General features: G+C 39.1%; 1 protein-coding gene across 1 annotated transcript; it reads left to right on the top strand.

Annotated features, from left to right (window-relative positions):
- The first annotated feature begins 48,600 nt into the window (after positions 1-48,600).
- LOC128639409 (heterogeneous nuclear ribonucleoprotein A/B-like) lies at positions 48,601-49,290 on the top strand. Its single transcript, XM_053691597.1, is given in 2 exon segments — positions 48,601-48,684; positions 48,686-49,290. Coding segments are annotated over 2 exon segments (465 nt in total). The 3' UTR covers positions 49,067-49,290.
- The last annotated feature ends 22,799 nt before the right edge of the window (positions 49,291-72,089 follow it).

Genomic DNA, 72,089 nt, shown 5'->3' with positions numbered 1-72,089 from the left:
TCCCCCTCTCTTTTGTGCTCTCTCTCCCCCTCTTTTGCTCTCTCTCTCCCCCTCTCTTTTGCCCTCTCTCTCTCCTCCTCTCTTTTGCACTCTCTCTCCCCCTTCGTTTTGCTCTCTCACTCCCCCCCTCTCTTTTGCGCGCTCTCCCCCCTCTCTTTTGCTCTGTCTCTCTCTCCTTTTTTTTTGCTCTCTCTCTCCATCCCTCTCTTTTGCTCTGTCTCTCCATCCCTCTCTTTTGCGCTCTCTCTCCCCCCTCTCTTTTGCTCTGTCTCTCTCCCTTCTCTTCTGCACTTTCCCCTCTTTTCTGCTTTTCCCCCTCTCTCTCCCCCTCTCTTTTGCTCTTTCTCTCCATCCCTCTCTTTTGTGCTCTCTCTCCCCCCTCTCTTTTGCTCTCTCTCTTCCCCCTCTCTCGCCACACTCTTTTGCTCTGTCTCTCTCCCCTCTCTTCTGCACTTTCCCCTCTCTTCTGCTTTTCCCCCTCTCTCCCCCCCTCTCTTTTGCACTCTCTCTCTCCCCCTCTCTTTTGCGCTCTCTCTCTCCCCCTCTTTTGCTCTCTCTCCCCCTCTTTTGTGCTCTCTCTCCTCCTCTCTATTGCACTCTCTCTCCACCCTCTCTTTTGTGCTCTCTCGCCCCCTTTCTTTAGCACTCTCTCTCCCCCTCTCTCTTTTGCTCTGTCTCTCCTTTTTTTTGCTCTCTGTCTCCATCCCTCTCTTTTGCTCTTTCTCTCCATCCCTCTCTTTTACTCTCTCTCTCCCCCCTCTCTTTTGCTCTCTCTCCCCCCTCTCTTTTGCTCTCTCTCCCTCTCTTCCCCTTCTCTTTTGCTCTCTCTTTCTCCCCTCTCTTTTGCTCTCTCTTCCCCTCTCTTCTGCAGTTTCCCCTCTCTTCTGCTCTTCCCCCTCTCTTTAGCTCTTTCCTATCTCTTTTTGTCTCTCGCCCTCTCTTTTGCACTCTCTCTCTCCCCCCCTTTATTTTGCTCTCTCCCCCCTCTCTTTTGCGCTCTCTCCCCCTCTCTTTTGCTCTGTCTCTCTCTCCTTTTTTTTTGCTCTCTCTCTCCATCCCTCTCTTTTGCTCTTTCTCTCCATCCCTCTCTTCTGCGCTCTCTCTCCCCCTCTCTTTTGCTCTCTCTCTCCCCCTTCTCTCGCCCCACTCTTTTGCTCTGTCTCTCTCCCCTCTCTTCTACACTTTCCCCTCTCTTCTGCTCTTCCCCCTCTCTCTCCCCTCTCTTTTGCACTCTTCTCTCCCCCTCTCTTTTGCGCTCTCTCTCCCCCTCTTTTGCTCTCTCTCTCCCCCCCTCTCTTTTGTGCTCTCTCTCTCCTCCTCTCTATTGCACTCTCTCTCCCCCTCTCTTTTGTGCTCTCTCGCCCCCTTTCTTTAGCACTATCTCTCCCCCCTCTCTCTTTTGCTCTGCCTCTCTCTCCTTTTTTTTGCTCTCTCTCTCCATCCCTCTCTTTTGCTCTTTCTCTCCATCCCTATCTTGTACTCTCTCTCTCCCCCCTCTCTTTTGCTCTATCTCTCCCCCCTCTCTTTTTCTCTCTCTCTCCCCCTCTCTCCCCCTCTCTTTTGCTCTGTCTTTCTCCTCTCTCTTTTGCTCTCTCTCCCCCTCTCTTCTGCAGTTTCCCCTCTCTTCTGCTCTTCCCCCTCTCTTTAGCTCTTTCCTATCTCTTTTTGTCTCTCCCCCTCTCTTTCTATTTCTCTCCCCTCTCTGTTGTGCCGACCGAGCTTGGCCATGCCCTCGACCATGCCAGGCCCCGCACGGCCACGCCGATACTCCAGCACGGCCACGCCCATGCTCCCTCATGGCCACGGCCCACGCTCTCGCATGGCCACACCCACTTTCACTGCAAACAGCATGCCATGGATTGTTAGGTAAGCCCAGGTGTGTTTGTCCTCGTGCTGTCTCTATTGCACATGACAGCTTCGGACAAACACACTTGGCCTTTTATATAATAGGATATACCTATATATATATATATATATATATATATATATATACACACACATAATCATAATTAGAGATGGGCATATATGTATCACTATGTTAAAGCCCTTTGTAGGCCTTTTTTCCCCAACACCGGAGACCTTATATCTTTGAGCCCTTCTAACATTTTAATGCAATATTATTATTTTTTTAAATAATGTTTATCAGACAGTGTTAATATGAGGGTACATTTATTGTTAAATGTATTTTGGATGCGTTTTATGCACGTGTAACAGCTAATCAGCAAACAGCTAAATTTGGTTGTGCTCAAACATATTTTACTTTCCACTTGTAATATGCATGCTATTTCCGTCGCAAGCAAAAAGCTCAACAAATGTAATATTGCTTGTGCTCTACAGTTTGCGCACCACTGGTAATATAGCCCAAAAATGGCTGATTGCGATCTCTTCAGAATTTAAAATGAGTCATCTGCTATTGGTAACTGGCAGATAATTATCAGACAAGCTTCCTTCCTGTAGTGTAAATGCTAAATAATAGCATAGGAGTCATTATTTCTAAAATATTACAAGGAAACCTTTTTTAGTTCCAATTTAACTTCCAAAAACATCAGTTTTTATTATTAGTTAATTATTTATTAACAATAGAAACTATCAATATAAACTTATGTAATTGGAAAAAAATCACATTTTATGTATTGCATGTGGTGATTTTTGTAATTTTTTTTTTTTTTTTTTTTAAAGTAATTTTTTATTGAGGTTATGCGTTAAGGAAAACAACATACAATGATAAGTTTGCAACAATAAATGCATGTAAATCATTTGTCAATAAACATAGTTGAACATAAAAAAAGGCGATAGTAGTCAAAAAACATCAAATAGTACAACAATGTCTGATTGTAGACAAGCTTCTTAAACCTCTAGTTTTGTGATTATAATATCAATGCTGGCTGACTAGTTGAAAGGTCTCTTATGGGCCTAGTAGCTACATGGCAATGAGATAGCATATGGTAGGCAGATCTGCGGCCTCTGTTGGGCCTAAGGGTAGCATATAGTGATAATCTTATATGGGGATGGGGGGGAATTTCAGCGGGTAAGCACCACTTTTTTAAATGGGGGAAAAGTGGAGGGACAGAGCCATATAGAAAATCTTCTTGTGGAAGTTAGTTGAACTTTAAGTCTTATTATCGGAGGGGCAATTTTAAGACAAAATATCAATAAGGGTCATATGGCATTGGAATATTTAAGATATATAAGCAAGTTTACCAAAATAGTAAATCTTCTATAAAAGTCTTACTTTAATATGAACACCCACATTAACAGCACATCTCAACCCATGCAAAATATCGATACAAAAAGTTTAGTTATATATAGTCATAGTGTCACCTATAGGTGAAGGACCTTGCAATGATATTGGTGTTATTCAAGCTAGTATTAGATCTCTAACTTCAATATGGATGTGCATGGAATATTATAACATTAATAAATAAGCCCAGTTGCAACAGGATACGCCTAACAATGTATTTTCATAAGGTTCTTATATTTTAACTCTACACAGTGTCTAACACAGGTTTATAGAGTGCCGGAATGTGATATAGAGTCATATATGTGGAAGATATAACCTCTAACAGACATACACATTTTAGCTATAGAGTGGTATATAAAATAAATTTATAAGTGTCTCGCAATATCTATGTAAGACAGAGCTTCATGGAGGATGGAATCTAAGCGAGACTAAAAAGAGACGATAAATGTCTACATGTTATCTAACTATCCAAAATCTGAGGTAGGACAACATAGCAAGGTTAACTGGAAAATGCTATTAGATTGGAGCACAGATATGATTAAAGTTGGTCCAGTACAATAAGCTGTATCGCCCATAAAGTAACCCAGTCCTGACTTTTCATATGTAGAGCATAGTACTGTAAGCTCCACTCAATAGTTGTGGAATAAGTTGCGCTCATTCAGGGTTACTATCAGTCAATATCTGCTTTCATTTGCCAACAGAATACTATCAAAGATAACATGGGAGACATATAACAAAAGTTGGAGAAGTATCTACAGTTAAAATAGACGTATCGATTATCCTACCATGAGTTTAAAATTCTGTAATACACATTAGCTTATTCAAGGTAAGAACATAAAACACATACTCAATAATGGACCGCAATAGTAATAGCAGCATAATAAGTAAAACATAGGAGATATAGATGTATCCAATAGTAAATGGATGTTTTGTTCATCAACTGAATGGTAGATATGGCACTACCTCATAAGCTAGAGAGTTATTTAAGACAGATCTAAAGACACATGTGCTTAAACTAGCATATTTAAGGAAGTCCATAATAAAGTTAAATAAAAAAGACATAGTATATATGAGTCAGATAAACCTATCTGGATCTATCACCTGCTATATTTAACAATTTGTGAGATACTAGCGTCACAGTAATGGGAATAAAATAAGTTAGCTACCCAATACAGGGAATAGAGCCCAAAATGATATAGGCGCTGTTCTTCTAATACAAGCAGTATAGCATGTGTTCTATGTCTGAAGATATTATGACAGGTTAATGTAGATGATCCTTAATATTGAGTATGTAATATCAAGTGCATATTAAACAGTGAACCTAAGAGGTGTAATGAGTTAGTGTAAGTTGAGAGAGCCTGTAGAGCTGCAGTAGGAGCCTGGTTGACATTATAAGAAAAGTTAAACACATTCTAACTAGTTAAACACATTCTAACTAGTATCAATTAATATGCTGTATGATATACTATAAACTAACAGCCTAAATGACAAATTTTGTCAGGAATCATATAGGCAAATGAAGTTAAGCAACAATAACTTAGTGATAGATAAATGAATGAGGAGGGACTATCCATGTCCATCTATGAAGACTATGGGTTACAGGAGGGTTACCAGGGCAAAAATGATGTGTAAAGTTAGAAAGGAAGCTTTAGATCCCTTGGGCAGGCCACTAGATAGCTACCCAATGCCGACTTTCTGGGGGACCTGAAAATCTTGTGGGGAGTTCCATACGAAGCGCTTGGGCCTCTCATTCTTGTGGGAATGACATCCTAGGGTTTTCAGCTCTGACCCACACCTGTATAACAAAAAGCAGTCAGTGACTAGGGCTGAGCTATCTCCCGCAGTTATGACAATTGTGGCAGCCGCCCCTCTGTGTGTCCCGGTGCGGATCCATAGCTACTCTCAGTTCCCTAATGAGAGCTTGTTGATGTGTATCTAGAGAGGTTAATAAATTGCGGAGCATACATAAAATTTGCCTCTCCATAGTGGAACTGGAGGCGGCTGTACACAAACTTATACTCCAGGTATGCCAGAGGAGGGGAATTAATTATATCTGAAGTCTTAGTATACCAAATGGCCAATAAGATAGTGTGGAGAGGATATATCCCTGGTAATAGCGATGATGCGCAGATGTTCCCCAAGATGGCGGCTCACTCCATGCCGGGGCCGTAGTAGACCAAAGGATCTTTGTGCCGTTCTGCTGTCTATCTTCTTAATACAATGTCCAAAATAGATTGCCCCATGTCCTGAGGCTTAATTAAGATGACATCCAAGTAAAAGATTATTGTGCTTGCTTAAAATAGTAACTTATTCGATCAAATGTTAGGAGCTCTGGGAATACATGTCTTATTGCATCGGCTGCTGGCTCCGCCCCGTGATTTTTGTCATTTTTTAGTTATTTTATAAAAGCTGTGATCCACTTTTATTTGCATATTTCTGTAAAAACTAATTTGTTTTACAAAATATACTGTATTTGTAACCTAACAAAATATAAAATACATCATTTGCTAACTAAAGTCATAGGGCTTTACATACTAAGCAGTGGGTGCTGCTCTAGACCCTTGTGGTGCAGACTCCCTTATGCTAACTGCAATTTGCAAAGCCCCAAAGTCACCCCAAACTCACTTGTTCGGGAAGCTGAAATGCTTATGCAATAGTACAATGCTGATAGCAGACGTACAGTGTCTGATGCCAGTTTTTATGAAGGCACATTAATTATGATTCTGCATTACATTAATTTTCAATTCATAACATTATATATATGCCTCTGATATGACTGAAGGACTTTATCAATTATCTGTGATTATATTTATAGTGATTACCAGTTGGAAGAGAGGGCTTTTTATGAGAACAAAATGATATGTAAGAAAAAATTTATATATGAAAAATGTATTGACTCACTTAACATTGTAAAAGTTATAGTTAACCTACTGTGGTTTTTATTTATTTAATTTAATTATAACAATCTACTATTGTCACTGATAAAATTTATGGGCCAAATTATGATTGGAGAGCTAACATTTGCGCACAAGCGAAATGAGTTTGTCATGCTTGTTTGCGCGTGTAGGGCTTTACGTGCGTATTACAAGTGAAAGTAAACAAGATCGCTTGAGTGCAGCCTCAGTGCTCTGTTTTATGGTTACCATGTTTTGTCTTCTCTCCTACAATCTGTGATCAATTTATATACACAGTGCCCTCAAGTGTGGAAGGGAGACTAGTTCTGGCCAATTCATCTTTCAGGGCTTTGAAAATACCTTAAACAAACTGGTCTAGTAGAGATGGTTTGTTACCATTGGACTCTATGGTTAGGCGTCAAAAGTCTGTAACATATTCTTTCACATTCCCCCTTCCTAGTTTAAGGGTTCAAAGGGAAGCAGTGTCAATAGTTACTTTATGGTTTGTAAAATGGAGATCCAAGAATTCAATGTAGGTATGTGAGTGTGCAACAAAATGTTGTGCCCAGATCTGAAGTTCACCATTCAGTAAATATAATAGAGTCTGGATCTTGACACAGTCTGTTGCATAGCTGTAAGGTTGTAAAGAGAAAATGATCTGGCATGAAATAATAAAGGTATGATAGGCTGAACTGCCCCCGTTTAATTCTTTCTAGATACATTAATTCTTGTGGATATATCACTGGTGGCTTAGGTACAAAAGAAGGTAGACATGTATTAACAAGCTGGTCCAATCTTTCTTGGTTGACTTGTAGGTTTGCTTGTGCAGCTAGTAGGTTCTTATAAAGACTCTGTTAGCATGTCAATTTGTTGAATACATGCTGCTAATATTTTGGCTATCCCCAAGGGTTCCATTATTTATTTATTTTTTTGTTCAATGTAGAGGAGCTTAAATACATGAAGCCCAATAGTATGGCTATAAAATTGTATAAATACAAACAATTTTGGATTATATTGATATAAACAAAGAACTCATAGGAAGTGAATCAGGCACAGATTCAGAAAGAGGGTAAAAAAGGGCAATCCAAGAATTATAGTCAATAAGCAAAGCAAGGTCAGGACTGGTGGCTAAGGTGCAAGGTCAGTAAAAGTAGCAACAGATCTTGTCAAGGGAATTACACTGCAAAGAACAGGCACACACAGTAGATAGTTCTGAAAGAACAGCACTGTTTCTCTGAAACTAGTGATCATACAGGAAGTGATGTCGGGAGGTGTGGCAGAAAGGATGCAATTTTTGATTCTATTACAATGCTGTAATTTGGTGCAAAGATGCCATTTTATACATGATATACAGCATCTTCATGCGAGGATGCCATGGAACATGTGCTGTTGATAATGGCACCATATGAGAACCTCTATAATGGGTAGAGGCAGGTATGGGGATGTGAAATTTAAATAATTGTGTTCCAAGAAATTAATTGTTTCTAATGATTCGATTGGCAATAAAGTAAAATTTTTTCCATCCTGTGCTAACCAGTTCATGAGACACACCACATCTCAGAATTTCAGCGCAGCGAATGGGTAAGTAGCACAGCGATGGCAGCAATTTTAAATATATATGTATATGAATATATACACATATTAACACATAAATATATATATGTATATAAGCATATATATCTATACTTATATATTTACTGAGAACACACAGTTCTCATAGACAGCATTGAAAAGGCACTTTTCATTGCTGTTTTTTTTTTCTAACACCCCACTCCACCAACTTTAGCCCCAAAATACTGCCCAGTCCAGTAATTTTATGAAAAATAAAGATGCTGCTATCTTTATTTTTTAATAAAATATGATAGACTGTATTTTGAGCCATTTGGGGCTCATTTAAAAAATTAACCAGATAACTTATCTCTAGTTCATGTTAAAAGCACTAATTGTGGGGGAACTTCTGGGTGGCGGCCATGACAGGACGTAGGATCTACAGCTCCTTCACCTGCCATCACATATTTATGTGAAAGATATTCCTCATCAACTCATCCACTATATATTTTAGAGTGAGATTCTACAGCAAAGCATACTCTTCCATATAATATCACTCTTTCTAAATTTGAGGCATTATTTAGCCCACCGGAACATTTCAGAGGTTGCGGCCTACCATCTCTACACCCCCCGGCAGGGTACCATTTAGCCATGTCGTTAGTAAGCAGTGATATCCCGCAAGACACTGCATATATTCTTTTTCAGCAAGACGCAACATTTAATCAAAAGGAGCATTGCATACCTCACTCTTGGCTAAAGCTTACTACAATATATCTGATATGGAGTTTCCCTCAAACTTTTTGGAAGAGCTCCGCAGCTTGCTTGCTTCCCACCATGCGGCCTTAGAAGCTACACTTTACACAGTCTCCAGGCACAGTAACGCCTGGTTGTCCCACATACCTACCCAACCTGAAACCTGCGTGGGAGGAGGTGATGGTGGCGACGCTTTGGGGCCCCAGCATCTAAACCCTACCTTCAAAGCACCAGTGGGAGACCGAGAATCGCAAGCGGAGGAACCGACATCGCAACCGATTCAGTGCGGGCGAACAGACACATGACCGCATTGGAGAGCTCTGCTAAATTTTTCCAAGTCCACAAAATCAGCCCGGAGGTGCCCCGGTCGGACATACCACGGAACCGGGGAGAACTGAGGATGAGTTTTTTAGCGCTTCCAGTCCAGAAACAGGATTACGCTTGTGGAGACCGGGGACTGCATGCTGTGTTTTCTCGTGATCAAAGACGGCCTTGGCCAGCTCTGCTTCACCCGCTTCTTCACATGATCTCATTGCCTCGTAGGTGGGATCCAGGTGGCCTGCTTGCCCTCTATGTCTAAGCCTCTCGGGCTACCGGTAGGTCTCTGTAGGACTCTGGTGACTGACTTTCACTGAACATTGCGAGTCATCCAAGGTACTCAATATTTGCTCATTCTATTATATGTGACCCCCATACCTTTGCCTTAGGATTCTGGCAACATATCATCAGGGGTTGATACGGAACTAAGCTTGTCGTGTTCAGGAGCAGAGTAACCGTTTGGGACACCTTCTATTGCCAGCCTGACTCTTAGCTCCTTAGCGGCAGACAGCTGTGCCAGTATTTGCTGTTTTTTTTTTTTAGCCTATATTATGTTCACCTTTTAAAAGCCCATTTTACCATACAGGGGTCGACTTGCAGTTTCCAGATGTGTACTTTTGGCTTCTCATTTCTTAGCCATTTACCAGTTTAGCTTAGCTTTTACCTACTAATATTTGACATATTGAATCCTTATGCACTAACCCTGAGTCTCTAACATGTACCTTACCTTGATGTTCCCTTGTTGTAGGGTCAATATATTGTTGCTGTTAAGTAACTGTCTCACCTACTATTGCTCCATATTATCTATGCCAAATAGAGTCACACCATTGTGAAATCTTGTGCAGGCTGGACCTGCTCTAGTGTTATTGTCCAATGTATCCCTCTCTTTCAATGTCATATGAACTATACCTTAGGGAAAAGGAACATTCTCATCTTATAGGCAGCATAGCTTGTGTACACTTTGCTAATTTGGTTTCTTCTGTTATGTGAGTCTGTAAGCTCTCTATTGTTAGTTGACCCGCTGTATCTTGTCTCATCTGTATCTTGTCTCATCTACACCCTCTAATTGAGATAAGTGTTTAAGTTTTGAGTTATTTCAGCATAGAGGTATGAGGTACATTATATGCTATATCATTTTGCAGTCACACCGGTTTATAATGTGCCGTTAGAGGCAATATAGCATGAAGTTTACCCTTCCTGCTACATACATTATTATCTCTGCTCTGTATTTACATTTCATATCTTTTAGGGAGCTCTCCTGAGCAGCTACTAAGTTTTATGTTAGTAAGTTTACTGTTAATCATTATTCCTTCACAGATTTGTAGGTATGCACACTTAATAACATGATGTCTTCCCTAATCATTCTAGTTCTCTAAATAAACCTAGACTGTTGATAAAGCCTGAATTACAAAAAATAGAAAATGAGGTTCAGTTGAGATCCAAGAGAGGTCTCCTTAGTTGTTTTTTTACCTCCAATACATATCTCACATAGGTTGGAGGTCCAAAAGTGGCCTCATTTACCAATTTGGAGGTTTACAAAGGATTTGGTATACTGCCTGAGTATTGTGCCCATTTCTTTATGCCTTTTTATGTAATGCAGCTAATCAATCGCAATGTTGTATCTCATGTTGTCTTCATTCCAAACAGTTTTTATGGTGGCACTGTATTGTATATTTCTTGTATACCTTATGTTAAACCTCAAATAAAAAGTTATTAAAAAAAAAAAAAAAAAAAACTTTTATCAAATTTAAAAAAAAAAAAAAAGCACTAATTGCTACCACGAGCTTGGGGTAGCAAAAACCAGCCACTTGTAATGGTTGAATTATTATCACGCACCCGCAAATGGGCACACGATCGTTTAGCACTCCCCTTGTAATCTAGCCCTTAATCTATTGTCATAGAAGCCAATCTGAAAAGTTTGATAATAACTACTCTACTTGACCTTCATGGTAGCTAATATTGAATTATATTTATATAGAGCCAGATTACGAGTGGAGTGCAAAATATCGCTTACACGAACGCAATATTTGCTTGTCATTCAGTAATAACGGCGCATGATAATGTGCGCTGGTATTACAAGTTAGGTGCAATGCGAACACGACATCATGTTCGCATTACAGGGAAGCTTTGCGCTCATGAGAGCGCACTTCCATAGGCTCCAATAGGATTCTTTTTGTCATGCAGTGATGGGCAGCAAATGCTAAATATATTGTGTACATGCATATATACATATGTATTTATGTGTTTATATGTGTGTATACATATATTAACACATAAATATATATGTATATATATATATATATATATATATATATATATATATATATATATATATAGAGAGAGAGAGAGAGAGAGAGAGAGAGAGAGAGAGAGAGAGAGAGAGAGAGAGAAAGAAAGAGAGAGAGAACACACAGTTCGCCATAGATGTTAAAGCAATTTTCAGTGCCTTTTTTTTTCTTACACCTCACATCCCCTAACTTTAACTACTAAAAATTGCTTTGAGCAGTTATTAAAAAAAAAATACAAATTAAGATGCTACAATTTCTTTATTTTAATATGGAACCTCAGACTGTTTTGGGGGGAATTGGGGCAAAGTTTGAGAATTAACCAGAGATCTGATAAATACAATTTATAAATATTTATACAATAATTTATATGTTCAAAAGGTTCACATGCCATTTAACTAATTTACGCTTTATTAACTAAAATGCCAGTTTAATCCTTACTGAACTTATATAAAACAACCTTTTTAAAGTAAATGATATAATAACACATTTTATAACAGAGGTTGTCAATGTCAAATAATATCTATTAATTTTATTTTATAAACAAGGCACAGAGCATGTTCCTATATGCGTTTTTGATTGCCATTATATTTCTATGTAACTGTGCAAGTTGTTTTCCTAATCCTTAATTAGATCTCATGAGAACACTTTGCTTGATTAAAAACGTTATTACACAAATGTTCTAATTCCTTTCAATGTACTTTTTTGGAAACTTTTTTCCATATTATCATTTCTGCTTCTGTTTAGTTAATAAAATCTTTTTAGTGATAAATGAAACAAACAGTTACTGTCATTCATTCTAATTGCTTTGTGTAATAAAGATGTCTAGGTTATTTTCTATGGTAACTGGGAGAATGTTCAGTGAACCTGTCCCTCATTTAAAAATTTCAATTATTTCCGTAAGAAAACCCAGAAGAGATAAGTTATCACATAGTTATTAAATTACCTACACTATAATAATTTATCTTGTACATATGCTGTGCTTAATTCAATTTTCTGATATCTGTTTAATGCAAAGATGTATCAGAGAAACTTTTACTTTAAGTAATAATTAAATTTTACTTTAAAGCTCTACTATTGTACTTTTTTTACCTGTGTGTGTATATATATATATATATATATATATATATATATATATATTTATATAAGATTACATTATATATATAATATTAGGTTTAGCTAGTAGAAAATAAATTGTAGTTACAATACCCCAGTATGGCAATCAGGGTCTGTATGCAGATTTAAAGTTTATTTCTGGTGATGAAACTGCAAACAATAATGCATATATTGCAGGATAACTATAGTTCTCTTTAGTTCACTACTTGTCCATTTTAATTCATTACAGAAAATGTGAGTCTTGACATTAGTTTTTACATTACATTTTATTTCTGACAATGTTCTCTTAATGATATAAGTATTTATATTTCATATAATAAGAGTTTTAGCAGTTTTTACAATAGTCCTAATAGCACAGCAGGAACAAATTTAGTACTTCTTAAATATTTTCATTTAATGCCTTCTACAGTCTTGTTCATTAAAGAAATAACCATTTTAACACTATTAATTACCTGTATGGACATTTTCAGTTTGACCTCAAAACATATTAATTTAACTTAGCAAAAAAGTACACTTAAAACTATCTTCCAAAATAAAAAAAATAGCCAAGCCGTGCTGGGACATGGCTGTGTTCTAGTTATGCTCCGTAGCTGTCGTAGCTCATATAATATGTAAAGGGTAGGTGGAGGCTCTGATTTGATCATAAATCTCTTGCTAATATCTGGGACAAGATATTGAGCCAGATTTGACCCATTACAGATACACGGAGAGCTCCCTGTCACTGAATCCTAACCGTGCTGCTGTGGGCGTGGACGCCATCTTGGATTGAGCCACAGAGAAGAGGCCTAGCGAATACAGAGCCATTATCCATGCTGACTGACTACCCCTCACACTAACCATCTAGAGGCATCATTTACCAGCTCTACCAACATCTTCACTCTCTCACTTGAAATATATTGTAGGGCTCAGGCAGAGTGAGACTGGTTTATCTTGCTGCACGTCACATCACGCTCCCCTGCGGCCTGCTGTAGAGGCGAGTCCTTACATCCTCCAGAGGAAAGAGGAGACATTCGGAGGTGCAGACTGCTCCAATAACAACTGACACCGGATAGAGAGGATCCCAAGGATACACCAGGTCATTTAGGGTCACCAGTCCTTCAGATATCCGCTCCTCCCAGGCGCTCTTACTATACAACAGGCAGACAGAGAGATATAAGGAGGTGAGGAGAGGTGAGGGGCTCACACATATCAAGTCCAGCCTAACTTAAATCTCAGATCTATAGACCTAATACACAATGTGGCATAATTAACACAGGACACTAAATTTTACACAACCTACCAGTACCACTGCTGTCTATAACAGAAACACCTCACTTACTAGTCAAAAAAAAGAAGAGGTAGGCACTTTTGGTAACTCGTGGCTGGTTGTAGTTTTGCAGCCCTTCCTATGCTCTTTGAACTAGTTTGCTTTTACACTTTTAAACTAGAGCACTGGTGTTGGGTCATCTGACTTGCCTGGGCCCTTTTACCTTCTTAAAGTTATACACCTACTGCGCACAGAGATCTCCATCACATAAATTCGAGGCCTATGAGAGACTTAACACCTTACTTTAATAAAGCTTACAAAGGCCTGAAGGCCCTCCTACATACACTCTGGAGTACACAGACATGTCTCAATGCAAAGGCCCAAAAGCAGACAAGTCAGCCAAGCCTGTGGTGACTACACCTCAGTGTCCACATTTTTTCATACCACAGAGTTAACTCCTTCTGAGCCACAGATGGAATCTTCATCTATGCACCATAACACAATACAGATGTTACGATCACAATTTGCAGATTTTCCTTCCAAATCTGACCATGAATCTTTGAAGTCCTTCAGAAAAGAGGAAATGAGAGATCTTAAGAGGGACATAAATGACATGGGCTCCAGAATTGAATATCTTGAAGTGGGTCAAGAAGCTCTCAACAATTTAGTCAGTTCAAACACTACTCAGATATCGATACAGGACTCTATTGTTCAATCTCTTCAGGAAAAACTTGAAGATCTGGATAACCGTGGGAGGCGAAGCAGCCTTAGGATAAGAGGAATTCCAGAGGAGGTCCAGTAGGACCAGTTAAAAACTTATCTAAGGGACTTGTTTGCTTTTCTACTTCCCAGATCACCTTTTCTCCAAAATGAAGATATTGAGCGCATTCATAGGGCACTCAGGCCGCCTTCAAAACCCCTGCCCCACCAAGGGATGTGATTATGAAGTTTCTAAGGTACACCACCAAAGAAGAACTTTGGCAAATAGCGCGGTCAAGATGCAAAATTACATTTGGGGATCATTCCATACAAATTTACCAAGATCTTTGTCCACAAACCATACAGAGAAGGAAAGAGGTCAGATTTATCACTAAGGCTCTCCAGGAAAATAATATTTGCTATTGATGGGGATTCCCATTCAGTTTAATAGTCTCCCACAATGGCTTTCAAGTCATCTACAAGAATTTCCAGGATCTAGATAACTTCTCCAAGAAACTAAATATTAACATTGTCCTTCCTGAAGGCAACGTTCTGGACACTTCCTCACTACCAAAGGATAACAGCCAAGAGCCTCCTAAGGAGCAACGCTTACAATGAATTAAATTACAACCTGAGAGAAGGAAAACAGATCCTCCCAACCAGAATGCCCCTACCAACTCTGTGAACTTGACTTAACTGATAGCTCATCCTGGTCTAAATGATAATTCTTTTTCCATGGACTAGCTTAGGGCCTGCAGTGCTGATCTTGATGTGGCCCTCGGTTGGAGGACCTCTGTACTTGAAAGTAGGGTGAGACCCAGATGTTTACCATTACTGTGATAATTTTGTTCTGATTAATCTGTATCTTGTCCCAGTTTTTGTTCTCTCTCTTTTGATCATGAATATTAGTTTAATGTATTGTGAAACTTAGAGAGGTAGCTAAAGTTCTTTAAACCATATTTTTATATCTCCTAGACACATATTAATGACTGATTTGTCCCTCAGGCTAAGTTGCAGTAAAGATATCAAATATAGATAAGTCCCCTGGACTTTTAATGGCAAGGGAGTTAACATATATCCCCTTCTTCCTTATACAAGTCTCTACACCGTCCCCTATATACATATGGCTTAAATTTATATAAATAGAGCAACATTACGACACCGCTTCCCCCCAATTAGGGGTGTATAGTTCTAAAGATGCACAATGTTTTAAAAATGTTTACTGTATTTTTTCGGTTAAAGTTATGTTACTTGTGTTTGTGCTGTCTCACATACTCTTATATGTTATAACTTTGTATGTCAGTAAATATGTTCATAACCCCACCAAGTTAGTCGAAATGTCATACTTACTAAAATTCTACCAAGACATTAGATATGAATAATTTTAAAATTCTCTCACATAATGTTAAAGGATTTAATATTCCTCAGAAACGATCTATAGCACTTAAGGACTATAGGCGACTACAGTGTGATGTTGTGATGCTTCAGGAGACTTATTTTAAACGAGGTCATGATGAGCCTCGATTATCTTTCACGAAATTTGGCCCGCATATTTTGCGTCAAATTCCACCAAACACAATGGTGTTTGTATACTGATTAATAAAAATTTGCCCTTTAAGATTAATTCAGTTGTTAGAGACAGGGAGGGTAGGTACTTAATTCTCTCAGGGACTCTTCACCACAAGCATATTACTATGGTTAATATTTATGCACCCAGCTCGGACTCTCCCCGATTTTTCCATCACATTTGCAAAAAAGTACTAGAAATTCCCAGAAATAGTTTGATTGTCGGTGGAGACTTTAATGTAGCACTAGATCCAACTATGTATTGTTCCATAGGAAAATCATCTACCCCCAGTAAAACCTGGAGTAAAAACATATCTTTCTTCTTTAGCAATTCATGATACATGGCGTTTAAGTCACCCACACGACAAAGACTACACTTTTTACTCCTACCCCCACCAACACTATTCCAGGATAGACTACTTAATGACTGATGTTACTAGCCTCTCCCAGGTTATACATTCAGACATTTACCACATCACGTGGTCTGATCACGCCATGATTAGTTGCACCCTTTTGCTTCCAGACGCAGCACCTTCAAAGCGCTCCTGGAGGCTAGATGAAACCCTTTTGAAAGACCCTTTAATTCACATCCAAGTTACTAACATACTAGAGGATTATTTTAAATTAAATGAATCACCTAACATTAACCCTCAACACCTGTGGAACGTGCATAAGTGCGTTCTCCAAGGAGAATTGATAGCTCTGAAGACAGCCAAACTGAAACAACAACAAATTTACTTGTCCTCCCTACTGACTGATCTAAATAAGCTCCAAGAAATTCATAAGGCTTTTCCTAAGGACCGCTCCCTACTAGATAGTCTTGATCATAAAAGACAGCAACTTAACTATTACCTAGGGACTGAAGCCAAAATAAATGCTCTGTATCTTAAAAAGAAATTTTATGAGGGTGCAAACAAACAAGGAAAATTGTTAGCTAGACAGCTTAGGAAAAAGACACTTAATAGATACATCATGCATATCAAAGACAATAGAGGCAAGGACTACCGATATAGCAGAAAACTTTAAACGGTATTATGAATCCCTGTACAACTTGAACCAAACCTGTCCATCCCCCACAGACTACGCTATACAAGACTATCTGTCTCAGTTGGGCCTCCCCGGGATCACAGTGGAACAAAAAGATGAATTAGATGCTCTATTCTCAACAACAGAGATTTGAGGGGCAATTAAATCATTAAAGGGGGGAAAAACTCCGGGTCCTGATGGCTTTAGCAATGATTATTATATCAATTTTGGGGACCTTTTGACACCCTACCTCCTACTGTACTTTCACACCATTGATGAGGATTGTAAATTTCCTCCCATAGCCTTGCAAGTGAAAATAACCTTAATACCAAAATCAAACAAATCTAATATATATATCCCAAATTATAGGCCCATTTCGCTACTAAACTCCTACATAAAAGTTTACGGAAAAATCTTAGCAAACCGTATAAATAGAATATTACTCCAAATTATACATCAGAACCAGGTGGGATTCGTTCCTTTTCGTGAAGCTAAGGACAATACAGTTCGCAACTTGCATTTGTTGTGGCATGCTAAGTCCCAAAATATCCATTTGATTTGGCTGTCTACAGATGCAGAAAAGGCCTTTGATCGTGTCGGATGGCCTTTTCTAAAAGCCACATTAGGCGCGTTTGGGTTGGGGGACAAGACCATCCATAGAATCTTTGCTTTATATAATAATCCTAGTGCCCAGATAATTCTTAATGGCATTATATCTGGCCCCTTGCAAATAACAAATTGTACTAGACAAGGCAGTCCCTTGTCTCCCCTGCTGTTTACCTGCCTTATTGAAGCTCTGGCAACCAAAATCAGATTAAATAATAATATACAGGGTTTCTGCGTAGGGGGAGAGGTTTACAAGTTGTCATTATTCACGGATGACATTTTATTTTCTTTAACAGATCCAATTAACTCTATCCCACCCCTTTTAAGTGAATTAGAATTGTTTAACAGATTGTCAAATTTTAAAATTAATAAAAATAAATCTTAGATGCTAGGTGTAGCTATAGACTCCCAGATGGAGGCTCTGATTTCTGATAGTTGTACATTCAAGTGGTGCAAAGGGTCCTTAAAATATCTAGGAATACACCTTGCTGATAACCAAGATACACTATTCTCTTTAAACTATGCCCCAATTAAGACCACCTTGATGAGAGACCTCTCGTTATGGACTAGAAAGAATCTTTCCTGGCTGGGCAGAGTTCAAGCTATTAAGATGAATGCCTTCCCTCCCCTGCTTTATATTATGCTTGCACTGCCTATTTCACAGCCTAACAACTACACTCACCAGGTACGCCGACTCTTTGGGTCGTTTATCTGGAACAAGCGTCCCCCCAGGATTAACAAACATACTATATCTCGTCCTACCTCCCAGGGAGGCCTAGGCATCCCAGATATAGATTATTATTGTAGATCCATATTCCTACAAAGAATTCTTGATTGGAGAATTTATGGAGCCCATAAGAGATGGATTTCATTGGAGGAGAGCCTAAATGCGGGAACGCACCTCCCCTCTATTTGTTGGAAGCAAAACTTTAGTGCAACCTATGGCCAGATTAATAACCCACTTACCCGGGAAACACTCAAAATATGGAATCACACTACTAGACTAAACCCTTATTTGTCTTCATGCCCCGGGCCCTTGACGTCAATTATTCACAACAGTGAATTCTCATTACTTTCACTCTCTAGAAGTCAAATGACAGATGACACAATAAAAGAGATTTCAATTACACACCTTATTTCCAATGAACAGTTATGCACTCAAGACCAGTTGGTGCATAAGGGATACCAGTTGGTTCTCATACAGGAGGGTGCACCATTACGTCACAACACACAGACACTATTTGAACTTGTCCCGATCACTGACCCTAATTGAAAAGTTGTTCTCCTCCCTCCCCCCGATTAGACACAGCCTCTCTTGCATATATAACATCATCAGACAACAACAACCAGATTATATGCCACGTTCTGTTGGGACCTGGTGGGAGGTAGAGCTGGGGATAACTATCACGCCCCACCTAGCTGCTAACATCTTCCAAAACACTAAATCTTGCTCCTCCATTGCCTTGATTAAAGAACTGAACTATAAAGTTCTACACTGTTGGTATCTGACCCCTAGGAGGCTCCATAAGTTATTCCCTAAAACCATTAACAGATGTTGGAGATGTGGACATGTGGGTATGGGTCACATGTGGTGGTGGTGCTCCCAATTGAATTCCATGTGGAGAAATATCATTGCAGAAGTAGAGGGTATCTTTCATACAATCCTCTCTTTGGACCCTCAGGTATGGCTGCTCAATAAATCAATCAAGCTCCCCCAAACACATTTTAAACCCCTACTGAGAATCATGATAAATAGTGTTAAGGTTTTAGTGGCTCAGAATTAGAAGTCCCCTGAGGTTTCATTAATTAAAATGTGGTGAAAAAAGGTCACAGACCTAATTGAATTAGAGGAGTACGTTTCCTATCTCTCGAATAAAAGAGATAATTTTATCGAGTTGCAGACTACTTGGGAACAATATCTTAAACACCTGCCTGACTAGGTCATTATTACGACTAGTATTTAAATCTTACTTATATCCTAGCTTGACTTGACTAAAAGCAGTAATCATATTTACCTAAATATAGAGGCATACTATTAAGAGTATTGGTTATAGACATTGAGACTTATATGTTTTTGTTTGACATATATAGTTTAAAAAAAGATGAAAACCAGAATCCACTGTACAAACAGACTTGAGTTGATGATAATATCACATGTTCATATTTGCTGTATATCAAAATTAAATGTGATTTCTTACCGACTGTATATTGAAACTGCATATGATTTGTAAACTTACTTAAGTGATTATGTATGACTTTTTTTGTTTGTTGGATTCTCAATAAAAAGATTTGGAAAAAAAAATAAAATATTTCCAAACAAAAGATCAAGATTAGAAATTGGAAAACAGATATTACTGGTCAGGTGCAACAAAGATTTTAAACCAGATGAAGACTAAATATGTTATCCCATAACACACCAATAAACAACATGGTAATCTGAGATGAATTGCCATGGACTCACCAAGTTTAGAATACCTAATTTCTCCTAAATTAAGGTAAAGAGCAGCACTGCCCCCTTCTTTCTGTATAACATTAGAAGTACTAAGAGGTTAAATTATGTGAGTAATGACTTTGCTAGTAAATAGTATTTGCAATTTAAAGATCTGTATAAATAAAATCCTGGAATAAATACTCACTTTGATTGTTATGTTTTCCCTTTCAGATTTATAATTTTAAAGGTATAAGAGCTATGAAATAAAATCTACATTTAAGTAATTCTCAGTTGCAAACTGAATAGCATCTTATACACGTTGATTTTGGTTTTCTCACATAACTCTAACAAAGCAATCATTTTAAGATATCTCCTAAACAGGACTGAACTGAAAGCTAAATAAAAACAAGGGTGCCACATACCCTAGTAAAACCGACCAAGTTAATTCAGCACCAGTGTAGTGTGCCCATACCATGTAGAATGTGAGGCAGCAGCACAACTTCAAAAAACTCCAAAATTATTGAAAATGCAACAAAAATAAAAACAGCTACGTTTTGGTCACAATCAGTCATTAATCATCATAAATTGTTACAGATGTAGCAGACTTTTTTTACACTCTGTCCTAGGTTGCTCTGTGATTTCATAGGAGGTGGGGTTTAGGGAGTCTGCTACATCTGTAATAATGTATGCATGATTAAGGTCTGATTGTATCCGAAATGTTGTTGTTTTTATTTTTGTTGCATTTTCAATAAAAAAATTTTGAAGTGGTGCTGCTGCCTCTGACTTTCTACATGTTATGGGCTAATGGTGTGAGGCCTGGCAGTAAGCACACTGCACTGGTGCTGAATTTACTTGGTCTATTGTGATTTTGCACATTCAATTCAAAGCAAAGTGTATGTTCCAACATGGAGGGACACAAAAAGGTGTTTGCCTATTCAGATGTGGAGGCCGCACAAATTGCCATTCTTGCTCGAGGCACAAGGGACTTTTTAAAAACCTCACCTACAATAACTGTGAGTAACAGATATGAGAAATTCGCAAAAAACCAAATAGCCTTTGAATTACATTCAACCACATTGGCAGAATATCACTGGTTAGCAAGGATACCCCAGGGTTTAAGAATGCATGCACGCCCCACTTTAATGTGTGACAATCAGGAATACTGTGAGAAATTTGAATTTATTTTAAATAAGTGCTCCTTTGATATTATAGTACTTACTGTAGAATATATGCAGAAGGAACTCTCAGTTATTGATGCAGAGTTGGCAGATCTAGAGACTGAATTACTATCTGGCTTTTCATCAGAGGATATGGACAAATTCCTTAAGAGGTGAATACTACCATTGCCGAATTGAAAGCTTCCATTCAGGAACATAAGAGAACAACATTTCAGAGAGATGATCAAGATTATACCAGAGGGGAAGTCTATTGGTGGCGGACCAGTAAAACCAGAAGTCAGAGACGCAACACTTCTGGATAGAATCGGAGGAGAATCCGGCATCCTGGAAAAAAATAAAATGGGTCAGTTACCACCTCAGACTCCACGACGGGGGACTCCAAAAATTAGATCACTTCAGGAGAGTGTGGGGGGGGGGGGGCAAACGTTACAAGAAATACCACAGCAGGAACAACAGACCAAACAAAGGAGAGCTGGCCAAGATGCACACAGAGGAAGAGTTAGTGGTAAATATATCACAGTATACACCTACAACTGAAGAGACTGTAACATTAGAAAAATGACTGTCCTTCTGCCTGGTTACCAATTGTGATTTTTTTTCTTGTTACAACAAGAATTGTTTTAGTTCTTCAGGATTTTAAAATTGTAATTGTTTTTTTGCTAAGATTCCACCTAATCCATCCAGCACTATTGCGGACACTTATAAAATTGATGATACCAAAGGGGCCAACTTATCTTTGAATAATCTAGGTCTGATAAACAAAATTATGTTAATGCCAACTAGATATGACCCCAGTATTGATGTGTATATTAAGTTAGTGTCCCAGGATATTGAGAAATTTACATAATTAACATGCCTCCAGAGAGCCAATAATAAATAATTTCACTAAGCAAAACAGAGAAGCTGTGGATTCCTTTATTAAAAATAAAGAGATTCTTTTAAATGAGGCTGATGCGGGGGAGTTATTGTTATCTTAAACAGGGACTATTATATTGAAGAAATCAAACAGTAATTGTCTGACAGAGAGGTATATTTACCCATGGATAATAGTCCCTTGTTTAAGGTACAACGTGAAATACAAACTTGCATTGCTAAAGTCATTAAACATCATATTATTTCAAAGGAAACTGCTAAATTTCTAACTATTTTTTTATACTTTACCGAAAGTACATAAGAACCACACAAAAAACCCCAGGCAGGACAATTGTGTCAGGGGTGGGCTCTATCCTTTCTAATATTGCAATTTACTTGAACATACTTCTAAGACCTTTTGTAGAAAAGTCAAGCTCCTATATCAGAGATACGGGTGATTTTTTAATTAAGTTGCAGAAGTTAGAATTGCCAACAGGAAATGTATTTTATATAGTTTAGATATCTCTAGTCTATATACTTCCATTCCCATGCCAGTGGTGTTTGGGTAGTAAAAGCACTATTGGCTCAAGCTAAATTGTATAATCAACAAGAAATGTAATTTATAATTGAATTGTTGGAAATTGTTCTGCATTGTAATTTTTTTCTGTTGCAAGACCAATTCTACCTGCAGTTACAGGGAACTGCTATGGGTTCCAACATTGCCCCTACATATGCCAATTTATATATGAATGCATTTGAAGAAAACTTTGTTTATGAAAATTAACTTTTTATTCAATAATGCGCCACCTGGTGGCGCTATATTGATGATATTTTTGGTCTATGCCTGGGCGACGTTGGGACCCTATTAGAATTTGTATCTTATTTAAATGGTGCATCTAAATGTATTAGATTGACTTTAGAATTTTGTGAACATTCTATTATTTTTTTTAGAATTAATAAGGGACATAATGAACTTGAAATTGGTTTATATAGAAAAGAGGTTGATATAAATAATCTCTTACACTATGAGAGCTCACAACCCATAGCCTTAAAGAATTCAATGTCTAAAAGCCAATTTCTAAGAGTGCGTAAAATTGTCACCAATACTGATGTGCTAGATATTAGACTTAGAGGAATGGCAACCCTTTTTAGAAATAGGGGTTATCCAGAGGATCTTATTGATAAAGAGAGGGAACAGGTATTGAAAATTCCTAGGACTACACTTTTAGCAACAAATGTTCAAAAGAAAACATCTGAAAACAGGGATAGAATAGCTTTTGTCTCACAGTTTAACAAACAAAGACCAAAAATATTGAAAATCATTAATAAACATTGGAGCATCTTACAACAGAGCAATCAATCAGTGACAGAATTTAAAAAAAAAAAACCTATGGCAGCTTATAAACGTTCCAAAAGTCTGAGAGACAAAATAACTAAAACTGTAGGCTCCAGTAAAATACAGAGACATACCTTATTGGGTACTAAAAATAATGGATGTTTTCCTTGTCTTGGATGTATTAATTGCAATAGTCTAATACGTGGTCCTTATTTTTACCATCCTCGAACAGGCAAAACATTTAATATAAATGGTTATTTTACCAGTAACACAGAACATGTGATTTACATTCTTAAATGTCCATGCTCGAAGCTCTATGTAGGGGAGACGACCAGAATGGGCAGAGATCGAATTACTGAGCCTAAATCAAATATCAGGAATGGATATGACAAATTACCAGTAGCTTGTCATTTTAAGGAGGCTAGACATTCAGTAAGCCAACTGAGGTATTAAATAATTAAACACATATTAATAGACAGATGAGGGGGTGATAGAGACAAAAGACTCAAACAGAGAGAGGCCTTTTGGATCTATCACCTAGAAACTAGGATACCAATGGGGATGAACAAAGAGTGGGATCTATTCCTATTCTTGTGAAATTGTACATAGATAACATGTTTGTTTATGAAAATTGTTTGCAAAAAACTGTATAAAAGGAATTATGATATGTGTTTACATATTGTACTGTGACTTTGAGAAAACATGTTTTTGCACATACCCTAGTACAGTTGGGAAAGTGTTAACAAAAGATGAAATTAAACATTCATGTATGGAGGCCAGGATATCTCAATCTTCAAGCTAAATTTTGCCACTGGTAAATCAGAGACCAGGAAATTCATTGTTCTTTCCCAGACATTGGTTCACATATGATGAAATCCAATAGCAAGTGTATACCATAACATTTTTTATTAAAAATCTATTTTCATTTTTATTATATTTTATTCTATTTTTATTTTTATTCTTATTTTATTAAAAGTGTTATGGTTTGCACTTGCTATTAAATTTCCTCAAATGTGAACTGATCATGGAGCTGCCTGGGTGTGGAATCAATAGTTTGTGAATGAGGCTATATAAAGGTGAATGTTTATGATACATAAACATTCCACTTTTGGAATGGATTTAGGGCACCCTTATAATGGTCTAGATAAGATATGTAAGTGGCGGTCTAACGTTAGTGCGCACGTGATATTAAACTATTGCTCTTGCGGGGGGCGGAGCCTGGAGCTGCTAAGATGGCAGCATAACTTCATAGCTCCATAAAGTAGATTGTACTAAATAACATAATAGAGCATATAACAGCAAGATATGCGGATTTGGTACTAATGTTCTTGCTCCAGATTGACTAGAGAGTCATTTCAAGTTGACGGAGCACTGTACAAGGTGCTAACTAACAGCTAAAAATCTCAAGAGGAGAGCAGAAGGTGTACGCCATTACGCAAACAGAGAGACACAGAGCTTTTAGCTGAAAGGCATAACACAGAAGCTAATACCCTCTGATTTAAATAAGAGTGTTGGCTAAGAGAGGGCTCCCTTACATCATTGGTATGAAGTCTACCAGAGAAGGAAGAGACATAGCAAACGTAGGGACACCGGATCTGACCACATGGCTCTGAGGGACAGCCTCACAAGCGACGAAATAGAAGACACCTAGGCAGAGTAATCAGCACTAGTAAAGAATAAACCTTTACATCATGGAGTTGGAGATTTCTCTTTTGAGAATGCTCTGTGCTCGGCTTGATGACTATTACGTGGACTTAGTGGACACGCTACTTACCATGACTACACCCTCCTCCATTGCAGGTCCCATCACAGTCCTCCATGTTAGCAGCTCCGATGCCTTACCTGATGCCTTACCTGAAGCTCTGGATGAGCGCAGCTATAGCCCATCTGATGTGAGTGGCATACCTTCCACTAGGTTCACTTTACAAAGAGGGCAGGAGACTGATGGAACTCCGCAGCACAGGGTTCCAGTAATCATAGAGGGCCTGCAGCCCAAGCACAGTGCAGATTTTCCCACAGGTGGTGAGTCGTAGCAACAGGATTTGCGACCTATAGGCTCTCAAGCACCTCTTGCAGATAGTAGCAGAAGCTCACGTTCTAAGAGGAGGGGAGCGAATCGAAAGACTACGTGGGAAAACTTACATGAAAGAGCACAGCCATTATCCCACTATACAGGGGCCCTTTGGAACCCGATAATCATAGAACTGATACCATACCACAAGGGTCCCCCCAAATGCTGGAAAGCGCTGTTTGCGGTTTTCATTAAACTTAATGAAAATAGGAGTTGGGTAAATCTTCCCTGACCACCAGACAGTGATTATTCAGTAATGGGTTATGTTTATTAATACCGTTCAGCCACATTACCCCACCATTGGACTATACTAGATCTCCATCTTATAATAGACAGCTTTCCAAATGATGACTCACTACTACTCTGAGAATTGGGGAACTATACTTTGTCTCTCGAGCCTAACCAATACTCTCATGTTTTGTTTGTTATACTTTGCATTAGTATAACTTTACTTGTTATTTTAGTATGTTTACATATGTTCTGAGGCCCTCTCTATCTAAGTACAAAGGATTAGTTAAATATGTTTATATCCATCTATATGCATAGCTATTCTATCCTAACTCAATTAACCCCCTAGTGACACACGGCTAGAAATTGTAGTACTAGGGGAGATTCCTCAATTCCGCTAGAACTAACACTCTGACGCACATACAACATAAGTAACTAACAAAGCTACTCTCTATTTTAGCTGGCAAATGTTGACTCTACAGTTTGATGTCCCCAAATTTATTGCTAGGAGTGTTTTTCTCATATTTAGATAATCCTTACTGCAGTATGCTCTCGTGGTGACATACCTAGCCCCATGTAACAAGACAGCAGTCCTCTATGTTATGCAGCTCTTTAATGGACTAAGCACAATGTTTTAGTATAGGATGTTATGTTTAATACTATATTGTTATATTTATTGTTATGCTTTAGCTCTAATATTGCTTACCCTTCACTTGAATACAGTTTTAGGGTTTGTTGGACGTCCATGTTTTTTTTTTATAAATCTATAACTACTCTTTTACTTATTATAACTATGCTATTTTATGTAGGTACAGCCCTTTTCAATCTCCTCATATAAGGAAGTCCTATTTACTAGTTCAATTATTTTCTGCTTGGAGATAAATATACCACTCTCTTGGATAGAGGGTTTTCCTCACTTCCTATCGCCAAGGTATAGGGCCGGTGCTAGGGCAGTAGGGTCCAAATTACCAAAGCCTGCAGTGGGCTATATGCTTTTCTTGTTGCACAAGTATGGTTAGCTTAATTATCTATTATGGGTATTCCCTGCACACACTAACAAATGGTCCTGTATATCCCAAGCAATTATCCAGCTGGCTGAGTAATGTCAGCTCTATAGAGCATATTAAGGTTCACAATAGATGATTTTGTATATATTCTGTAATCCTATGTTTATATAAGGGGCTCTTGCTAAATACCTGTTCCCCATGTTACTTTATTTTACACCTACCTAATGAAGGACCCAAGAGAGTACTAGTTATATTTAGGGCTCATTTATGCTATGCTAGCTTCAGTTTGCCATACTACTTCCACCCTCTATGCATCAGCAATGTAATGACATTAGTTTATGATAGGGAACCCACCTAGGTCTTGTACTGCTCATACCATGTATACCCTTTAATTTTTGTGATTTTATGGATATGGGGGACAGACAATACATAGGTTAGTTATAGCTTGCTATCTGAGGCCTAATCGTGATAGTTAATGAATCCAAACTGTTGACTGGATGCTATCTATATATATTTATACATCATCCATGTTTTATACTATTCAATTTCATGCCCTAACCCTGAGCCATCCCAGAAAGCTATGCTCCCCCCCCCCCTATGTTAAGATAATATTTTAGCAATATGTCACGTAGTTGTTATTTTACTGGTTCACAGTTATATATTTTGTGAATGTGATTTAATTTCATATTTAAGAAAAATTCCCAGTTTACTATCTGGGATTATTAACTAGCAGCTTTTGGTCTGCATAAATTCTAATCAGATTATATATTATGTACTTTGGTCCAAAAGTGACCGTATATCATTCTAGTTCTTCTACCTCCAGCGATTCAAGGTATATTACATAGCTTCAAGAGTAGCCTATCTACTTCTTGGGAGGTCTATAAAATTATGTATTATTCTAGTTTACCTCCATTGATAATAGATATTTTATGTAGGTACAAGAGTGATCTATCTATAGCATAGGAGGTTTATATCAATTCATAAAAGGAGGTTTCAGTGGTATTTGTCTATAGTTTCTTGGTTTATGTGTTATTCTATGAATATGTTTGTTTTGTTGTACCTATATTGTAACGCTAGGTGAATATACTCTCACCAAATAATGTCTATATATAGGCTTAGCCTAGCCTCAGTGATCTTAATCCTCACAGATAGACTTGTGGGTAGTTTATTGTTCTAATGAGAGTGCTTTTTATCTTAGTTGAGAGCTTGTGATTGAGTGCTGGACTTTTTCTGTGTGTTTAGATTAAAATAAATATTTTTTTGTAATTTTCCCTGTTTGGGCCTTGCACCCAGGCCTGACTGGGGTTAACTGCCTGTGACTGTGGTGACAGTGCAGCTTCCTGAGAGTGCTGGTTTGCAGCCAGGGCTGTGCATGTTGCAGGGTCATAGGATGTGTTCCCCGGTCCGGCCTGAGAGTGCTGACCCCACCCCATGTTTTGTATATGTTTGGGGAAATTACATAAGCCTGTGCACCCTCCATTTTTTCACAGTTGTTTGATTGTGAGCCTGCATTGTGTGGCTGTTTAGGGATCCAGATTTATTGGAAGAAACATTGACGAGGTACCTGGGCTTTTCCAATTTGGCCAGATGCGGTAACTAATTCTTCCATTGCTGCTTTTTATCTTAGTTGAGAGCTTGTGAGTGAGTGCTGGACGTTTTCTGGGTGTTTATATTAAAATATATATTTTTTTGTAATTTTCCCTGTTTGGAACTTGCACCCAGGCCTGACTGGGGTTAACTGCCTGTGACTGTGGTGACAGTGCAGCTTCCTGAGAGTGCTGGTTTGCACCCAGGGCTGTGCATGTTGCAGGGTCATAGGATGTGTACCCGGTCCGGCCTGAGAGTGCTGACCCCACCCCATGTTTTGTATATATTTGGGGAAGTTACATAAGCCTGTGCACCCTCCATCTTTTCACAGTTGTTTGATTGTGAGCCTATATATATATATTTATATATATATATACAGTATATATATATATATGTATATATATATATATATATATATATAGATATATATAAATATAAATATACAGTTTATATATATATATATATATATATATATATGTCCAAAAAATGGAGGGCACTCACAGGATTTAAACTGATCAAAATATTCAATATTTATTTTCCATGTCAATCACACTTGGGCCTTAATCAGGACAATGAATAGACTTTTATTGGGAGCGTTTGTGCGATTGGCGCACGCTGTATAGCGGCTATTCATTGTCCTGATGAAGGCCCAATTGTGGGTCGAAACGTTGACATCACAATGATTCATTGACATGGAAAATAAATATTGAATATTTTGATCAGTTTAAATCCTGTGAGTGCCCTCCATTTTTTTGGACATACTTACTTTTTGAGGATAGCACCCGATTCATAAAAGGAGGATGGAGTGCTAGGCTACCGGCTACACATATATATATATATACATATATATATATATATATATATATATATATATATATATATATATATATATATATATATATATATATATAAAAAAGTGCATTGGAGCCCTTTGCAGTTAAAGGACCACTCAATGCAGTACAATTACAAAATTAACAAGTGCATAAAAAAGACTCGGCTAGAATAGGAGTTTTGCAGTATGGGTGAAAAAGCAGAGTTAAGGCTCTTTCACTACTGCTGGTACTACGAGTCTTGCAGGTTTAGCTGCACCGCACACTTTTTTGGCCGTAGCGCAATGTAACTACCGCAGCTTTCAAAAACTAATTTTTCAATGGGACTTCCATAGCGCTGGTATTACGAGTCTGCCTGGGAGGCCAAAAAATGAGCGGTACAGCCAATACTGTCGAGATCCATACCGTAAACTGAAAGTCAGAAGTTATGGGCTTTACGCTACAAAGCTGTAACATAAAACTCAAAACTAAAGTGCCAAAAAATACACTAACACCAATAAACTACCTATTAACCCATAAACCGAGGCCCTCCCGCATCGCAAACACTAAAATAAAATAATTAACCCCTAATCTGCTGCTCCCGACATTGCCGCCACTATAATAAACATATTAACATTTAAACCACCGTACTCCCACATTGTAATCACTAGTTAAATATTATTAACCACTAATCTGCTGTCCCTAAAATTGCCGCAATCTACATTACAGTTATTAACCCCTAATCTGCTGCCCCCAACATCGCCGCCACTATACTAAAGTTATTAACCCCTAAACCTAGCCCTAAGTTTAACCCTAACACCCACTAGAAGTGGTCCTCCAGACGGGCAAAAGTCTTCATCCAGACGGCATCTTCTATCTTCATCCATCTGGCGCGGAGCGGCTTCATCTTCAAGACATCCGGCGCGGAGCATCCTCTTCTTGCAATGACTCTTCCAGGATGAAGGTTCCTTTAAGTGATGTCATCCAAGATGGCATCCCTTGAATTCCGATTGGCTGATAGAATTCTATCAGCCAATTGGTATTAAAGGTGAAAAAATCCTATTGGCTGATTGGAACAGCCAATAGAATGTGAGCTCAATCCTATTGGCTGATTGGATCAGCCAATAGGATTTTTTCAACTTTAATTCCGATTGGCTGATAGAATTCTATCAGCCAATCAGAATTCAAGGGACGCCATCTTGGATGACGTCACTTAAAGGAACCTTCATTCTGGAAGTGTCATCGTAAGAAGAGGATGCTCCGCACTGGATGTCTTGAAGATGTAGCCGCTCAGCGCCGGATGGATGAAGATAGAAGATGCCGTCTGGATGAAGACTTCTGCCTGTCTGGAGGACCACTTCTGCCAGCTTGGATGAAGACTTCTCCCGGCTTCGTTGAGGACTTCTTGCCGCTTGGATGAAGACTTCTCCCGGCTTCGTTGAGGATGGATGTCCGGTCTTCAAAACTTTAAGTTGATCTTCGGGAGTTAGTGTTAGTTTTTTTAAGGGTTTATTGGGTGGGTTTTATTTTTAGATTAGGGTTTGGGCACTTGAAAAAGAGCTAAATGCCCTTTTAAGGGCAATGCCCATCCAAATGCCCTTTTCAAGGAAATGGGGAGCTTAGGTTTTTTTAGTTAGGTTTTTATTTGGGGGGTTGGTTGTGTGGGTGGTGGGTTTTACTGTTGGGGGTTGTTTTTTTTTTATAGGTAAAAGAGCTGATTTCTTTGGGGCAATGCCCCACAAAAGGCCCTTTTAAGGGCTATTGGTAGTTTTAGTTTAGGCTAGGGTTTTTTTTATTTTGGGGGGGTCTTTTTATTTTGATAGGGCTATTAGATTATGTGTAATTAGTTTAAATATCTAATCATTTCTTTTTTTTTATTTTGTGCAATTTAGTGTTGGTTTGTTTTTGTAATTTAGTTAATTGTATTTAATTTAGGTAATTGATTTAATTGTAGTGTAAGGTTAGGTGTTAGTGTAAGACAGGTTAGGTTTTATTTGACAGGTAAATGTGTATTTATTTTTACTAGGTAGCTAGTATATAGTTAATAACTATTTACTAACTATTCTACCTAGTTAAAATAAATACAAACCTACCTGTGAAATAAAAATAAAACCTAAGATAGCTACAATGTAACTATTAGTTATATTGTAGATAGCTTAGGGTTTATTTTACAGTATAGGTAAGTATTTAGTTTTAAATGGGAATTATTTAGTTAATGATAGGAATTTTTATTTAGATTTATTTTAATTATATTAAAGTTAGTGGATGTTAGGGTTAGGGTTAGACTTTGGGTTAGGTTTAGGGGTTAATAAATTTAGTATAGTGGCGGCGACGTTGGGGGCAGCAGATTAGGGGTTGATAAGTGTAGGTAGGTTGCGGCGTCATTGAGGGCGGGAGATTAGGGGTTAATAAATATAATGTAGGTGTTGGCGATGTTGGGGGTGGCAGATTAGGGGTTAATAAGTGTAGGTAGCGACAACATTGGGTACAGCAGATTAGGGGTTAATAAATGTAAATAGGTGGCGGCGATGTTAGGGGCAGCAGATTAGGGGTTAACAAGTATAATGTAGGTGTCAGCGATGTCGGGGGCGGCAGATTAGGAGTTAATAAGTATAATGTAGGTGTCGGCGATGTCGGGGGCGGCAGATTGGGGTTAATAAGTGTAAGATTAGGGGTGTTTAGACTCGGGGTTCATGTTAGGGTGTTAGGTGTAAACATAAATTTAGTTTTCCCATAGGAATAAATGGGGCTGCATTACGTAGCTTTACGCTGCTTTATTGCAGGTGTTAGGCTTTTTTTCAGCCGGCTCTCCCCATTGATGTCTATGGGGAAATCATGCACAAGCACGTAAAACCAGCTTACCGCAGCTTTCAGCAGCGCTGGTATTGGAGTGCGGTATGGAGCACAATTTTGTTCTACGCTCACTTCTTGCCTGCTAACGCCGGGTTTTTGCAAACCTGTAATACCAGCACTGTAGGTAAGTGAGTGGTGACAATAACTTGCAAATTAGTACCGCACCCCTCATAACGCAAAACTCGTAATCTAGCCGACAATAATTTAACACCTACTTTGAATTTCAAATAAGCTGTAGATTTCTTTTTTTTCTGGCACATTTATTTTTTTTCCCATTTTCCAGCCCCCTGCATCATGTGACAGACATCAGCAAATCACAGACTAGTATATGTATACCCTGTGAGCTTGTGCACATGCTCTGTAGGATCTTGTTCCCCGGAAAGTGTGCATATAAAAAGATAATGCAAAATTTGATAATGGAAGTAAATTAGAAAATGTCTTAAAACTGCATGGTATTTCTGAATCATAAAAGTTTATTTTGACTTGAGTGTCACGTTAAGTAAAGGAAAACATGGAATATCATATTTATGCAATATTCATATTTAATAAAGTATTTCTAATTGTGTATTCACTGTAATATTTCACATTTCAATGTTCTTCACATAGGGAAATATGTTCTAAGAATAGGTTATTTTCCACTTTTCATGCTCCATTGAAGTCTATGGGGGAATACGATAACATGGTTGCGATATTGGAAGTCCGGCTTTTTGCATATCGGGTTATCACTCGTGCACAGACTTTTTACTTTCAACTTTTAATACGCAAGCTGCCCTTTGAGTGCAAAAAGCTTACTTATAGTGGAGTTGTGTGTCTCTGTGTGCCCCACTGAGCATGGAGAAGAAAAAGAGCAGCAAACAATTGTCTGAGGATTTAAGAACACAAATTGTGGAAAAGCATGGACAATCTCAAGGTTACAAGTCTCCAGAGATCTTAATGTTCCTGTGTCCACTGTGCACAACATTGTAAAGAAGATTACAGCCGATGGCACTGTAGCTAATCTCCCTGGATGTGGACGAAAGAGAAAAAATTATCAAAGATTGCAACAAAGAATTGTTCGAATGGTGGATAAAGAACCTCAACCAACTTCCAGACAAATTCAAGCTGACCTTCAGGCACAGGGTACAAATGTGTCAGCTCCCACTATACGTCGCCACCTGAATAAAAAGGGACTCTATGATAGGAAACCCAGGAGGAACCCACTGCTGACACAGAAACATAAAAAGACAGATTGGAATTTTCCAATACTTACCTGAGGAAGCCAAAATTGTTTTTTGGGAGAATGTGCTGTGGACAGATGAAACACAATTACATCTTTTTGGTAAAGCCCATCATTCTACTGTTTTCAGAAAAAGAAATGAGGCTTTTAAAGAAAAGAATACAGTCCCTACAGTCAAACATGGTGGAGGTTCACTGATGTTTTGGGGTTGCTTTGTTGCTTTAGGCACTGAATGTTTTGACTGTGTGCATGGGATCATGAAATCTAAAGACTACCAAAGAATTCTGTGGTGCAATGTAGGGCCCCATGTCAGAAAGTTGGGTCTCTGTCAGAGATCATGGGTCTTACAACAGGACAATGACCCAAAGCACACATCAAAAAGCACCCAGAAATAGTTTAAAACAAAGCGCTAGAGAGTACTGAACTGGCCATCAATGAGTCCAGATCTCAATCCCATAGAGCACCTGTGGAGAGATCTCAAAACAGCAGTTTGGAAAAGGAACCCTTCCAATCTGAGATACCTGGAGCATTTTGGCGAAAGAAAATTCCAGTAGATATGTGTAAGAAACTCATTGATAGTTACAGGCAGGGATAGGCAAGGTGTCTATACACAGACACTGGTGTCCATTACTGGCTCTTGCATTGAACCCCACCCAATTTTGCGGGGTTGGGGCCACGCCCGTGGGACATCACTCAGTAGCAGGAAATTGAGTGAGAGAGTGGGAAGTGCAGCCTGTGTCAACTAACAGTAAGTAGTGACTTGTCCCGATTCCTTTATCTTTGTGGCAGGGTAGTTCTGGTGTCTGTGTGTAGAAGACAACTGCCTACTCTGACAAACCTTACCTACCCAAATAAGTAATCAACCATGATGATCATGCGATTAACATCAAGGTGGGTGGTTTTGCTTAGGATTGGAAGAGCCCCCCAGAAGCCTCTTCAAACTGGCTGCTCTGATTCCCATCAGTACCATGTTTTCCAGCAACAGGAACCTCCAGGATTCTATTTAAACAGGGTTCCCAGACTCCCCCCAATCATAGGGGGCCCTGTTTGTACTGGGACCCCCAGTCAAAGTGTTAGCAGCCAGGGTGTCTGCATGCTGAAACCACACAGTGGAGAGTGAAGTGTTAAAACAGGCTCTCTGCAAGAAATAGATCTAGGAGAGCTGGTACAAATTTAGTTCTGCTTGTACTCAGGTGGAATTCAGCTTACTGATTGGCAGTACATGAAAAGTGTTGCCCATGCTGTAGGGAGAATTGTTAATCTGCAGGGGGGTATCCAGTGAGGGAAGGATTATAAAGAAACTGCCCTAACTAGTTAATTGGTGTCTGTAATGAAGCATAGAACAGGGCAGCACTTTTCATGTACTGCCCTTCTCTACCACTTCTGCTTGATGGCTAGTCCACCATGCATCCATACCCTCTTAGTAAAGAGAGTGTTTTTTGATGTTTTTAATTTGAAATGTTCCTTGGTCTTTCCCTTAGGTCTGTACTTTGTAAAATGTCCGCCACAGCCTTGGTCCATGCCTATCCCTGGTTACAGGAAGCGATACCAATACAAACCAAAACCAATACAAACAAAAGAAATAAACATGAGAATGCATAACCCCTTAACGACCAACGTTGTACCCTGTACGACATTCGTCACTATGCCTTTAAGGACCAGCGACGTGCCTGGTACGTCGCTGCAGTCCTGGGCTTCTCTCTGCCGCAATCTTGCTTAAAATTGCAAGATCGCACTATTTCTGCATTCCGCACGAGTGGGGCACTGCAGAAATAGATTTGCAGAGATACTGATACTCTGTAGCCCTCTCTGCATTGGACAGCGGTGATGACGATCGTTGGTGGGTGGGTGCCTTAGCAGAGAGGCGGGTGAGCGGCCCATTGACAGTGCGACATCCGGATCCTATCCGTGATCCTGTGAGGAGGCGGGGGCAGGACTTGAAGGCGCACGTGTGTATGCACGTGTGGTCATCAAAATTTAATGTATAAGCCAAGGAGGGAGAGGGAGAGGGGAAAGGGAAGGTAGTGGGAACATTTTTTGGAAAGGGATCCGGGAGGGGGAGGGGGGGGGGAGGGTATTGAGGGGGGGAAGCTACACTGCAGAAAATAGGGGGGTTATATTTTTATATTAAAAAAGAGCAAATTTGTTAGGAAAATGGGTACTGGCAGACAGCTGCCAGTACCTAAGATGGAGGCCAATAGGTCGAGGGCGGAAGCATAGAGAGCTGTTTGGGGGGATCAGGGAGGTTGGGAGCTAAGGGGGGATACTACAAGGCAGAATAAATAATTTAAAAAATAAATTTAAAAAATACCCTTTTATTTTAGTACTGGCAGACTTTCTGCCAGTACTTAAGATGGCGGGGACAATTGTTGGGTGGGGGAGGGAAGAGAGCTGTTTGGGAGGGATCAGGGGATGAGATGTGTCAGGTGGGAGGCTGATCTCTACACTAAAGCTAAAATTAACCCTACAAGCACCCTTTTTAACCCCTTCACTGCTGGGCATAATACATGTGTGGTGCGCAGCAGCATTTAGCGGCCTTCTAATTACCAAAAAGCAATTCCAAAGCAATATATGTACAAACAAAGAGATCCCAAAGAAGCATTTACAACCATGTGTGCCATAATTGCACAAGCTGTTTGTAAATAATTTCAGTGAGAAACCTAAAGTTTGTGAAAAAATTAACATTTTTTTTTATTTGATCACATTTGGCAGTGAAGTGGTGGCATGAAATAAACCAAAATGGGCCTAGATCCTGACAGATATCAGTGTTCCAATGTAACTATTGCTAATTTTGAAAAAAAATTGTTTGGAAATAACAAAGTGCTACTTGTACTTATTGCCCTATAACTTGCAAAAAAAATCAGTGAACAAGTAAACATTGGCTATTTCTAAACTCAGGACAACATTTAGAAACTATTTAGCATGAGTGTTTTTGGTGGTTGTAGATGTATAACAGATTTTGGTGGTCAAAGTTTTTTTCAATTTGTTCATCATATTTTATAAATTTTTTTATAGTAAATTATAAGATATGATGAAAATAATGGTATCTTAAGAAAGTCTATTTAATCACGAGAAAAACGGTATATAATATGTGTGGGTACAGTAAATGAGTAAGAGGAAAATTACAGCTAAACACAAACACCGCAGAAATGTAAAAATAGCCCTGGTCCTCAAGGGAAGGAAATTGAAAGATGGTCTTGTCCTTGTCACTTATATTGCTTATCTGTATCACTCGTACCTATTATGGACTATCCCTTTAAATAGGAATTGACTTTTTTCCTCACAGGTATAAAAGGCTCCTCCTTCATTACCATATTGCTTGGTAATTTGTTGTGATAGCGAAGAGAATCTCTCTCTCTTAGGATTCACCGGGTCCAAAGAGTCATATCTCTCTTTTTGTTGTTGCTAATAGCTAGTTATATGTTGTTTTATCATTCTTACGAAAAATTACGTACTTCTGGAACTTCAGTGGTAATTTCCCTGTCAGCAAACTCGGCTTGTGTGTGAACTGCTCGAAGCCGTTATCCTCCAGCTGATTCTGCCTTCCGTCACCTTAGACTCCTCCCAGCCAAACCACATCATCTAGAAACTGTGTAACCTACTATCAGCTGCACAATCAGCGTTTCAGTTCAACGGACTCATGCAGCTAAGTCAGTCTTCAGCCTCTCACTTTCCAGCTGTTAACGCAGTGTTTGTTCACGGACAACTTCTCTTACCTACTCCGCTTATTTCAGGAGACCTGAGATAATCCTGACATATTACCAAGCCTTAAAAAAATGGATCAAGCAGAAATAATTAATCGTGTAAATAATTTAGCTCAGCAAGTTAAACGCTTGACACCGGGCCTAAGAGATTTACAAACAGAAAATAACACATTACGCAGTTTTGTTAAAGATGCGTTAAATGCAAAACCTAATCCCCCAGAACATAATATAGAACCCCAGGTGTGCCTTCCTGATATATTTAAAGGAGACAGATCTCAGCTTCCCCAGTTCAGGAATGTATGTATGTTAATGTTTACACTTAAACCTAAAACATACAACACAGAAAGACAAAGGGTTTTAACAACTATCTCTTATCTTAGGGGTGAACCAAGAGCTTGGGCTGATACTTATTTTGAGTCAAATGACCCTATTATGAATTCCATTGAATCCTTTTTTTCTGCTATAGCAGTTATTTATGAAGACCCCAATAAACAGCTTACCGCTGAGTTGGCAATGAGGGTCCTCACACAAGGGAAATGTCCGGTAGTGGACTTTATAGAAGAATTTAAACATTGGTCTACCCATTCTCAATGGAATGATATTTCCCTAAGAAACCAGTACAGATTGGGGCTGTTTGAACCCCTTAAAGATGAGATTGCTAGGGTAAGCATGCCCACCTCTTTAGAACCTTTAATGACCTTAACTGTAACAATTGATAGACGCCTTAGAGAAAGGCGTTCAGAAAGAAATGTTTCTGAGAGAAGTTATAAAAAACCTTATCCCACTGTTCTCACCTACCAAACACCTGAAACAGAACCTATGGAAATTGGGTTTACTAGAGCTCCATTGACACCAGAAGAAAAAAACATGTACTGTGCTGGAGAAGGCCACAATGTGAAAGGATGTACCATTTTAAACTGCCAGAAGAAGGGTAACCAGTTAACCATAAGTAATTGTTCTGCTACTCTCTCAAAAAAAAAGAATCTTATTGCATTTTACCCGTGGTTTTTCAGTGGGATACACAGCACATACCAACTGAGGCTGTGATAGATTCTGGAGCTACTGGAGTGTTTATTGACAAACACATTGTGGAAGTTAATAACATACCTATAGTTAAGAAAATTTCTCCTGTTTTTATACAAGTCATTAATGGCTCACAAATTTCCTCTGGACCCATCACACATCACACTGTGCCCATTACATTTACCACTAACACTGGTCATACTGAAAGTATATCTTTTTATGTTATTACCTCCCCTTTATTCCCTATTGTTTTAGGTCTACAATGGCTAACACTCCACCAACCTTCCATTGATTGGAAGACCTTACCATTGGCTTTTAACTCAGAATATTGTAAACTCACTTGTTATCACTCTCACATCATAAATCAAATTGAACAGACACATATACCAAGACATTATTCAGATTTTGCTAGGGTTTTTTATAGGAAAGAGGCAGAAACTTTACCGCCCTATAGACTATATGATTGCCCAATTGATATGATTCCTGGATCTGATATACCCTATGGTCATGTCTTCCCACTGTCAAAAGATGAGTTATTATATCTTATGGATTGACAATATTAAGAAGGGGTTTATCAGACCATCTTCCTCACCTGCTGGTGCAGGAATGTTTTTCGTTAGGAATAAAGACAAAACATTGAGACCTATAGTCGATTACAGAGAGCTTAACAATCGGACTGTAAAAAATCGATACCCACTTCCTTTAATCCCCAAGCTCATCGTACGTTTACAGGGGGCACATTTTTTTTATGAAATTAGACCTACGTGGAGCGTATAATCTTATTCGTATTAAAGAAGGGCATGAATGGTAAACGGCTTTTAGAACCCGTTACGGTCTTTATGAATATACTGTCATGCCTTTCAGGCTCTGTAATGCCCCTGCAACGTTTCAGTTTTTCATTAATGACATTTTTTGTGATCTATTAGACATTTACATAGTGATATACTTAGATGATATCCTTATTTATTCAGAAAATCTTGCAGAACACATAAAACATGTCTGAACAGTTTTGCCCAGACTCAAAACTCATCAGCTTAATGCAAAGCCAGAAAAATGTATTTTTGACACAAATGAGATTACATTTTTAGGATATCATATCTCCCCAAACGGAATACAGATGGATGATTCAAGATAATAGCGGTAAAAGAATGGCCCATTCCAAAAAATAAAAAAGGAGGTACAGAGATTTTTGGGTTTCTCTAATTTTTACTGTAAATTCATTAACGGTTTTGCGGAAACCTCTCAACCCTTAACTTTACTTACTGGAAAAATGGGGTTTAAATGGTCTCCAGAAGCACAAGACTCATTCGAATCACTAAAAAACAAATTTATAACAGCACCCATACCCAATTCCCAGATACTGAGCTTCAGTTCATTCTCAAGATAGACGCATCCGATTATGTGGTGGGTGCTATTCTTTCTCAACGACGTTCAGTCACTGATAAGGTTCATCCTGTTGCTTATTTTTCCAAGATTATAAATAGTGCACAGAGGAATTATTCAATAGGAGAGAAAGAGTTATTAGCTATAAAATTAAGTCTCGAAAATTGGAGACATTTATTGGAAGGCAAAAGATTTCCAATTTTAATATACACTGTCCATAAAAATATCGAATACTTAAAGAGCAGTAAAAATCTCAGCTCTAGACAATTGAGATGGAGTTTATTTTTCTCTTGTTTCAATTTCATGATTTTTTTATAGACCTGCTAACAAAAATCTTAAAGCTGACAGCCTTTCACGAAAAGAACCAAGACCACCCGACTATCAACAGACTTCTCCAATCTTAAACCCACAATGTTTTTTAGGATTCACTAACCAAACCCTCCAAACCATACAACAAGATCAGATTTTGGATTATTGTATCCCTCAGACCTATCTCCGGACACCCAGGGATCAACAAAACCATGGATCTACTTAAACGGTCTTTCTGGTGGCCTGGAATGTTCCAGTCTGTGAAAACCTTTATACAGTCTTGTAGTGTTTGCACTCAGTCTAAACACAGCAAACATTCCCCTTATGGGTTACTTATGTCTTTACCTGTCCCAGAAAGACCGTGGGAAACAATCAGAATGGATTTCATAGTGGACCTTACTATTTCTGATAGAAATAATACTATTCTAGTTGTGGTGGATCATTTTACCAAGATGGCACATTTCATACCTTATAACAATTTACCCACTGCCAAAAAACAGCTCAGCTTTTTATTACAAATATATTCAAACTGCATGGTTTACCCTCTACTGTAATATCAGATAGAGGAACACAGTTCACTTCAAGATTTTGGACTCATTTCTGTAATCAGTTACATATACAACGGAACTTTAGTATGGCATATCATCCCCAATCCAATGGGTTAACAGAGAAGACCAACCAATGGTTGGAACAATTCCTAAGGTGTTACTGCACTTTTCAACAAGATAACTGGATGGCACTACTTACTAAAGCGGAATTTTCATACAACAATTCTATCAATACCTCTACAAAGGCAACACCTTTTTTTCTTAAATAAAGGATACCATCCTAAGTACCATTTCTTTCCATGTGAACAAACACCTTGTCCAGAATTAAATGATACCTTGGAGAATCTGAAAGAGGTGCATACTAAGTTAAAAGAATTGATTCAACAAGCCAAGAACCGCCAGAAACACTATTATGACTAGTGTCAAATGGCTAGATTTAGAGTTCTGCGGCCAAAGGGGTGCGTTAGCTACGCATGCTTTTTTTCTCCCGCACCTTTTAAATACCGCTGGTATTTAGAGTTCACAGAAGGGCTGCGTTAGGCTCCAAAAAAGGAGCGTTGAGCATATTTACCGCCACTGCAACTCTAGATACCAGCGTTGCTTACGGACGCAGCCAGCTTAAAAAACGTGCTCGTGCACGATTCCCCCATAGAAAACAATGGGGCAGTTTGAGCTGAAAAAAAACCTAACACCTGCAAAAAAGCAGCGTTCAGCTCCTAACGCAGCCCTATTGTTTCCTATGGGGAAACACTTCCTATGTCTGCACCTAACACCCTAACATGTACCCCGAGTCTAAACACCCCTAACCTTACACTTATTAACCCCTAATCTGCCGCCCCCACTATCGCTGACCCCTGCATATTATTATTAACCCCTAATCTGCCGCTTCGTACACCGCCGCCAGCTACGTTATCCCTATGTACCCCTAATCTGCTGCCCCTAACATCGCCGACCACTATGTTATATTTATTAACCCCTAATCTGCCGCCCCCGCTATCGCTGACACCTGCATATTATTATTAACCCCTAATCTGCCGCTCCATACACCGCCGCAACATACATTATAGTTATGTACCCCTAATCTGCTGCCCCTAACACCGCCGACCCCTATATTATATTTATTAACCCCTAATCTGCCCCCCACAACGTCGCCGCCAGCTACCTACACTTATTAACCCCTAATCTGCCGACCGGATCTAGCCGCTACTATAATAAATTTATTAACCCCTAAAGCTAAGTCTAACCCTAACACTAACACCCCCCTAAGTTAAATATAATTTAAATCTAACTAAATAAATTAACTCTTATTAAATAAATTATTCCTATTTAAAGCAAAATACTTACCTGTAAAATAAACCCTAATATAGCTAAAATATAAATTATAATTATATTGTAGCTATTTTAGGATTAATATTTATTTTACAGGCAACTTTGTATTTATTTTAACCAGGTACAATAGCTATTAAATAGTTAATAACTATTTAATAGCTAAAATAGTTAAAATAATTACAAAATTACCTGTAAAATAAATCCTAACCTAAGTTACAATTAAACCTAACACTACACTATCAATAAATTAATTAAATACAATACCTACAAATAACTACAATTAAATAAACTAACTAAAGTACAAAAAATAAAAAAGAACTAAGTTACAAAAAATAAAAAAAATATTTACAAACATTAGAAAAATATTACAACAATTTTAAACTAATTACACCTACTCTAAGCCCCCTAATAAAATAACAAAGATCCCCAAAATAAAAAAATGCCCTACCCTATTCTAAATTAAAAAAGTTCAAAGTTCTTTTACCTTACCAGCCCTGAAAAGGGCCATTTGCGGGGCATGCCCCAAATAATTCAGCTCTTTTGCCTGTAAAAAAAAACCATACAATACCCCCCCAACATTACAACCCACCACCCACATACCCCTAATCTAACCCAAACCCCCCTTAAATAAACCTAACACTAAGCCCCTGAAGATCTCCCTACCTTTTCTTCACCTCACCGGGTTCAGCGATCGGTCCAGAAGAGGGTCCGAAGTCTTGATCCAAGCGGCGGCTGAAGAACTTCATCATCGGGCTGAAGTCGGAAGTCCATCATCGGGATGAAGTCTTCTATCAAGCGGCATCTTCAATCTTCTTTCTTCCAGAGTGGAGCGGAGCCATCTTCTTCCCAGCCGACGCGGATTCATCCTCTTCAACCGACGCCTACTAGCCGAATGACGGTTCCTTTAAATGACGTCATCCAAGATGGTGTCCCTCGAATTCCGATTGGCTGATAGGATTCTATCAGCCAATCGGAATTAAGGTAGGAATATTCTGATTGGCTGATGGAATCAGCCAATCAGATTCAAGTTCAATCCCATTGGCTGATCCAATCAGCCAATCAGATTGAGCTCGCATTCTATTGGCTGTCCCGATACATAAGTATAACGTAGGTGGCGGTCGGCAGATTAGGGGTTAAATTTTTTTAATATAGTGGCAGCAATGTGGGGGGACCTCGGTTTAGGGGTACATAGGTAGTTTATGGGTGTTAGTGTACTTTAAAGCACAGTAGTTAAGAGCTTTATAAACCGGCGTTAGCCCATAAAGCTCTTAACTCCTGACTTTTTTCTGCGGCTGGAGTTTTGTCGTTAGAGTTCTAACGCTCACTTCAGCCAAGACTCTAAATACCAGCGTTAGGAAGATCCCATTGAAAAGATAGGATACTCAATTGGCGTAAGGGGATCTGTGGTATGGAAAAGTCTCGGCTGGAAAGTGAGCATTAGACCCTTTCCTGACTGATTTTAAATACCAGCGGGCTGCCAAAACCAGCGTTAGGACCCCTTAATGCTGGTTTTGATGGCTAACGCAGAACTCTAAATCTAGGCGTAAGTTACACAAAATAAAAAATAAATTATCAAATATTTAAACTAATTAACCTAATCTAATAGTCCTATCAAAATACCCCCAAAATAAAAAAAACCCTAGCCTACAATAAACTACCAATGGCCATTAAAAGGGCATTTTGTGGGGCATTGTCCCAAAGAAATAAGCTCTTTTAACTGTAAAACAAAATACAAACCCCCCCCAAACATTAACCACCAAAGATCCACTTACAGTTTTCGAAGACCGGACATCCATCCTCATCCAAGCGTCAGAAGTCCTCAGCGAAGCCGGCAGAAGTCTTCCTCCAAGTGGACCGAAGTCTTCATCCAGACGGCAAAAGTCTTCATCCAAGCGGGCCAATCAGCCAATAGGATTGAGCTTGCTTTCTATTGGCTGATTGTAATAGCCAATAGAATACGAGCTCAATCCTATTGGCTGAATGGATCAGCCAATAGGATGAAAGCTCAATCCTATTGGCTGATTGCAACAGCCAATAGGATTTTTTCCACATTAATTCCTAATGGCTGATAGAATTCTAGCAGCCAATAGGAATGTAAGGGAGACCAGCGGATTGTATGTTATGTCACAAATTTCAACTTTTGCCAGTCTGTAGGCTTTGATAAATAGGTCGAATCAGGCTCGCCACAATTATGCTGCGGAATTCCAGCGTATATGCAGTTGACGGCTTGATAAATATCCCTCTATGAGTCATCTTGTCCTTTTCATTTAAACTAAGTATTACATGTGGCACCTTTAGTGTTTTCTAAACAAGCAATAATATTTTCAAATTGATCTTAGGTACTGGAATGCAGAGATTTGAGGACTTAAACTTTTTGTCTTTGTCTTTTGTAGAAGAAGATGGAGAGAACCCATACTATCCAGGAGACAGAAACCTCCACCCATGGCATGATGTATGGGAAAGAGTAAGACACACCCCGACCCTCTCTATCTCCCCTATCTCTGTATCTCCCTCCTTCTCTCTCCTTACCTCCCTCCAATCTCTCTCCTTCATTCTCTTTTCACATTCTTCACTGTGAAGAACTATAAGCACATAGCACATTCATTCAACAAAGAAATCTCACACACATGCACAACATGCACACAGGACCATGCATGCTCTCACACACACAAACACACATAACAAACAAACACATGCTTACAACGACTCACATTCCTGTTACCCATTGTTCATTCCTGTTACCCAATGTTCATTCCTGTTTCTAAAATTATTTTTTATAAAAAAATCAATAATATTAAACTACTATGTTTCCCAATTATGTTTAATCCATCATTTATCCATTTGTTTAATGTTAGATTATAAAAAAAAAAAATAAACTTGACGTTTGGGTCTCCTTTAAAAAGAAAAAAAATGCCTTTTGAGGAAAGACTACGCCTTTTGTGCATATATAGTGACTTTTCAGTTACAAATATCAATTTTTTGAACATGTAACCAACCATGACTTTAAAATAAACGCTTTCTTGAGGGGAAAACAAACAAATCAGTTGACATGCTTTTAAACATTTTTTTTTTTTTTAAATCACATGAGTTTTGGTAACAGGACTAAGATAAATGCATCCATCTTTTGCTTAGAAACCCTGTAAAAAATTAAATAAATGTAGCCCGGGGTATGTGCCTACATGGGGAGGGCTTTTGACCCTCATTTAGGCATGTTGTAAGCTTGAGTGTGAGGTAAGGAGGTGGGATTCAGTAGAGGGTACTTAAGATTAGGGAATAGGAAGTGGGGTCTCTCTTTTCTTCTGGAGCCAACGTGTGAGAGGTAGCTCTCTCCCTCATCCTTAATTTTTTTTTTGAAAATAATTTTTTATTGAAGTTCCAAAGTTACAACTAAGAGAGTAATACATTGTCTATACAAAGGCATTATTGAGAAAGCAATATGCACATACAGCAAGAAAAATACATTTCAAATCTGGGTATGAAGATAGACAATATCTTAGGAGAATATAAAATAGAACTTCATTTTATATTATATTGTCGGCGTATGAACTCCACATTCTAATAATATTTTACCTAAGACCAAAATATCAGCCTGTGGAGGGTTAACATAAGTATTAGCCACTCTTGGGCCGATATATATATAGGGGGAATGGGGATATTCAGCGGATAAGCACCGCTATATGCATAGGGGAAGGGGTGGGGGGCAGAGCAATATATAAGTGTAAGTAGGATAGGGTACCTGGTGTGGACTTAGAAGTGCCCGATCATAGGGACCGTAGGCCTGGCAGCTGGGTTACTAAAAAGACAAATTAGATATGTCTTGGAAGGTTAGTCTACTTAGAAGTAGATAGTGGGATATAGTGACATCTTAACACAAAATGGAGTAGCTAAATAGGGGCCAAAGGCCACTCTGCTGGTTAAACATTAGCTTGCATCAAGTGTAATGATTCTACCTGGCACTGAAATAGGAAAGTTGTACATCTATAGTTGGTGTTGTGTATTCACATACTTGCAATGTATCCAGTGGAGTGGGTATGGATGTGAGACAATATCCCTGTAGGGGCATCATCCCTACCTTCACCGTAATGCTTAAGGGCAGGGAGTCTATCTTGTTCCAGCTTTTTGTATATCAATAAATGTTAAGTGCAATAGCCCACTATGGTAGAAAGAATAATAATAAATACAACTTCTAAAATAAAACAGAATAATTTGTTTTAGACCTCAATAGGTCTCTAATGTCTCTATCATTCAATGCAACAGGCAGTTTGACTATAACAGAAACATATATCATACAAATAATAACAACTATCTAGATATGCCTTTCTTAGACTTAGAGTTTATCAGTCTCAGTGCAGGCTTAGTCTGAAAAGAGTAATTAGTAGAACTAGGGGTTCTAGTTAAATGCGGGGAGTTGTACCCTCCTTTAATCCCAGCATAGTAAACTACTTCTAGGTCTCAAGTCACTCTCCTGAAACAAATATGAAAAGTGGGAGCCCGTTTGCGTTTAGCTGGCAATATGTAAGGTCAAATTGTGTATCTGCTCAGCACTCTCATTACATAGTAAGCTTTAGGATGTATAGTATGTTGTGCCATTATGCAATAAACTGTAGAACTCTAAAACATAACTCCTGACACACCATAGATATAAATAGTCAGCTATGCAGAGATACATGGCGCACTGAAGATATAGGGGTTCTGACCACGATATGCATAATACTAGATCTCTACTGAGTAATTATATGGGAGCCTTAAAACATTTGACACGTACCCAGACAGGAGATGAGATGCATAAACAGAACATATGGAAATAGCTCATAACCACACACATCTCATAATAAAAAGTATATAGTGAGCGAGGCAGCAAAATTAGCAAGCATCAGGTAGATAGTAGTGAAAAATTTCCTTTCCACTATACAAAAAGAAGGTAGTAGCGCAGTGTTACGTGTAAGTATTAGTTAGACCACACATTGCAATATTTAGTCTAGAGTGAGGGACCCAATAGAAAGTTTCTGGCGCCCTGTCATGTATGGTATATAATAGGTAGTTCCCTAAATTATAGCTTGAGCAGGGAAAAATAGCATGGGGAGTCATATTTTCCGAATATCTAAGCGTAACATATAATTATAGAGCAATTAGCTTTCTCAGACAGTACATTAAGCGCATCTAAAGGGAGAAACATTTAGCATGGGAACAAAAAGGAGCACCTAGTCAAGTGTTTGAAGTAGTGACTCAGAACCCTGTCTTAACTAAGGTACTAGCTCAGCCTGTGATGTCAGACTGTTAGGTGTTTCTATAAATAAAAAGAGAGAAGCGCTCAACCTGGGAACGAACAATAGCATAATAGCTTGTTCTATGGCTAGTTACCACCCTAGAAGCAGCCTCTTTTTGCTCAATATGTGCCTTTCACAGAGAAGAAATTTCCTGTAGCATATGTTAGGTGTTTGTATGTGACCAAGACCCTGAGAGGAAGCCATAGGTCTCAGCTGCTGCTGGACTAACAACACAGTAAACAGTTAAAACAGATTGTTATTAATGCCAACTTGAATCTAACATGTGGGAGAAAAATGTATGAAAAATAATGCATCTGTAGGAAACACTGGCCTAAATAACACAAAAACATTTTGCAAGCTATTCATTAGAAATCACACATATTCAATATAGGTCTCTTATAAACATATAGGAGTAAATAACTTGCGAGTACGACAGGGCAGTAACAGATTACAATCGATGAGGACAAAAATTTTGCCAACTTGGAACCACAAGTGTCTAACTAGGTCTATGGATGAGAGATAATCCCTGTAAAAAAGGTAATCACTGTTCTCTCCAGATTCACCCCACACCGCTCCTGTGAAGCAAGTCTATACCCATTGTATCGTCTGAAAAGGGAAATCTCCACTTATGGACGGTACTTATCTGCCTTGAAATTTGTTCCTGGCAACCGAACAAGGGTTCTGTCCTGTTAGATGACCTGCGAGTCACAGAGGACTGCCTTGCCAGTCTGTCAATGCTGCTCCGGTGGCCATGTTGTCCCTTCTGAGAGTGATTGCTTGTATCCCTAGGTGTGGTATCTATCCGTGCCGTAACCGACTGAGCCTCACTTAGCGGTAGTAGGCTGGTACTAACCTCCGTCTCTCTGCTCATTTCCGCCGAGTGCGGTGTGATAAGTGATCCTGCAGACAGCTCCATAGGTGCAGTGTTACATGATGTGTAGAGGATGGTGCGGTCCTGTAAATAAACGTGCTCTCCTTGAGAACATAAGTCCCCTGATAGTTGCGCCAGTGTACCACCCTTGTTTTGAGCATGTAAGGTACTTTTAGCCACTATTTCATAGCTATCATGGGGTAGAACAGGTGTCTCCAAGATGTAGGTTGTTCTAGTCAAAAGTTCTCCCGCCATCTCACTTATCAGTTGCTCCTGTGGAAGGTGTTGCTCTTTGCTATGTAGAGATCTTGCATTATCTCTTCTGACTTGCAACGGGATCGCTTGTTGTTCCATAGTGGACCTTAGACAGGCTGATATATCTTCATAACCAGCAGCCAGTTGTAAATTAAGCTGCCATAGTGCCTCATAAATATCTGCAGAGCCCATCTTCATAGCTGACGCCATTACTTTATCAGGCCGCAGAGGCCCAGGGATTTCACAGCAATGATGAAAAGGATGGATAGCTGGTTTGAGTAATAATTAAAACGATTTACTAACTGTGCGAGGACAGTCCTGCTTGTTTACTATTAGGATTAGGGCAAATTGCAGTGAATAAATCGCAATTTGCCTGTTTTTTAGTTAAATCTTTGCAGGAGCTCTCTAAAGCACGTTTTCCCTGCTCGGCTGTTGGCTCCGCCCCCCCCTCATCCTTAATTTTAATCTTTGTCACAGCTCTTTTGTGGGAGTAGTGCTTGTTGGGTGATCTTAACTTTAGGTTGAAGGGGTGTACCTCCTGGTTTGCCAGGGGAGGTTGAGTTCAGTGATGAGACTGAGTGGGGTTAATGTAGGCAATGTGGTGAGAAAGCACCAATGGTGTATATGGTTTATAGGCATTTAATTATTTATTCATACCTATGGCTCCTATGGTTTGATATGTTTATAAATAAAGGTGAGCTGCAGCCTTTATAACCCAAGTTTTGTCATAGTACATTGTTGAAAATAAATGCAATCAATTGAGCGTAATTGAAGTTAATGCGCGCTGGGTTAGCACAACTTTAGAGCTCTGGTTAACTATTATGCAAAACTGTCTCTCAAAACACATAAAAAATACAGCACAAAGTACACTTACACTCATAATAACACCATCTAATAAAAATAATAAAAAAAAATATTACACAAAAAAGTTATAAAGGCTTAAATATATGATGTCTCAGGTGTTAGAAAAGAAAAAGACAGAGAGTCCATCTTGGAAGAATTAAACGTTCACAGTTTCTTATGTGCTAAATACCCTGCATCCAAAATGTCTGATACTGAACAGCAATACATGGAGACCGCTGAGAACGGTCATGAAGCAGCTAATGCTGAAGGCGCTGAGGCAAAAAGGCACAGAGGCTGGAGTAAAAAATGGCTCCAAAGGTGATCAGATCGATGCCAGCAAAGGCGAGGAGGACGCAGGGAAAATGTTTGTTGGTGGCCTAAGTTGGGATACAAGCAAAAAAGACTTGAAAGACTACTTTTCTAAGTTTGGTGAAGTATCAAACTGCACAATAAAAATGGATCAAAACACTGGGCAATCAAGAGGATTTGGGTTCATTGTGTTTAAAGATGCTGCCAGGGTTGACAAGGTATTGGTGCAAAAAGAACATAGACTCGATGGACGATTAATTGATCCCAAGAAAGCAATGGCAATGAAGAAAGACCCAATAAAGAAAATATTCATTGGCGGACTCAACCCAGAAGCAGGAGAGGATAAAATACGGGAATAATTTGGAACATTTGGAGAGATAGAAGCAATTGAATTACAAATGGACCCTAAAACTAACAAGAGAAGAAGCTTAATTTTCATAACCTTTAAAGAAGAGGAGCCAGTGAAAAAAATCCTGGAAAAGAAATAATACAATGTTAGCGGTAGCAAGTGTGAAATAAAAATAGCACAACCTAAAGAAGTGTACCACCAACAGTATGGTGGTCGAGGTGGCTTTAGTAGTTGAAGAAGTAGTTGAAGAGGAGGCAGAGGTGGAAAAGTACAAGGCCAGAGTTGGAATCCAGGATATAACAACTACTGGAACCAAGGATATGGAAGCCAGGGATATGGTGGTTATGGACAGCAAGGTTATGGTGGAGGCTATGTAAACTATGACTACACTGGATATGGATATTATGGATATGGACCAGGCTATGAGTACAGTCAGGGCAGTGCAAGCTATGGAAAATCTCCCAGGCGTGGTGGCCATCAGCCATATTGAACATTTTCTTAATTCAGGTATGCTGTGGCATGCTCAGTATTTCAGAAAACCGAGTGGATTTTTTTAAACTCTGGATATTGAATAATGTACCAAATTTAAATTTCTACAAATCATATGGCCTGTTAAAGATTCTCACTGTACAGTACTCCCGATGGACTTCTAAGTGTTAAATTGCATATTCAGTTTTGTTGGTGTAGTGTGTAAATGCTAGTTCTGCAAGAAAGGTATTAATTAATGATTTTATCAATAGGTTTAAAACTGAACTGATATTTGGGGTCTGCTTAAAGCTGCAGCTCTGCAACTAAGGACTGCCTCTTGGAGTTAAGTATGGACTCTACATTACTCCTGTTGTACAGAATGAGACTCATTTTAGGAAACAGTGTCACTTTTCCACCTTTTTATTTTGTATTGTTTTGTGTCATACATTTCCAGTACTGGAAGTGTTAATTTTACTGTACTTTTTGGTACCTTGTTGGAATCTAATGTATTATAAGGTATTTTACATGTGTTCTGATTCACCATAAGATGGATATTGAAGCTATCCTAGCTTTTGAAATAAAAAACAACTTTGAGTAAAAAGAAAAAGAAAAGAAAAGAAAAAGATCGGCAAAGGACTTTAACATATGAGAATATGCATTCGGGTTAGCTCAATATTCTAGGTTCAGCTTTTTCCACGCATCTGGTTAGCACAAGAATGATAGCTTTTTAATTTCCACTAATAATATAAGCGCAACACGACTTATGCAAAAACTTTACTTCTAGTGCAGATAGCGATCTAGCGAAAGCGCTAAATGGGACTCCACTCATAATCTAGCCCTATATATTTAAAAAAAAAAAAAATTATGTGAAGAAGTGTATATTTGTATGTGTTTATGAATATATTAATACAACACACAGAGAAAGTCCAGCACTCGCTTAAAAGCTCTCAGCTAAGGTTAAAAGCAAAAATGGAAGAGTTAGTTACCGCATCTGGCAAAATGGGACAAGGGCAGGTACCACGTCAAGGTCTCTTCCAAAACCTGGGTCCCTATTACAGCCATATAAATGCCAGCTCTCAATCAAACAAACTAGGAACAAGTCAGGGTTCACGGACTTATGTAATCACCCTAGACATATACAAAACACGGAAGGGAAGTGCAATCTCAGACTGGACTGGGTACACATCCCATGACCCTGCAACAAGCTCAACCCTGGGTGCTAATAGCACTCTCAGAAAGCTGTGCTGTTTCCAGAGTCACAGGCAGTTAACCCCATACAAGTCTGGGTGCTAAGCCCATAGGGAAAATTACAAAATAAATTAATACAACACACAGAGAAAGTTCAGCACTCGCATGCAAGCTCTCAGCTAAGATTAAAATCAAAACTGGAAGAGTTAGTTACCGCATCTGACCAAATGGGACAAGACCAGGTACCACGTCAAGTCTGTGAACCCTGACTTGTTCCCAGTTTGTTTGACTGAGAACTGGCATTTGTATGGCTGTATTAGGGACCCAGGTTTGGAAGAGACCATGACGTGGTACCTGAGCTTGTCCCATTTGGCCAGATGCGGTAACTAACTCTTCTAGTTTTGCTTTTAATCTTAGCTGAAAGCTTGTAAGCAAGTGCTGAACTTTCTCTGTGTGTTGTGTTAATTTATTTTGTAATTTTCCCTATGAGCCTTGCACCCAGACTTATCTGTGTGCGTGTGTGCACATACATTTGTACACATATATACACATATCTACACATGTGTACACACATTCAAATATGTATATATATATAAATATATATATATATATATAGGGCGCCTCCTAATATAATACTATGATGACAAAGTGGATTTATACACAAGAATCTTTAGTAGGTATTATACTTAAAAAAGTGGCAGCACCCACTTGTGCTGAGTCAGGGTTACTGAAAAATGACCAGTGTTCCAGCTCACTGCTCCCAAGTCCAAACCAAAACCAGGACAAGGATTATGTGAATAAATCACAAGGAAACCAGCCTCCTAGTGTGATACTGTGATCGTCATAAGAGAATACAGATATCTTGAGTAGGTATTATACTCACAAAATAGGCAGCACCCACTTGTGCTGAGTAAAGCCTTCTGGGATCTTGCAGTGTCCCAGCTCATTGTTCCCAGGCCAGGAAAATAATATCCTTGCTGATTGGGTGAACAGAAGGTGTGTCATAATGGCCACTTCTGATTAATTAGTTTGTATTTAAAAGCCAGTGCTTCCTTTCCAGTAACAGATGCCTGATGAAACAGCTAGTATAGCTGAGAAACGCGTTGTAATCTGTATTTTCTTTGTTATTTTATATAGTTTGGGTGAGTGCCTTGCACCCTTACACCTAGATTTAGAGTTCTGCGTTAGCCGTCAAAAGCTGCGTCAAGGGGTCCTAATGCTGCTTTATACCGCCCGCTGGTATTTAGAGTCAGGCAGGAAAGGGTCTACCGTTCCCTTCCCTACCGCGAATTTAGGCTACCACAGATCCCCTTACGCCAATTGCGTATCCTATCTTTTCAATGGGATCTGCCTAACGCCGTTATTTGGAGTCTTGGGAGAAGTGAGCGGTAGACCCTCTACCGATAAGACTCCTAACGACAAAAAAAGTCAGTAGTTAAGAGCTTTATGGGCTAACGCGTGAATATAAAGCTCTTAACTACTGTGCTCTAAAGTACACTAACACCCATAAACTACCTATGTACCCCTAAACCGAGGCCCCCCCACATCGCTGCCACTATAAAAAAAAATGTAACCCCTAATTTGCCGACCGGACACCGCCGCCACCTACATTATCCCTATGAACCCCTAATCTGCTACCCCTAACACTGCCGACCCCTATATTATATTAATTAACCCCTAATCTGCCCCCCCCCATGTCGCCGCTACCTTACCTACACTTATTAACCCCTAATCTGCCGACCGGACCTCGCCGCCACTATAATAAATGTATTAACCCCTAGACCGCCGCACTCACGCATCGCAAACACTATAATAAATAGTATTAACCCCTAATCTGCCCTCCCTAACATCGCCGCCACCTACCTACAATTATTAACCCCTAATCTCCCGCCCGCAACGTTGCCGCTACTATAATTAATTTATTAACCCCTAAACCTAAGTCTAAGCCTAACCCTAACACCCCCCTAACATAAATATAATTTAAATGAAACAAAATAATATTCCTATTAATAACTAAATTAATCCTATTTAAAACTAAATACTTACCTATAAAATAAACCCTAATATAGCTACAATATAAATAATAATTACATTGTAGCTATTTTAGGATTTATATTTATTTTACAGGCAACTTTGTATTTATTTTAACTAGGTACAATAGCTATTAAATAGTTAATAACTATTTAATAGCTTCCTTGTTAAAATAAATACAAAATTACCTGTAAAATAAATCCTAACCTAAGTTACAATTAAACCTAACACTACACTATCATTAAATTAATTAAATAAATTACCTACAATTACCTAAAATAAAATACAATAAAAAAAAACTATTCTATAATACAAAAAACCCCACTAAATTACAAAAAATAAAAAAGAATTACAAGAAGTTTAAACTAATTACACCTAATCTAAGCCCCCTAATAAAATAAAAAAGCCCCCCAAAATAAAAAAATCCCTATTCTAAAATACAAAAGTAATCAGCTCTTTTACCAGCCCTTAAAAGGGCTTTTTTGGGGCATTGCCCTAAAGTAATCAGCTCTTTTACCTGAAAAAAAAATACAATACCCCCCCCAACATTATAACCCACCACCCACATACCACTACTCTAACCCACCCAAACCCCCCTTAAATAAACCTATCGCTAACCCCCTGAAGATCATCCTACCTTGAGTCGTCTTCACTCAGCCGAGCCGAATTCTTCATCCAAGGTGCACAGAGGAGGTCCTTCCTCCGGTAGAAGTCTTCATCCAAGCGGGGCAAGAAGAGGTCCTCCATCCGGTAGAAGTGTTCATCCAGGCGGCGTCTTCAATCTTCATCCGGAGCGGAGCGGAACCATCTTCAAAGGAGCCGACACGGAGCCATCCTCTTCAACCGACAGACTAACGACGAATAAAGGTTCATTTAAGGGACATCATCCAAGATGGCGTCCCTTCAATTCCGATTGGCTGATAGAATTCTATCAGCCAATCAGAATTAAGGTAGAAAAAATCTAATTGGCTGATGCAATCAGCCAATCAGATTGAAGTTCAATATGATTGGCTGATTAGATTGGATGATGTCCCTTAACCCCTTAATGACCACAATGTACCCTGTATGTCACTGGTCGTTAAGGGTTTTTCAGGACATAATAGCATAAGTCTAGCAAGAACACGCTATTAATGCCCTCCCTCCAGCAGGCTTTGTGGAATAGAGCAGTCTCAACACTGGTGGCAAGACCGCGCTATAAAACAATCAAGTTCCAAAAAAAGACCAGTGACATACAGGGTATGTCGCTGGTCCTTGAAGGGTTAAGGAACCTTCATTCGTCGTTAGTCCGTCGGTTGAAGAGGATGGCTCCACGTCGGCTCCTTTGAAGATGGCTCCACTCTGCTCCGGATGGATGAAGATTGAAGACGCCGCCTGGATGAACACTTCTACCGGATGGAGGACCTCTTTTTGCCCCGCTTGGATGAAGACTTCTACCGGATGAAGGACCTCCTCGGCTGAGTGAAGATGACTCAAGGTAGGATGATCTTCAGGGGGTTAGCAATAGGTTTATTTAAGGGGGGTTTGGGTGGGTTAGAGTAGGGGTATGTGGGTGGTGGGTTGTAATGTTAGGGGGGTATTGTATTTTTATTTTCAGGTAAAAGAGCTGATTACTTTGGGGCAATGCCCTGCAAAAAGCCCTTTTAAGGGCTAGTAAAAGAGCTGATTACTTATGTATTTTAGAATAGGGTAGGGATTTTTTTTATTTTGGGGGGCTTTTTTATTTTATTAGGGGGCTTAGATTAGGTGTAATTAGTTTAAACTGCTTGTAATTCTTTTTTATTTTTTGTAATTTAGTGTTTTTTTTTTTTATTATAAATTAGTTTAATTTATTGTATTTTATTTTAGGTAATTGTAGGTAATTTATTTAATTAATTTAATGATAGTGTAGTGTTAGATTTAATTGTAACTTAGGTTAGGATTTATTTTACAGGTAATTTTGTATTTATTTTAACTAGGTAGCTATTAAATAGTTATTAACTATTTAATAGCTATTGTACCTAGTTAAAATAAATACAAAGTTGCTTGTCGAATAAATATAAATCCTAAAATAGCTAAAATGTAATTATTATTTATATTGTAGCTATATTAGGGTTTATTTTATAGGTAAGTATTTAGTTTTAAATAGGATTAATTTAGTTATTAATAGGAATATTATTTTGTTTCATTTAAAATATATTTAATTTAGGGGGTGTTAGGGTTAGAGTTAGACTTAGGTTTAGGGGTTAATAAATGTATTATAGTAGCGGCGACGTTGCGGGCGGGAGATTAGGGGTTAATAATTGTAGGTAGGTGGCGGCGATGTTAGGGAGGGCAGATTAGGGGTTAATACTATTTATTACAGTGTTTGCGAGGCGGGAGTGTGGCGGTTTAGGGGTTAATACATTTATTATAGTGGCGGCGAGGTCCGGTCGGCAGATAAGGGGTTAATAAGTGTAGGTAAGGTAGCAGTAACGTTGGAGGGGCAGATTAGGAGTTAATAAATATAATATAGGGGTCAGCGATGTTAGGGGCAGCAGATTAGGGGTTCATAGGGATAATGTAGGTTGCGGCGGTGTCCGGAGCGGCAGATTAGGGGTTAATAGTATAATGCAGGTGTCAGCGATAGCGGGGGCGGCAGACTAGAGGTTAATAAGTATAAGGTTATGGGTGTTTAGACTCGGGGTACATGTTAGGGTGTTAGGTGTAGACTTACAGAGTGTTTCCCCATAGGAAACAATGGGGCTGCGTTAGGAGCTGAACGCTGCTTTTTTGCAGGTGTTAGGTTTTTTTCATCCCAAAATGCCCCATTGTTTCCTATGGGGATATCGTGCACGAGCACGTTTTCCCAGCTTACCGCTACCGTAAGCAACGCTGGTATTGAGGGTTGAAGTGGAGCTAAATTTGGCTCAACGCACCCTTTTTTGAGCCTAACACAGCCCCTCAGACAACTCTAAATACCAGCGTTGTTGGAAGGGTGCGTTGGGAAAAAAGGCAGCGTTAGCTACGCGGGTTTTTACCGACAAAACTTTAAATCTAGCGATTAGTTTTTATACCTAGTTTTTAATACATTTATTTGAATATACTGGAAGCCTGTGCTGTTTTTTCTTCGCTCTGGAGCTAACACTGGTATTTTGTGTCCATCTTTCCCTAGCCTGGGAACAGTGAGCTGGGACACTGCAAGATCTCAGAAGGCTTTACTCAGCACAAGTGGGTGCTGACTATTTTGTGAGTATAATACCTACTCAAGATATCTGTATTCTCTTATGACCATCACAGTATCACACTAGGAGGTCTGTCCTTGTGATTTTTTTCACAGAATCCTTGTCCTGGTTTTGGTTTTCGCCTTGGAGCAGTGAGCTGGAACACTGGTAATTTTTCAGTAAGCCTGATTCAGCACAAGTGGGTGCTGCTACTTTTGTGAGTATAATACCGACTAAAGATTCTTGTGTATATATCCACTTTGTCATCACAGTATTATACTAGGAGGCGCCCTCTGTTTTGTGATCTCCATTCACAGATTCTTCTCTTCGGTCTCAACTATATTTGAAGAGGAGCAGCCTGGATCTCTGTCCGTATTTATTATCAACTTCTGGGACATTCTTCTCTTTTGTTTGCAACCATATTGATGGTGTTGATTGGGACTCAGATAAGATTTTTTTTTTCTCTTATGTCTTTTTATTATTTAGGTGAATCATCACTGTACACTTATATAAACTAATAGATTACTCCCGATCTGTTTTTACCAACATATGTACACAGTTTGACCCTTTTCGATTTTTTTAGTCTTTTTATATTGTATGTGCCCCCTAGCGTTGAACACAGTGATGATATCAACAGTTGTTACATTTTATTTCTATAATAAACCTATATTTAACATTTTAAATGTATAAATATGTGTTAAATACATTATTGCAATATGTTTTACATGTGTTTTGCTATACTTCAAATCTATCCGTAACACTTTACTTCAGTCCTAAAGTTGCTCTAACTTTTTTATAGCACTGCTATGTGTTTTGCTCGAGTACAACCCATAACTCACCATTTAAATATAAACAATGTTTAGTGCGGCCACACTATCCATTGAAAGTATAGGGCATGCTAAAGTATAAGGCCACACTAAACATTGTCTGATAATTCTCATTTACCATGGACTTGTGATACCAGATTGTGCGCTAATGTACCTGCAATATTGATAGTGCACCCTGAGAGATACATAATCTAGCATGCAAAACTGTAGTAGATAAGAAAAATACACAATGCACACAACTCCTTAAAGGAAATAAACGGCTCACCACATAGACTTTAGTCTTATGAATAAAGCCATAATAAACAAATAATTAAAATACCAACACAAGTACATGTTAAGTTAATGTATTGTTATCACTCTTTCTCTTTATAAAATATAATGCAATATTATACATAGGGATTATTACAAATAAAGGTATGTAAAAGCTAAACACATTTTTTTAAGTCAGAATATTGCATGAAGTAGTAGCACTTATAAAATGTACAGTATATACATGTAGAATACAAACCCATAACTTTTTTGTTGTACCTGCACTTCAAAATCTGTACAGGTGGTGGCAGTAACTACTCTGTATAAAATCAGCACAATAAGCAAAGCAAAGAAAATTGTATCTTGTTTATAAATTATTTTGACATTAAACACTTTTAAACTGATTCAGTGACAGTTCTCAGATCATGTATATCTGCTTTCAGAATGTATCTGAAATAATATAATTGTAATATGATCTTGAAAATACAAAAGGTTTGTTTTCTTGTCACAAAACCTGAATATAAAAGACTAAGGGCCAGATTACAAGTGGAGTGCTAACGTCAGCGCTAACTGCACTAGAAGAAAGCTTTTTTCTCTTGTTGGGTTGCGCCAAACTTATAATATCACATGCATTTCTAACTCCATAGAAATCACTGGAGCAAAAGAAGTGCAAAAAACACCCCACTCTCGCGCTAACCCAATCACATATTCTCATGTGCGCTAATTCTACATGAAAATATGAATATTTCACATTCCAATGTTGTTTACAAAGATAATATATATATATATATATATATACATACAATATACACTGTGTATATTATTATATATAGGTATAGATATATACAGTTATATATATGTAGAAATATCTCATTATAAATACTTAGAGCATATTCTGCTATGTGCAGAACATTTTAATGTGAAATATTTACAGTAAATACACAGTATAATACTGTCAGGGTCCTTACCCTGGTCCTAGCCACTTGCCGCAGCGAATGCAGGGCCCCCAGCGGTCCGTCTCGGCGTCCCACGTGCAGAGACGCCGAGACCAGTCTGACTAGATGGCTGCCTAGATTTAAAGGGCCAGCCTCTAATTGTTAGGACTACCATCTGGAAGGCACAGGTGTGGGAGTCCCTATATAAGGCTGCTCAGTACATCACTCTGTACTGAGTTATTGCCTTAGAAGGTCCTTGTTTGCTGGTTCCTGCTCCTGACTTCTGGCATATCTAAATGTCTCTGCTCCTAAAGCTAAGTATTCTCTGCTGTGATACCTGTGTATGCTTACCTTACTGCTGAGACCAAAGACCTCTGCTGTGATACCTGTGTATACGTACCTTACTTTTAAGACCAAAAACCTCTGCTGTGATATTGGGTATGCTTATCTTACTACTGAGACCAAAGACCTCTGCTGTAGATCACAGTTATGGCACATATTGTACTTTTGAGACATATAGTATATATGAGGTAGTGGTTAATATTGTCTGGCTCTAATCCCTTTGGGTGGTAAAGGTGCTTTGCTTATTGTGCCATGACAATGTGACCTATGGCTGGAAGTAAAAAGTATATATTCAAAGGGTGAAAACAAATTTGTGTTTTTCCGTCTCTAACTGCAGCTGACCAAGCTAAGGAGTTAACAGTTCAGGTCTAATCATTAGAAGAGATATAGTAAATCTTTTGCTCACATATATCTTGAGTGCTGAATTTTCACCCACAACAGTAATCCATAACATTTCTTATTTTGTTGTAACATTAAGTCAATGTAAAATTTCTCTTCCCAGTGCTACAAATTAGCGGAGTTAGCGGAGTTAGCGCTTAAGCACAAAAACAATAGTGCATCACTTGTAATCAGTGCCAATATAAAGCTATAAAAATATAATTATTGTTTTACTAAATTCTATTTTTAGTGCTTGAATGTATTATATTTTTTATGTTTTTGGTATAATTTGTAATAATCTATATTTAATTATAATCAACCAATTTTGTGGTATCATTTAAAATAGGTAATTTTATATTGTATAGTATTTTTTTAATTTTTTTTTTATAAACAATTGCAATGGAAAGTAGGTTTTGTTTTTTTGCTTGTGCCACCTGTAGGAGTTTCCATTTTAGTCAAGTAGCAATTACAAACATATGCTTCCTGCTAATTTCATATACCCGTAGACAGCTTCAACATAGCCATTTTATGGTTAAATTATCTTTTTTTTTAATGCATGATATTATTTTAAGACTTATCAGCACTTATACAATCTTAAAAAAAAAAATGCTACAGATGAAAAATAAATATAGAAAAAATATTGGGCTATAGTCAAAAGATTGATTGGATAAAAACATTATGGGCTGGATTACAAGTGGAGCACTAAATTATTGCATGCCCGAAAACTGGCAAAGAGGGTGCACAATAATTAACCAGCCATTACAAGTGGCTGATTATTGTTACTGATAACTTGCTGCAGCAATTAGCACTTATAACATTAACCAGACATGAGATCTCTGGTTAGTTTTATAAATGTGCCCCAAATCCAGAATTCCAAAATCCAGAATTATTTAATAAATATTATTAAAATTTCCATAACAGTAAGTGCCGTCTGAATGTTTGGTTTGATTTTTTGTATTCTAAAATGTAAAAGCCAGTGTATATGTATTTTACAAAATAGCTATTATATTTCTGATCTTTCTTTCTGATGGTACTATGTATACAGAAGTATTAAAATTATATAAAACTACCATTAGGTTGCATTTATAAGCTATCGAAATAAACTGTAAGAACCCACCTAGGTTTTTTTGTTGAATTGGAACCCAGTTGCAGCGGAACAGCACTTGCTTACAATCACGACCTTCAGGAAATCCTGGGAGAGGATACAGGATCTTGAAAGGTCAGTGGTGGCACGTAGGCCATTAATATAAATGAAAGGGCAAAGACAGAGACAATGTCAAAACAATCCGAAGTCAGGGCAGGCAGCAGGCAGGAACCAGGAAATCTATATAACGGAATCAGAGTTAAAGAGTTAAAATACAAGGTAAGAACTCCAGAACCAAGAAGCAAGGAAATTAACCAAGCACTGACTGGGGGGGGGGGGGGCGTGCTGAGAATATATAGGGAAACTAAGTCACGTGACCGGTCACCTGCCCCCAGTAGGTGGATCAAGCAAGGTCAATAAGAGGAGGTCAGGGACTCAGCGCCAGCTCTCCTCCATCAGACTCCTCCCTTCTTATGCTCAAACACAGAGTCACCGTGGTGGCCGCCATTCTACCGCAATGGCACGTTCACTGCAAAACTCGGTGGCGAGAAGGAAGGGGGAAGACAGTTGAAGACCAGAGATAGTAGGCCCAGGAGGCCGAGACCATTACGGCACCACCTCTAGGATGCCACCGGAAGCCAGGAGCAGGTAATGACAGAGCCCCCTCCTCAGATGCAACCTCAGGGCACAAAACGGGTTTGGCCTACCAGGATGTCTCAGATGAAATGCTTTGATTTTTGCAGGTGCATGGACATTCCTGGCCAGCTCCCAGGATTGCTCCTCAGGATCATACCCCTTCCAGTGGATAAGGTATTCCAAACATCCCCTACTACGCCTGGAGTGAAGAATCTCTTGGACTTCAAACTCTTCTGAACCGTCAACCATCACTGGAATAGGTGGAGTAGCAACACGTGATAGGAAACAGTTGGGTCTCCAAGGCTTCAGCAGAGACACATAAAATACTGTATGTAACCAGTAGGAGGCAGGGAGAGCTAAGTGAACAGCCACTGGGGATAATTTCCATGAAGGACAGAACATAATTCTGTGTGGATAGCCAGACCTTATCCCTTAGGACATAGGTAGGTGTTGGGGACCTCTTTTTGTTGGTATATCCTTTATAACATTGTTGTGCCATCTTTAAAGTATTTATTAGTATCTGCCTTTGTTGTTTAAGTTTATTTAAATGCAAGGCCACATCAGGTACCGTTTTGGGGCAAGGCAACTCGGGTAAGGCACATGGATGGAAACCATAGTTGGCATAAAAAGGCATGACCTTAATAGAATGATGCATGTGACTATTATAAGAGAATTCTGCTGTTGGAAGTAAAGACAGCCAGTCATCTTGTAGGTACAAGGTGAAGCAATGGAGGTATTGTTCCAAATTCTGGTTGGTTTGTTCAGTTTTCCTGTTGGTCTGGGGGTAATAAGTTTATGATAAGCAACATTGGATTTTGAGATGACTGCAAAAGTGGGACCAGAAACGGGAGGTGAACTGAGAACCTCGGTCAATTATGATTGACTGAGGCAATCCATGCAGGTGGTAGATATTTTGCAGAAACAAGGAGGTGGTCTTAGCAACAGAAGGGAGTACTATGGAGGGAATGAAATGTGCCATCTTTGTGAACCTATCAACTACCACCAGGATGGTATTGTGGTTATGTGACAGAGGTAGATCCACAATAAAGTCCATGGCTATGTCTGTCCCTGGTCCCTGAGGAACTGTAGGAGGCTGTAGAAGTCCTACTGGTTTAATTTTTGGTGTCTTTGAATGGACACATATGTCACAGGCCAGGACATATTCCTTTCTTGATGGATGGCCACCAATAGTAACGGCTAATACTTTCTAATGTTTGCGTAATTCCACCATAGCCTGTGGAAAGAGTGTCATGGAATTGGCTGAGTGCTTCAGATTGAATAAAGGGTGGCACATACACCTGTTTGTCGTGGTACCATAGTCCTTGTTTTTGGGTCAGAGACAGAACTATAGCAGGTGGTTGATCATTTAGATTCCATATGCGATCTATAAGTGAGACCTGCATTACGAGAAATTGATGTTGGGGTAGAATAGTGTCTTGGGTTTGATCGGTGCTGTCAGTATCTTCATACATGCATAACAAGGCATCTGCCTTTAGGTTCTTGGATCCAGGGTGGTAGGTGATTTGTAGATTGAATCTAGAAAAGAACAAGGCCCAGCAGGCTTGACGGGGACGTAATTTTTTGGAAGCACAAAGATACTTTAGATTACAGTGATCCGTATACACCGTAACAAGTATGGGAGCTCCCTCTAATAGATGATGCCATTCTTCTAAGGTACCTTTAATTGCAAGAAGTTCCCTTTCACTTCCATTATAATTGTTCTCCGCAGGAAGGAGTTTTTGGGAGTAGAATGCTACCAGATGTAGCTGCTCATCCTTCTGTCCTCTTTGAGAAAAGATACCCCCAACAGTGATGTAAGAGGCATCTACCTCAAGGTAGAAGGCTTTGGTAGTGTCTGGTAGAACCACAATAGGTGCTTGGGTTAATCATTTTTTTAATTTTTCGAAGGCCTCTTGGGCTTGAGTTGTCCATAGAAATTTATCATGTTTCTTGATCAAGGTGGTTATAGGAGAGCATATTTGGGAGAAACCTTTTATAATGCATCTGTAAAAGTTTGCGAACCCTAGAAAATGTTAGTTGTGACCTTGCGGGGGTTCCATTTGGATCTGTCCAGGAGTGATAATGTAGCCCAGGAATTCTACAGACTTTGCATCAAATATGCACTTCTCCAGTTTAGTGTATAATCCGTGTTCCGGAGATGAAGCAATACCCTCTTCATGTGTTCAAGGTGTTCAGCAGGAGAAGAGGAAAAAACTAAGATATCATATAAGTAAATAATTAATAAAGGAATTAAAAAAAGAAATCCAGAATGTCACGAAAAACGTCATTCAGAAAGTGTTGGAATGTTGCAGGGGCATTAAACAGCTGAAAGGGCATAACGAGGTACACAAAGTGCCAGTATCGAGTTCTGAAGGCAGTCTTCTATTTGTCCCCCTCACATACAGGAACCAGGTTATATGCACTCGCAGATCTATTTACGTGAAGATGTTAGCCTTACTTAGTCTTTCTAGGAGCTTTTGTATCAACGGTAGGGGTATCATTTTTTAGGGGATATTATTTAAAGCACAGTAATTAATACAGGGACGAAGACGCCCATCTTTATTGCCAATGAAAAATATACCTGCCCCTGCTGGAGATGTTGAGGGCTGGATGAAGCCCTTAGTTAAGCTATCAGAGATGTATTCCTTTAAATGTTTAAGTTCGGCCTTGGATAATGGAAATATGTGCCCATGGGGTAGAGGAGCACCTGGAAATAGGTCAATAGGACAATCATTCAGGCGTTCAGGAGGTAACTGATCAGCACTGGAAATCTGTACAGGAACAGGAGTCTGTTTAGACAGGTGGTGGTACAGAAGGTAGAGGAAAATTAATTACTGGGTTGTGGATTTGAAGCCAGGGAAGGCTAAGGATGAGTGGAAACATTGGCTAAGGATGAGTGGAAACATTGGTGAGGGGACAATGTCTAGATTAATGGTTTCTTTGTGGTGTCCAAGAAGGAGACAAATAGAACCAGTTTCAAGTAATATGGGTCCTGTCTTGATTGGGGGTTCTGCCCACAATGTATAATGATAACGGATGTGGCTTTGATCACATAGGAACGTCTGGTCTATGAAACAGACACTGGCTTCAGAGTCTATGATGGTTGTAACTGGATGATTGTCACTGGAGTAGAAGTCCAGGAAGAAGGAACAATGAATTCCTTACTAGGTGTAGTAGTTGGTCGAACAGGACATGCCTGCAATAGATGATCAGCCTTACCACAGTAGAGGCAGAGACCTTGAGAGCGATGTCTCTTGATGAACAAGACCTATTTGCATGGGTTCCTCCGTGGAGGAGGTAGAGGATGGTACAGAAGCCACAGGACTCGACCAATCCAAAAATCTAAGAGGAAATGAATGTTGTTTCTCATTTCTACTTTCACGGAAGTGCCGGTCTAGCTGTATGACTAATAGGATCAATTCTTTCAAGGAGTTAGGTATTCCAACTCTGGCTAGTTCATCTTTTAGGGTCTCAGATAGACCCAATCAATATTGTTCTATGAGACCCATCTCGTTGTAGCCTGTGTCGGGAGCCAACTCCCAGAAATCTGTGGTATAGTCTTCCATGGGTCTCCTTCCCTGCCGAAAGGAATGGATGGTAGTGCGAGAAGTGTAGGGTCTCAGAGGATCATCATATAAGGTACGCATGGCTGCAGAAAAGGATTCCCAGGAATCCAGCAATAGGCTGCTAGTGTGTAAAAGCTGGTGGGCACAGGATTGAGGTTGACCAGATAACAAGGCAATGGTGGTGCATACCTTTACATAATCATTAGGATATGTGTGAGGTTTGAGAGCGAAGAGCAACTCACAGGCAGTGATGAAAGAACATAATTTCAATTTCTTTCCAGTCAACTTGTCAGGCATAGGAATAAATGGTTCTGGAGATGTTGGAGGTAAGTGGCTAGGAGCCAGAGGTGAGGCTGGATGAGGAATAGACTGACCTCTTCTCTGCTCACACTGTAACAGTGCAGTGTTACTAGCTTGTAAATCCTGAACTGCTTGGGTCATAGTTGATATTTGTTGAGTCAATACAGCAATAGCTTAAGCTGTTCCTGCGGGTTCCATAGGTTGGCTTGGTTATTATGTAACAGCCCACTTTTGGAACCCAGTTGCAGCGGAACAGCACTTCCTTACTTCCTTACATTCACGACCTTCAGGAAATCCTGGGAGTGGATAAACGATACTGAATGGTCAGTAATGGCACGGAGGCCTTTAATATGAATGAAAGGGCTAAGACAGAGATGACGTCAAAACAATCTTAAGTCAGGGCAGGCAGCAGACAGGCGAAGAAAAAGTACAATCCAAAGTCAGGAACCAGGCAATCTATATAACAGAATCAGAATTAACACACACAAAAATACAAGGTAAGAACTCCAGAACCAGGAAGCAAGGAAAATAACCAAGCTCTGACTGGGGGGCGCGCTGAGAATATATAGGGAAACTAAGTCACGTGACCGGTAACCTGCCCCAGTAGGTGGAGCAAGCAAGGTCAATAAGAGGAGGTCAGGGACTCATCGCCATCTTGGTTTTTCCCAGAGTCCCTGGCCTGCTCTCCTTCATCAGACCCAGACCCCTACTCCCTTCCTTTGCTCAAACACTGAGTCCGCATTGTGGCTGCCATTCTACCGCAATGGCACGTTTGCTGCAAAACTCAGTGGTGAGAAGGAGAGGGGAAGACAGTCGCAGGCCGGGGATAGGAGGCCCAGGAGGCAGAGATCATTACTGCACCACCTCTAGGATGCCACCGGAAGCCAGGAGTGGGTAAGTGTCCGGCCGTGCCGTGACATAAACATAAATGGGTGAAAAATCCCTCCAATTAATTAACTACCTCCTCAAAAGCTACACTTAGCACAATATAGAGCTTATTTCCATTAATTATAAAATTAGTTTATATAAGAAGCAGAAGAACTCCGGCAAACCTCTAGGCGTTACATTTAAAATAAACTTTCTTTATTTGGAGCAAGAACAAACATCATAAAAAGGTACAAACAAAGACAAAGTCTCTCAACAGGAAAAAAATAAATCGTTTATGGCTCCTTTTTACTACCAGATATCTACTGAAAAAGATTGTCAATGTAAGTCAACGTTCCGTTAACGCTGCAAAGCGGTTTCAGATTCATCGAAAAGCGTACAATAACAAGTTCATTGCCATGGTAACCCGACCTTACTCTATAAAAATGAACTTTAGTGCCTATGCTCCTTACCTGTGAATTGCATCTAGAGAAAAATACATAGGAGTTAGTTGTGCAGGTAGGAGTTTGTTGTTTTGGATAGTTATTGGAGAGTAAGATTTAGATTTTTTTTTCTTTATATTATTATTTTAGACCACATATAATAATTAGGAACACACATAAACATCCATGCATTAGTTAATATAGACACATTAGTTTGCACATACACACACCGCCTCACAAATATACAAAGACACATTTTTTTAATTTTCACCAATCACAAATCACATTTATACACTTGTTTTCTGTTTGTTTCATTTCATTAACCCCATATCCCCATTTGCCTTTATTTTTTTTGTTTTCATTTAGTTAACTCTATGGGGGGTAGTTATCAAGCCGTCTACTTTTCTGACTTCGCCGGCCCAATACGCCCGCCTAAGCTCGCCTACCTTCACCGCCGCGGACCTTGAATACGTTCACCTAAGTTATCAAAAAAAACTGTCAAAAAGCCGCGGGGCGATGATCAGCGGACTGTGAGAGTTATCACTCATCCGATCTCGCTGCCCTTCGCCTTTTTCCCACCTTTATTGCTAGCCTGTCACTAAGCACCCACACTAAACTACACTGTTCTATCCCTATACCGGCACCCCCGGAGCCTCACGCAACTAAATAAAGTTACTAACCCCTAAACCGCCGCTCCTAGACCCTGCCGCAACTCTTATAAATGTATTAACCCCTAAACCGCCGCTCCCGGACACCGCTGCCACCTACAGTATACCTAGTAACCCCTATCCTGCCCCCCCTACACCGTCGCCCTCTATAATAAAATTATTAACCCCTATCCTGCTGATCCCGCACCTCGCCGCAACTAAATAAATAGTTTAACCCCTAAATCGCCGCTCCCTGAACCCGCCGCAACCTATATTAAACCTATTAACCCCTATCCTGCCCCCCCTACACCGTCGTCACCTATAATAAATTTACTAACCCCTATCCTGCCCCCCCTACACCGTCGTCACCTATAATAAATTTATTAACCCCTATCCTGCCCCTCCTACACCGTTGTCACCTATAATAAATTTATTAACCCCTATCCTGCCCCCCTACACCGTCGTCACCTATAATAAATTTATTAACCCCTATCCTGCCCCCCACTACACCGCCGCCACTGTAATAAAATTATTAACCCCTAAACCTAAGTCTAACCCTAACCCTAACGCCCCCCTAACTTAAATATTAATTAAATAAATCTAAATAATATTTCTATTATTAACTAAATTAATCCTATTTAAAACTAAATACTTACCTTTAAAATAAACCCTAATATAGCTACAATATAAATAATAATTATATTCTAGCTATCTTAGGATTTATTTTTATTTTACAGGCAACTTTCAATTTATTTTAACTAGGTACAATAGCTATTAAATAGTTATTAACTATTTAATAGCTTACCTAGCTAAAATAAACTGAAATGTACCTGTAAAATAAATCCTAACCTAAGTTATAATTACACCTAACACTACACTATACTTTAATAAATTATTCCTATTTAAAACTAAATACTTACCTGTAAAATAAACCCTAAGATAGCTACAATATAAATAATAATTATATTGTAGCTATCTTAGGATTTATATTTATTTTACAGGTAACTTTGTATTTATTTTAGCTAGGTAGAATAGTTATTAAATAGATATTAACTATTTAATAACTACCTAGCTAAAAGAAATACAAAATTACCTGTAAAATAAATCCTAACCTAAATTACAATTAAACCTAATACTACACTATCATTAAATTAATTAAATAAACTACCTACAAATAACTACAATTAAATACAATTACATAAACTAACTAAAGTACAAAAAATAAAAAAAGCTAAGTTACAAAAAATAAAAAAATAAGTTACAAACATTTTAAAAATATTACAACAATTTTAAGCTAATTACACCTAATCTAAGCCCCCTAATAAAATAACAAACCCCCCCCAAAATAAAAAAATGCCCTACCCTATTCTAAATTAAATAAAGTTCAAAGCTCTTTTACCTTACCAGCCCTTAAAAGGGCCATTTGTGGGGGCATGCCCCAAAAAGTTCAGCTCTTTTGCCTGTAAAAGAAAAATACAACCCCCCCAACATTAAAACCCACCACCCACATACCCCTAATCTAACCCAAACCCCCCTTACAAAAACCTAACACTAATCCCCTGAAGATCATCCTACCTTTAGTTGTCTTCACTCAGCCGAGCCACCGATGGAACTGAAGAGGACATCCGGAGCGGAAGAAGTTAATCCTCCAAGCGGCGCTGAAGAAATCTTCCATCCGATGAAGTCATCATCCAGGCGGCGATGAAGAAGTCTTCGATCCGGGCGATGTCATCTTCAAAGAGGCGCTGAAGAGGTCTTCTATCCGGGCAATGTCATCTTCCAAGCCGGGTCTTGATTCTTCCTCCCGCCGACGCGGAACCTCCTTCTTCACCGACGGACTACGACGAATGAAGGCTCTTTTAAGGGATGTCATCCAAGATGGCGTCCCCTCAATTCCAATTGGCTGATAGGATTCTATCAGCCAATCGGAATTAAGATAGGAAAAATCTGATTGGCTGATGGAATCAGCCAATCAGATTGAGCTCGCATTCTATTGGCTGATCGGAACAGCCAATAGAATGCGAGCTCAATCTGATTGGCTGATTCCATCAGCCAATCAGATTTTTCCTATCTTAATTCCGATTGGCTGATAGAATCCTATCAGCCAATCGGAAATTGAGGGGACGCCAACTTGGATGACGTCCCTTAAAGGAGCCTTCATTCGTCGTAGTCCGTCGGTGAAGAAGGAGGTTCCGCGTCGGCGGGAGGAAGATTCAAGACCCGGCTTGGAAGATGACATCGCCCGGATCGAAGACTTCTTCATCGCCGCCTGGATGATGACTTCATCGGATGGAAGATTTCTTCAGCGCCGCTTGGAGGATTTACTTCTTCCACTCCGGATGTCCACTTCGGTTCCATCACTGCTCGGCTGAGTGAAGACGACTAAAGGTAGGATGATCTTCAGGGGATTAGTGTTAGGTTTTTGTAAGGGGGGTTTGGGTTAGATTAGGGGTATGTGGGTGGTGGGTTTTAATGTTGGGGGGGGGTTGTATTTTTCTCTTACAGGCAAAAGAGACGAACTTTTTGGGGCATGCCCCCACAAATGGCCCTTTTAAGGGCTGGTAAGGTAAAAGAGCTTTGAACTTTATTTAATTTAGAATAGGGTAGGGCATTTTTTATTTTGGGGGGTTTGTTATTTTATTAGGGGGCTTAGATTAGGTGTAATTAGATAAAATTTGTTGTAATATTTTTAAAATGTTTGTAACTTATTTTTTTATTTTTTGTAACTTAGCTTTTTTTATTTTTTGTACTTTAGTTAGTTTATGTAATTGTATTTAATTGTAGTTATTTGTAGGTAGTTTATTTAATTAATTTAATGATAGTGTAGTATTAGGTTTAATTGTAACTTAGGTTAGGATTTATTTTACAGGTAATTTTGTATTTCTTTTAGCTAGGTTGTTATTAAATAGTTAATAACTATTTAATAACTATTCTACCTAGCTAAAATAAATACAAAGTTACCTGTAAAATAAATATAAATCCTAAGATAGCTACAATATAATTATTATTTATATTGTAGATATCTTAGGGTTTATTTTACAGGTAAGTATTTAGTTTTAAATAGGATTAATTTAGTTAATAATAAAAATATTATTTAGATTTATTTAATTAATATTTAAGTTAGGGGGGCATTAGGGTTAGGGTTAGACTTAGGTTTAGGGGTTAATAATTTTATCACAGTGGCGGTGGCGTAGTGGGGGGCAGGATAGGGGTTAATACATTTATTATAGGTGGCGACGGTGTAGGGGGGGCAGATTAGGGGTTAATAAATTTATTATAGGTTGCGACAGTGTAGGGGGGGCAGATTATGGGTTAATAAATTTATTATAGGTGGCGACGGTGTAGGGGGGGCAGGATAGGGGTTAATACATTTATTATAGTTGCGGTGGTCTCCGGGAGCGGAGTTTTAGGGGTTAATATGTATAGAGTAGCTTGCGGTGGGCTCCGGGAGCGGCGGTTTAGGGGTTAATATGTATAGAGTAGCTTGCGGTGGGCTCCGGGAGCGGCGGTTTAGGGGTTAACATATTTATTATAGTGTCGGTGGTCTCCGGGAGCGGCGGTTTAGGGGGTAATAACTTTATTTAGTTGCGGCGGTGTAGGGGGGGGGCAGATTAGTGGTGTTTAGACTCGGGGTACATGTTAGGGTGTTAGGTGTAGACAGCTCCCATAGAAATCAATGGGATGTCTGTCAGCAGCGAACTTGTACTTTCGCTATGGTCAGACTCCCATTGATTCCTATGGGATCCGCCACCTTCAGGGGTGGCGGTTTGAAAACCAGGTACGCTGGGCCGTAAAAGTGCCGAGCGTACCTGCTAGTCATTTGATAACTAGCAAAAGTAGTGAGAATGTGCCGCACTTGTGTGCGGAACATCTGGAGTGACGTAAGAATCGATCTGTGTTGGACTGAGTCCGGCGGATCGAAGCTTACGTCACTAAATTTTACTTTAGCCGGTCTCGAGCCTTTGATAACTAAGGCGAATCAGCCTCGCAACAAATACGCTGCGGAATTCCAGCGTATTTGAGGTTGACGGCTTGATAACTACCCCCATAAATTCCCTTTCCCTATTCCTTTTTTTTTGCTTGTTTGCATTTAAATAACCCCATATTCCCTTTGCATCTGCCTTTTTTGTTTGTTTATATTTTATGAACCCCATATACCCTTCCCATCTGCCCTTATTTTTGTTTGAATTTAATTAACCCTGTATCCCCTTACCATCTTTCCTTTAACTAACCTCCCAGTCCCTATTACATACCCTTTTTGTTCTTTTGTTTGTATCTATATTTCTCCCATCCTTTTTTTAATTCCACCCCATTTTTTCCCTAAAATTTTCTTTTACATTTTTTTACTTTTCTTGGTTTATTAATTTATTTTACTTTATTATTATGTTCAAGAATATAGGTTAGGGTCTATATAGTTTAGTTAGTTGGGATTTGGTTAGTTAGGGATTAGTTAGGGTTATTAGTGTAGTTATGAAAGCTAGGGACTGTAGTTTTATTGTTAGGGAGGATAAAGGGATAGATAGGGGGTGGATAGTGGGAGGAAGGGAGGGGAGTGGAGACGGAGAGTGGAGGAGAGAGGGAGGGGAGTAGAGAGTAGTAAGAGAGCGAGAGGGATAAGAGAGGGAGGGGGAGAAAGGAGGGGAAAGTTTGGGAGGAGGATTTGCCCTACCTCAAAACCTGGCAGAGGAAGGATGGAAAAAGGGTGGAAGAGTAGAGGTGAGAGGAGATAGGTGGAGACAGCCACTGCAAGGCACATCCAGAGCAGGAAAGTGGGGCAGCCTGTTACTAGTGAGGCTGCAGGTGGCCTGTTGCAGTCCACAGGGACAGATGAGTGGAGTGGGCTGGCCCAATCACTGGAGGGGGAGCCTCTGTCTGCTGTCCCTTCAGGTGTGAAGGCCAGGCTAAGGGAGTAAAAGTTCTCTGAATAGGATAGGAGGCTTTCATTGAGGCCTATTTGGAGAGGACTCCACGGGGAATCTAAACCAGAGGCCTAGCCATGGCTGAGGTTTGTAGGACAAGTTGCATGGCGGAGGTAAGGTAACGGATTGCTGGTGAACTCAGGGGTCGAGAGGGCTAGAGCTTTGAAGAAGTTTTCACAGGTAATTCCTGCAAGCACTCACAAGCAGCGGTGGTAGTGAGACGTCACTCCCGCTAAGAAACCAAATGTGAGCAAGTTATGTTTCAAAACGTTTAACATCCCTCCATAATGACTCTTACTGGACGGTATTATGCAATCATACCTACCTTACAGCCACTAGTGTCCTATATATACCGACCAGATTTATTGTTGCCCTGCATATGGCTTGCTACCACTGACTACTAAAAGTTAACTGTGTCAGGACTGTTGTCGGAATTAAAAGGTTCTCCAAATCTTCATACTGGGGTCTGCTTTAAAGTTTGTGCACTAACCAAAGCTTGCTTTCTCTTGTTAAGTGTATCCAGTCCACGGATCATCCATTACTTGTGGGATATTCTCCTTCCCAACAGGAAGTTGCAAGAGGATCACCCACAGCAGAGCTGCTATATAGCTCCTCCCCTAACTGTCATACCCAGTCATTCTCTTGCAAGCCTCAACCATGATGGAGGTCGTAAGAGGAGTGTGGTGTTTTTTACTTAGTTTATTCTTCAATCAAAAGTTTGTTATTTTTAAATGGTGCCGGAGTGTACTGTTTATCTCAGGCAGTATTTAGAAGAAGAATCTGTCTGCGTTTTCTATGATCTTAGCAGAAGTAACTAAGATCCATGGCTGTTCTCACATATTCTGAGGAGTGAGGTAACTTCAGAGAGGGAATGGCGTGCAGGTTTTCCTGCAATAAGGTATGTGCAGTTAATATTTTTCTAGGGATGGAATTTGCTAGAAAATGCTGCTGATACCGAACTAATGTAAGTAAAGCCT

This window comes from Bombina bombina, chromosome 1, assembly GCF_027579735.1.
Source record: "Bombina bombina isolate aBomBom1 chromosome 1, aBomBom1.pri, whole genome shotgun sequence".
In the NCBI taxonomy this organism is placed as follows: Eukaryota; Metazoa; Chordata; class Amphibia; order Anura; family Bombinatoridae; genus Bombina; species Bombina bombina.
This window is presented reverse-complemented; position numbering and strand designations above follow the sequence as displayed.